The sequence below is a fragment of the Mus caroli genome, unplaced genomic scaffold (genome assembly GCF_978045245.1).
Source record: "Mus caroli unplaced genomic scaffold, Mus_caroli_1 scaffold_5, whole genome shotgun sequence".
NCBI classification, from domain to species: Eukaryota; Metazoa; Chordata; class Mammalia; order Rodentia; family Muridae; genus Mus; species Mus caroli.
The window spans coordinates 154,259,131-154,331,219 of NW_028227260.1; the positions used below are offsets into that span (position 1 = coordinate 154,259,131).

Below are 72,089 nucleotides of genomic sequence, written 5' to 3' on the forward strand. Positions count from 1 at the left end.
CCCATTTTCCACTTTTTTCAGTGTTTTTTTTTTTTTCACCACATTCCAGGACCTACAGTATGAATTTCTTATTTACCAAGTATTTCAGTTTTTCTCGCCATATTCCAGGTCCTACAGTGTGCCTTTCTCTTTTTGAAGGCTTTTCAGTTATTCTCGCATATTTCAGCTTCTACATTGTGTGTCTCTCATTCTCCACTATTTTCAGTGTTCTTTCTCCCCATATTCCTGTTCCTACAGTGTGAATTTCTCATTTTCCACGTTTTTCAGGGTTTCTTTTTATATTCCCGGTCCTACAGTGTGCCTTTCTCATTTTCCACGCTTTTCGGTGATTCTTGCCATATTCCAGCTCCTACAGTGTGCCTTTCTCATTTTCCACATTTTTCAGTTTTTCTGGCAATATTCCAAGTCCTACACTGTCCGTTTATCATTTTCCACATTTTTCACGGTTTCTCACCATATTCCAAGTCCCACACTGTGCCTTTCCCATTTTCGACCTTTTTCAGTGATTCTCGCCATATTCCAGGCCCTACAGTGTGCCTTGCGCATTTTCCATGTGCTTAAGATATTCATGCCATATTCCACGTTCAACAATATGCCTCTCTCATTTTCCACCCTTTTCTGTGATTTTCGCCTTATTTCAGGTCCTACAATGTGCTTTCTCATTTTCCATGTTTTTCAGTTTTTCATGCCATATACCAGGTCCTAGATTGTGCCTTTTCATTTTTTCTTTTTCAGGGTTTCTTGCCATGTTCCAGTTCTTATAGTGTCCTTTTCTCATTTTGAACTTGTTTCAGGGTTTCTCGCCATATTCCAGGTCCTACCATCGGCCTATCTCATTTTTCACAGGATTCTGTCCATATTCCAGTTTCTACAGTGTGCCTTTCTCATTTTCCACATTTTCCAAGTTTTTTCGCCATATTGCAGGATCTACAGCGTGCCTTCCTCATTTTCCACATTTTCAGGGTTTTTTTTTTTATATTCCAGGTCCTACAGTGTGAGTTTTTCATTCTCCACGCTATTCAGAGGTTCTCGCCATATTCCAGGTCCTCCACTGTGCCTTTCTCATTTTCCAAAATTTTCAGGGTTTCTTTTTAGATTCCAGTGCAAGAGTGTGTGTTTTCATTCTCCACTTTTTTCAGGGATTCTCATCATATTCCCGGTCCTACATCTTGTTTTCTCATTTTCCACGTTTTTCTCGGTTTCTCACCATATTCCAGCTCCTACCTTGTCCCTTTCTCATTTTCTACATTTATTAGGGTTTCTCCCCGTATTCTAGGTCGTACAGTGTGTCTTCCTCATTTTCCACGTTTTTCTTGGTTTCATGACATTCCAGGTCCTACAGTTTGCGTTTCTAATTTTCCAATTTTTTCTTTTTTTTTTTTTTTTTTTTTTTGACACATTCCAGGTCCTACAGTGTGAATTTCTTATTTTCCAAGTTTTTCAGTATTTCTTGCCATATTCCAGGTCCTACAGTGTGCCTTTCTAATTTTCCAAGCTTTTTAGGGATTCTCACCATATTACAGCTCCTCAGTGTGCGTCTCTCATTCTCCAATTTTTTACAGTTCTTTTTTTTTTTCGCCATATTCCAGGTCCTACAGTGTGAGTTTCTCAATTTTCTCATTTTTCAGTGTTTCTCGCCATATTCCTGTTCCTACAGTGTGTGTTTCTCATTTTCCACTTTTTTCAGTGTATTTTTTTTCGCCATATTCCAGGTCCTAGTATGAGTTTCTCATTTTCCACGTTTTTCAGTTTTACTGGCAATATTCCAGGTCCTACACTGTGTGTTTCTCATTTTCCACATTTTTTACGGTTTCTCGCCATATTCCAAGTCCTACAGTATGCCTATCCCATTTTCCAACTTTTTCAGTGATTCTTGCCATATTCCAAGTTACAGTGTGCTTTCTCATTTTCCATGTTTTTCAGGGCTTCTCACCATATTCCAGGCCCTACAGTATGTCTTTTCCCATTTTCCATGTTTTTCAGTTGGTCACGCCATATTCCAGGGCCTAGAGTGTGCCTTTTCCTTTTCTATGATTTTCAGGCTTTCTTGTCATATTTCAGTTCTTATAGTGTCCCTTTCTCATTTTGTACTTGTTTCAGATTTTCTTGCCATATTCCAGGTCCTACACTGTGCCTATCTCATTTCCCCCCCTTTTTTTTTTCTGGGTTTCTCACCATATTCCAGCTCCTTCCTTTACCTTTCTTATTTTCCACGTTTTTCATGGTTTCTTGACATATACCAGGTCCTACAGTGTGCATTTCTCATTTTCCACTTTATTAAGTGGTTTTTTTCACCACATCTCTAGGAACTACAGTATGAATTTCATATTTTCCAAGTTTTTCAATATTTCTCGCCATATTCAAGGTGCTACAGTGTGCGTTTCTCATTTTCCACGTTTATCAGGGTTTCTTTTTATATTCCATGTCCTACAGTGTGCCTTTCTCATTTTCCTCATTTTTCAGGGTTTCTTGACATATTCCAGCTCCTACACTGTGCCTTTCTCATTTTCCAAAATTTTCAAGGTTTCTTTTTAGATTCCCGGTCCAAGAGTGTGAGTTTTTCATTCTCCAATTTTTTCAAGGATTCTCGTCATATTCCAGGTCCTACAGCTTGCTTTCTCATTTTCCACGTTTATCTGGATTTCTCACCATTTTGCAGATCTTACCATGTGCCTGTCTCATTTTCCACATTTATCAGGGTTTCTCGTCATATTCCAGGTCGTACAGTGTGCCTTTCTCATTTTCCACGTTTTTCATGGTTTCTTCACATATTCCAGGTCCTACCGTGTGCATCTCTCATTTTCAAATTCTTTAACGATTTCTGGCCATATTCCAGATCCTTCAGTGTGCCTTTATCATTTTCCTCATGTTTCAGTGTGTCTTGCCATATTCCTGGTCCTACAGTGTGCCTTTCTCATTTTCCACGTTGTTCAGGGTTTCGCGCCATAGTCAAGATCCTAGAGTGTGAGTTTCTCATTTTCCACGTTTTTCAGGGTTTCTCACCGTATGCCAGGCCATACAGTTTGCCTTTTCATTTTCTCATCTTTTTCAGTTTTCAAGGCATATGCCAGGTCCTAGAGTGTGCCTTTCTCATTTTGCATGATTTTCAGGGTTTCTCGCCATATTCCAGCTCCTACCATGTGCCTTTCTCATTTTCCATGCTTTTCAGGGTTTCTCCCCATATTCAAGGTCCTACAGTGTGCGTTTCTCATTTTCCAAATGTTTCACGGTTTCTTGCCATATTTCTGGTCCTACAGTGTGAGTTTTTAATTTTCACATTTTTCAGGGTTTCTTTTTATATTCCAGGTCCTACAATGTGAGTTTCTTATTTTCCTCGTTTTTCACTGTTTCTGGCCATATTCCTGGTCCTACAGTGTGAGTTTCTCATTTTCCACATTTTTCATGGTTTTTCTCCATATCCCAGGTCCTACAGTATGCATTTCTCATTTTCCAAATTTTTTACGGTTTTTTGCCATATTCCAAGTCCTACAGTGTGCCTTTCTCATTTTCCTCGTTTTTCAGTATTTCTGGCAAGTTTTCCTGGTCCTACAGTCTTAGTTTCTCATATTCCAGGTTTTTCAGTTTTGCTTGCCATATTCCAGGTCCTACAGTGTGCGTTTCTCATTTTCCAAATGTTTCACGGTTTCTTGCCATATTCCTGGTCCTACAGTGTGAGTTTTTAATTTTCACGTTTTTCAGGGTTTCTTTTTATATTCCAGGTCCTACAGTGTGAGTTTCTTATTTTCCTCGTTTTTCACTGTTTCTGGCCATATTCCTGGTCCTACGGTGTGCCTTTCTCATTTTCCTAGTTTTTCAGTATTTATGGAAAATTTCCCTGGTCCTGTAGTCTTAGTTTCTCATTTTCCAGGTTGTTCAGTGTTTCTTGCCATATTCAAGGTCCTACAGTGTTCTTGCCATATTCCTGGTCCTACAGTGCGAGTTTCTCATTTTCCACGTTTTTCAGGGTTTCTTTTTATATTCCAGGTCCTGCAATAATGAGTTTTTCATTCTCCACGTTTTTCAGGGTTTCTCGCCATATTCCAGGTCCTACAGTGTGCCTTTCGCATTTTCCACATTTTCCAGTTTTTCTCGCCATATTCCTGGTCCTACAGTGTTAGTTTCTCATTTTCCACGTTTTTCAGTGTTTCTTGCCATAATCAAGGTCTGACAGTGTGCGTTTCTCATTTTCCAAATTTTTCATGGTATCTTGCCATATTCCTGGTCCTACAGTGTGATTTTCTCATTTTCAACGTTTTTCAGGGTTTCTCGCCATATTCGAGGTCCTAAAGTGTGCAATTCTCATTTTCCAAATTTTCCACGGTTTCTTGCCATATTCCTGGTCCTACAGTGTGAGTTTTTAATTTTCACGTTTTTCAGGGGTTCTATTTATAGTCCACTCCTACAGTGTGAGTTTCTTATTTTCCACGTTTTTCTGTTTTTCTTGCCATATTCCAGGTCCTACACTGTGAATTTCTCATTTTCCAAATTTTTCACGGTTTCTCGCCATAATCTGGATTCTACAGTGTGCCTTTCTCATTTTTCTCGTCTTTCAGTGTTTCTCGCCATATTCCTGGTCCTACAGTGTGCATTTCTCATTTTGCTCTTTCTTCAGTGTTTTTTTTTTTCACCACATTCCAGGTCTTAAAGTATGAATTTCTTATTTTCCAAGTTTTTCAGTATTTCTTGCCATATCCCAGATCCTATAGTGTGCCTTTCTCATTTTCCTCGTTTTTCAGTGTTTTTGCCATATTCCTGGTCCTACAGTGTTAGTTTCTCATTTTCCAGGCTTTTCAGTGTTTCTTGCCATATTCAAGGTCCTACAGTGTCCTTTTCTCATTTTCCATGTTTTTTCTGTTTTTCACGCCATATTCCAGGTCCTAGAGTGTGCCTTTTCATTTTCTACGTTTTTCAGTTTTTCATGCCATATTCTATTTCTTATAGTGTCCCTTTCTCATTTTGCACTTGTTTCGGGGTTTCTGGGCATATTCCACGTCCTACCCCATGCCTATCTCATTTTCCACGATTTTCAGGGATTCTCTCCATATTCCAGTTTCTACAGTGTGCCTTTCTCATTTTACATATTTTTCAACTTTTTTCGCCATATTCCTGGTCCTACAGGGTGCCTTTCTCATTTTGCACATTTTTCAGGGTTTCTTTTTACATTCCAGGTCCTACAGTGTGAGTTTTTCATTCTCCAAATTTTTCAGAGTTTCTCACCATATTCCAGGTCCTATAGTGTGCCTTTCTCATTTTCCAGGTTTTTCAGTGTTTCTTTTTATATTCCAGGTCCTACAGTGTGAGTATCTCATTATCCACGTTTTTCAGGGTTTCTTTTTATATTCCAGATCCTACAGTGTGAGTTTCTCATTTTCCACGTTTTTCATGGTTTTTCTCCATATCCCAGGTCCTACAGTATGCATTTCTCATTTTCCAAATTTTTCACGGTGTTTCGCCTTATTCCAGGTCCTACAGTGTGCCTTTCTCATTTTCCTCGTTTTTCAGTATTTCTGGCAAATTTTCCTGGTCCTACAGTCCTACGTTTTTCAGTGTTTTATTGGCCATATTCCAGGTCCGACAGTGTGCCTTTCTCATTTTCCTCGTTTTTCAGTATTTCTCTCAAATTTTCCTGGTCCTACAGTTTCAGTTTCTCATTTTCCAGGTTGTTCAGTGTTTCTTGCCATATTCAAGGTCCTACAGTGCGAGTTTCTCATTTTCCACGTTTTTCAGGGTTTCTTTTTATATTCCAGGTCCTGCAATATGAGTTTTTCATTCTCCACGTTTTTCAGGGTTTCTCGCCATAGTCAAGATCCTACAGTGTGAGTTTCTCATTTTCCACGTTTTTCACGGTCTCTCACCATATTCCAGGTCCTACCAGTGTGCCATTATAATTTTCCTCATTTTTCAGTGTTTCTTACCATATTCCTGGCCCTACAGTGTGAGTTTCTCATTTTTTTTTCATGCTTTCTCGCCATATTCCGGGCCCTACAGTTTGCCTTTTGCATATTCCGTGTTTTTCAGTTTTCATGCCATATTCCTGGTCCTATAGTATGCCTTTCTCATTTTTCACGTTGTTCAGGGTTTCTCGCCATATTACAGGTCCTACATTGTGATTTTCTCATTTTCCAAGTTTTTCAGATTTTCTCGCCATATTCCAGGTGCTAGAGTGTGCGTTTCTCATTTTTCTCATTTTTCACGGTTTCTCGCCATATGCCAGATCCTACAGTGTGAATTGCTCATTTTCCACGTTTTTCAAGGTTTCTAACAATATGCAAGTTCCTACAAGGGTTTGTTTATTATTTTCCAGGTTTTTCAGGGTTTCTCTCCATATTCCAGGTCATACAGTGTGCCTTTCTCATTTAACACGTTTTTTCAGTGTTTTTTGCCATATTCTGGGTCCTACAGTTTGAATTTCTCATTTTCCACTTTTTTTTCAGTATTTCTCACCATATTCCAGGTCGTACAGTGTACCTTTCTCATTTTCCACATTTATCAGGGTTTCTTTTCATATTCCAGGTCCAACAGTGTGAGTTGTTCCTTCTCCACGTTTTTCAGGGTTTTTTGTTTGTTTGTTTGTTTGTTTGTTTGTTGTTTTTCTTTTTCGCCATATCCAGGTCCTACAGTGTGCGTTTCTCATTCTCCACGTTTTTCAGGGTTTTTGTTTTGTTTTGTTTTGTTTTGTTTTGTTTTGCTATATTCCAGGTCCTACAGTGTGCGTTTCTCATTCTCCACGTTTTTCAGGGTTTCTTTTTATATTCCAGGTCCTACAGTGTGAGTTTCTTATTTTCCTCGTTTTTCACTGTTTCTGGCCATATTCCTGGTCCTACAGTGTGAGTTTCTCATTTTCCACGTTTTTCATGGTTTTTCTCCATATCCCAGGTCCTACAGTATGTGTTTCTCATTTTCCAATTTTTTCACAGTTTTCCGCCATATTCCAAGTCCTACAGTGTGCCTTTCTCATTTTCCTCTTTTTTCAGTATTCCTGGCAAATTTTCCTGGTCCTACAGTCTTAGTTTCTGATTTTCCAGGTTTTTCAGTGTTTCTTTCCATATTCCAGGTCCTACAGTGTGCATTTCTCATTTTCGAAATTGTTCACGGTTTCTTGCCATATTCTTGGTCCTACAGTGTGAGTTTCTCATTTTCCAAATTTTTCACGGTTTCTTGCCACATTCCTGGTCCTACCGTGTGAATTTTTAATTTTCACGTTTTTCAGGGTTTCCTTTTATATTCCAGGTCTTACATTGTGTGTTTCTCATTTTTCACATTTTTCAGTATTTCTCGCCATATCCCAGTTCCTACAATGTGCGTTTCTCATTCTCCACGTTTTTCAGGGTTTCTCCTCATATTCCAGGTCCTACAGTGTGTCTTTCTCAGTTTCCACGCTTTTCAGGGTTTTTCGTCATATTCAAGGTCCTACAGTGTGCGTTTCTCATTTTCCAAATTTTTCACGGTTTCTCGCCATATTCCAGTTCCTACACTGTGAATTTCTCATTTTCCACGGTTTTCAGGGTTTCTCTCCATATGCCAGGCCCTACAGTTTGCCTTTTCATTTTCTCATCTCTTTCAGTTTTCAAGGCATATGTCAGGTCCTAGAGTGTGCCTTTCTCATTTTGCACGATTTTCAGGGTTTCTCGCCATATTCCAGCTCCTACCATGTGCCTTTCTCATTTTCCACATTTATTGGGGTTTCTCGCCATATTCCAGTTCCAACAGTGTACCTTTCTCATTTTCCTCGTTTTTCAGTATTTCTGGCAAATTTTCCTGGTCCTACATTCCTACGTTTTTCAGTGTTTTATTCGCCATATTCTAGGTCCTACAATGTGAATTTCTCCTTTTCCACGTTTTTAAGTTTTTCTCGCCATATTCCAGTTCCTACACTGTGAATTTCTCATTTTCCCCGGTTTTCAGGGTTTCTCCTCATATTCCAGGTACTACAGTGTGCGTTTCTCATTTTCCTCATTTTTCACGGTTTCTTGCATTATACCAAATCGTACAGTGTGAATTTCTTATTTTCCACATTTTTCAAGGTTTCTAGCCATATTCAAGTTCCTACAAGGGTCTGTTTTTTATTTTCCACGTTTTTCAGGGTTTCTCTCCATATTCCATGTCATACACTGTGCCTATCTCATTTATCACGTTTTTCAGTGTTTCTCGACATATTCTGTGTCCTACTGTTTGATTTTCTCATTTTCCATGTTTTTCAGTATTTCTCACCATATTCCAGGTCGTACAGTGTACCTTTCTCATTTTCCACGTTTTTCAGGGTTTCTTTTCATATTCCAGGTCCTACAGTGTGAGTATCTCATTCTCCATGTTTTTCAGGGTTTTTTTTTTTTTTTTTTTTTTTTTTTGCATTATTCCAGGTCTTACAGTCTTCCTTTCTCATTTTCCACGATATTCAGGGTTTCTTGCCATATTCCAGGTTCTACAGTGTGCATCTCTCATTTTCCCCCTTTTCAGTGTTTTTTTTTTTCACCATATTCCAGTTCCTACAGTGTGAATTTCTCATTTTCCACGGTTTTCAGGGTTTCTCTCCATATGCCAGCTCCTACAATGTGCCTTTCTCATTTTCCAATTTTTTCAGGTTTTATTTGTAGATTCCAGGTCCTAGAGTGTGCGTTTTTCATTCTCCACTTTTTTCAAGGATTCTAGTCATATTTCAGGTCCTACAGCTTGCTTTCTCATTTTCCACGTTTATCTAGGTTTCTCACCATATTGAAGCTCCTACCATGTGCCTGTCTCATTTTCCACATTTATTAGGGTTTCTCGTCTTATTCCAAGCCGTACAGTGTGCCTTTTTCATTTTCCATGTTTTTCATGGTTTCTTCACATATTCCAGGTCCTACAGTGTGCATCTCTCATTTTCCAAATTTTTTACAATTTCTCACCATATTCCAGATCCTACAGTGTGCCTTTACATTTTCCTCGTTTTTCAGTGTGTCTTGCCATATTCCTGGTCCTACAGTGTTCCTTTCTCATTTTCCACCTTGTTCAGGGTTTCTCACCATTTTCCAGTTCCTACATTGTGAGTTTCTCATTTTCCACGTTTTCATGGTTTCTTGCCATATTCCAGGTTCGACAGTGTGTTTTTCTCATTTTCCTCATTTTTCATGATTTCTCACCATATTCCAATTCCTACAGTGTGAATTTCTCATTCTCCAGGTTTTTTCAGGGTTCTCGCCATATTCCGTGTCCTACAGTGTGAGTTTGTCATTTTCCAAATTTTTCAGGGTATCTCGCCCTATTCTAGTTCCTACACTGTGCATTTCTTAATTTCCACATCTTTCAGGGTTTCTCGCCATATTACAGATCCTATAGTGTGCCTTTCTCATTTTCCAGGTTTTTCAGGTTTTCTTGCCATATTGCAGGCCCTACAGTGTACCTTTATCATTTTCCACGTTTTTCAGTGTTTCTCATTGCCGATGCTACAGTTTGAATTTCTCATTTTCCACGTTTTTCAGGGTTCTAGCCATATTCCACGCCCTACAGTGTGAGTTTCTCATTTTCCAGATTTTTCAGGGTTCTCGCCATATTCCAGTTCCTACAGTGTGGATTTCTCATTTTCCACGGTTTTCAGGGTTTCTCTCCATATTCCAGGTTCTACAGGGTGCCTTTCTCATTTCCTAAGTTTTCTAGTGTTTCTTGCCATATTCCAGCTCCTACAATGTGCCTTTCTTCTTTTCCAAATTTTTCAGGTTTTCTTTGTAGATTCCAGGTCCTAGAGTGTGAGTTTTTCATTCTCCACTTTTTTCAAAGATTCTTGTCATATTCCAGGTCCAACAGCTTGCTTTCTCATTTTCCACGTTTATCTGGATTTCTCACCATATTCCAGCTCATACCGTGTGCCTTTCTCATTTTCCACAATGTTCAGTGTTTCTCGCCATATTCCAGATCCTACCATTTGCCTGTCTCATTTTCCATATTTATCAGTGTTTCTCGCCATATTCCAGGCCCTACAGTTTGCCTTTTGCATTTCCCATGTTTTTCAGATTTCACGGCATATTCCAGGTCCTAGAGTGTGCCTTTCTCATTTTCCACGTTTTTCAGGGTTTCTTGCCATATTCCAGCACCTACAGTGTGCATTTCTTATTTTCCAATTTTTCAGGGTTTCTCGCCATATTACAGGTCCTATAGTGTGCCTTTCTCATTTTTCCACGTTTTTCAGGGTTTCTTCCATATTCCGGGTCCTACAGTGTACCTTTATCATTTTCCTCGTTTTTCAGTGTGTCCTGCCTTATTCCAGGTCCTACAGTGTTCCTTTCTCATTTTCCACGTTGTTCAGGGTTTCTCGCCATATTCCAGACCCTACAGTGTGCCTTTCTCATTTTCCACGTTGTTCAGTGTTTCTCACCATATTCCAGCTCCTACAGTGTGCCTTTCTCATTTTCCACGATGTTCAGCGTTTCTCACTAAATTCCAGTTCCTTCAGTGTGAATTTCTCAATTTCCCGGTTTTTCAGGGTTTCTCGCCATATTCCAGGTCCTACAGGGTGGCTTTCTCATTTTCCAGTATTTTCAGTGTTTCTCATCCCAGGTCCTATAGTGTGAGTTTCTCATTTACCATGTTTTTTCAGGGTTTCTTCCATATTCCAGGTCCTACAGTGTACCTTTATCATTTTCCTTGTTTTTCAGTGTGTCTTCCTTATTCCAGGTCCTACAGTGTGCCTTTCTCATTTTCCATGATGTTCAGCGTTTCTCGCCAAATTCCAGTTCCTTCAGTGTGAATTTCTCAATTTCCAGGTTTTTCAGGATTCTCGCCATATTCAAGGTCCTACAGGGTGGCTTTCTCATTTTCCAGTATTTTCAGTGTTTCTCATACCAGGTCCTATCGTGTGAGTTTCTCATTTTCCATGTTTTTTCAGGGTTTCTTGCCATATTCCAGGTCCTACAGTATGCATTTCACATTTACCATGCTTTTCAGGGATTCTCTCCATATTCCAGTTTCTACAGTGTATCTTTCTCATTTTCCAAGTTTTTCAGGGTTTTTTTTTTTTCCATATCCCAGGTCCTACAGGGTGCCTTTGTCTTTTTCCAGATTTTTCAGGGTTTCTCTCCACATTCCAGGTCCTACAGGGTGCCTTTCTCATTTCTCACGTTTTTCAGTGTTTCTCACCATATTCCAGCTCCTACAATGTGCCTTTCTCATTTTCCACGATGTTCAGTGTTTCTTGCCATATTTGAGGTCCTACAGTGTGCGTCTCTAATTTTCCACTTTTTTCAGGTTTTTTTTTGCCATATTCCAGGTCCTACAGTGTGATTTTCTCATTTTTCACGTTTTTCAGGGTTTCTCTCCATAATCCAGGTCCTACTGGGTGCCTTTCTCATTTCTCATGTTTTTCAGTGTTTCTCTCCATATTCCAGCTCCTACAATATGCCTTTCTCATTTTTCAAATTTTTCAGGGTTTCTTTGTATATTCCAAGTCCTAGAGTGTAAGTTTTTCATTGTCCACTTTTTTCAAGGATTCTCGTTATATTCCATTTCCCACAGCTTGCTTTCTCATTTTCCACATTTTTCTGGGTTTCTCACCATATTCCAGCTCCTACCGTGTGCATTTCTCATTTTCCACGTTTTTCATGGTTTCTTCACATATTCCAGGTCCTACAGTGTGCATCTCTCATTTTCCAAATTTTTTAGGTTTCTCGCCATATTCCAGATCCTACAGTGTGCCTTTATCATTTTCCTCATTTTTCAGTGTGTCTTACCATATTCCTGGTCCTAAAGTTTGCCTTTCTCATTTTCCAAGTTGTTCAGGGTTTCTCGCCATATTCCAGATCCTATAGTGTTTCTCATTTTCCACGTTTTTCAGGATTTCTCTGCATATTCCAGGCATTACAGTTTGCCTTTTGCATTTCCCATGTTTTTCAGTTTTCAAGGCATATTCCAGGTCCTATAGTGTGCCTTTCTCATTTTCCACGTTTTTCAGGGTTTCTGCCATATTCCAGATCCTACAGGGTGGCTTTCTCATTTTCCTCATTTTTCACAGTTTCTCGCCATATTCCAGGTCCTACAGTGTGAATTTCTCATTTTCCAGGTTTTTCAGGGTGTCTCACCCTATTCCATCTCCTACAGTGTGCCTTTCTTTTTGTCCACTTCTTTCAGGGTTTCTTGGCATAGTACACGTCCTATAGTGTGCCTTTCTCATTTTCTACGTTTTTCAGGGTTTCTTGCCATATTCCAGGTCCTACAGGGTGGCTTTCTCATTTTCCACGTTTTTCAGTGTTTCTCATTCCAGGTCCCACTGTGTGAGTTTCTCATTTTCCAAGTTTTTCAGGGTTTCTCGCCCTATTCCATCTCCTACAGTGTGCCTTTCTTTTCGTCCACTTCTTTCAGGGTTTCTTGGCATATTACACGTCCTATAGTGTTCCTTTCTCATTTTCTACGTTTTTCAGTGTTTCTTGCCATATTCCAGCTCCTACAATGTGCCTTTCTCATTTCCTAATTTTTCAGGTTTTATTTGTAGATTACAGGTCCTAGAGTGTGAGTTTTTCATTCTCCACTTTTTTCAAGGATTCTCGTCATATTCAAAGTCCAACAGCTTGCTTTCTCATTTTCCACGTTTATCTGGATTTCTCACCATATTGCAGCTCCTACCATCTGCCTGACTCATTTTCCACATTTATCATGGTTTCTCACCATATTCCACCTCATACCGTGGGCCTTTCTCATTTTCCAAGATGTTCGGTGTTTCTCGCCATATGCCAGATCCTACTGTGTGAGTTTCTAATTTTCCACTTTTTTCAGGGTTTCTCGCCATATTTCAGGCCCTACAGTTTGCCTTTTGCATTTTCCATGTTTTTCAGTTTTCACACCATATTCCAGGTCCTAGAGTGCGCCTTTCTCATTTTCCACGTTTTTCAGTGTTTCTTGCCATATTCCAGTTCCTACAGTGTGAATTACTCATTTTCCACGTTTTTCAGGGTTTCTCGTCATATTCCAGGCCCTACAGTGAGCCTTTCTCATTTTCCATGTTTTTCAGGGTTTCTTGCCATATTCCAGGTTCGACAGTGTATTTTTCTCATTTTCCTCATTTTTCATGATTTCTCACCATATTCCAGTTCCTACAGTGTGAATTTCTCATTCTCCAGGTTTTTCAGGGTTCTCGCCATATTCCACATCCTACAGTGTGAGTTCCTCATTTTCCAAAGTTTTCAGGGTATCTCGCCATATTCCAGCTCCTACACTGTGCATTTCTTAATTTCCACTTCTTTCAGGGTTTCTCGGCATATTACAGGTCCTATAGTGTGCCTTTCTCATTTTCCACGTTTTTCAGGGTTTCTTCCATATTCCAGGTCCTACAGTGTACCTTTATCATTTTCCTCGTTTTTCATTGTGTCTTGCCTTATTCCAGGTCCTACAGTGTGCCTTTCTCATTTTCCACGTTGTTCAGGGTTTCTCGCCATATTCCAGGTCCTACAGGGTGGCTTTCTCATTTTCCAGTATTTTCAGTGTTTCTCATACCAGGTCCTATAGTGTGAGTTTCTCATTTTGCATGTTTTTTCAGGGTTTCTTGCCATATTCCAGGTCCTACAGTATGCATTTCACATTTACCATGCTTTTCAGGGATTCTCTCCATATTCCAGTTTCTACAGTGTGCCTTTCTCATTTTCCACGTTTTCAGGGTTTCTCTCCATATTCCAGGACCTACAGGGTGCCTTTCTCATTTCTCATGTTTTTCAGTGTTTCTCACCCTATTCCACCTCCTACAATGTGCCTTTTTCATTTTTCAAAATTTTCAGGGTTTCTTTGTATATTCCATGTCCTAGAGTGTAAGTTTTTCATTCTCCACTTTTTTTCAACGATTCTCCTTATACTCCAGGTCCTACAGCTTGCGTTCTCATTTTCCACATATTTCTGGGTTTCTCACCATATTGCAGCTCCTACCTCGTGCCTTTTTCATTTTCCACATTTATCAGGTTTTCTCTCCATATTCCAGGTCCTACAGTGTGCATCTCTCATTTTCCAAAGTTTTTTTTTTTATGGTTTCTCAGCATATTCCAGGTCCTACAGTGTGCCTTTATCATTTTCCTCATTTTTCAGTGTGTCTTGCCATATTCCATGTCCTACAGTGTGAGTTTCTCATTTTCCACGTATTCAGGGTTTCTCTCCATATTCCAGGCCCTACAGTTTGCCTTTTGCATTTTCCATGTTTTTCATTTTTCATGCCATATTCAAGGTCCTAGAGTGTGCCTTTCTCATTTTCCACGTTTTTCAGGGTTTCCTGCCTTATTACTGATCCTCTAGTGTGAGTTTCTCATTTTCCACCTTTTTCAGTTTTTCTCGCCATATTCCAGGTCTTACAGTGCGCGTTTCTCATTTTCCTCATTTTTCAAGGTTTCTTGCCATATTCCAGTTCCTACTGTGTGCCTTTCTCACTTTCCAGGTTTTTCAGGGTTCTCGCCATATTCCAGGTCCTACAGGGTGGCTTTCTCATTTTCCAAGATTTTCAGTGTTTCTCATTCCAGGTCGTACTGTGTGAGTTTCTTATTTTCCATGTTTTTTTTTTAGGGATTCTCACCATATTGCAGGTCCTACAGCATGCATTTCACTTTTACCATGCTTTTCAGGGATTCTCTCCATATTCCAGGTTCTACAGTGTGCCTTTCTCATTTTCCACGTTTTTCATGGTTCCTTCACATATTCCAGGTCCTACAGCTTTCTTTCTCATTTCCCACGTTTTTCTGAGTTTCTCACCATATTCCAGCTCCTACCGTGTGCCTTTCTCATTTTCCACGATGTTCAGTGTTTCTCGCCATATCCAGGTCCTACATGTGTGTTTTTCTCATTTTTTCACGTTTTTCAGGGTTTCTCACCATATTACAGGTCCTACAGTGTGAATTTCTCATTTTCCACGTTTTTCAGTTTTTCTCACCATATTCCAGGTCTTACAGTGTGTGTTTCCCATTTTCCTCATTTTTCACGGTTTCTCGCCATATTCCATGTCCTACAGTGTGAGTTTCTCATTTTCCAGGTTTTTCACGGTATCTAGCCATATTCCGGCTTCTACAGTTTGCGTTTGTTATTTTCCACTTCTTTCAGGGTTACTTGCCATATTCCAGGTCCTATAGTGTGCCTTTCTCATTTTCCACGGTTTTTTTTTTTTTGGGGGGGGGGGTTCTTGCCATATTCCATGTCCTACAGTGTGAATATGGTGCAAAACCCTGAAAAACGTGGAAAATGAAAAACACACACTGAAGGACCTCGAATATGGCAAGAAACCCTGAAAAATGTGAAAAATGAGAAACGCACACTGTAGGACCTGGAACATGGAGAGTTTCCCTGAATAACGTGGAAAATGAGAAAAGCACAGTGTAGGACCTAGATTATTGCAAGAAATCCTGAAAAAAATGGAAAATGTGAAACGCACAGTGTAAGACCTGAAATATGGCAAGAAACCCTGAAAAATCTGGAAAATGAGAAACGTACCCTGTAGGACCTGGAATATAGCGAAAAAACGTGAAAAACTTGGAAAATGAGAAACACACTCTGTAGGACCTCGAATATGACGAGAAATCCTGAAAATAGCAGAAAATGAGAAATGCACACTGTATTACCTCCAATATGACAAGAAACCCTGGAAAATGTGGAAAATGAGAAATTCATAGTGTAGGACCTGGTATATAGGGAGAAACCTTAAAAAAAAGTTGAAAATGCTTTCCCATAATTCCCCCATACCCTACCCCCACTCCCCTACCCACCTAGTCTCATTTTTGGCCATGGCATTCCCCTGTACTGGGACTTATACAGTTTGCATGTCCAATGGGCCTCTTTTTCCAGTGATGGCCGATTAGGCCATCTTTTGATACATATGCAGCTAAAGTCAAGAGCTCTGGGGTACTGGTTAGTTCATAATGTTGTTGCACCTATAGGGTTGCAGATCCCTTTAGCTCCTTGGATACTTTCTCTAGCTCCTCTGTTGTGGGCCCTGTGATCCATCCAATAGCTGACTGTGAGCATCCACTTATGTGTTTGCTAGGCCCCGGCATAGTCTCACAAGAGACAGCTATATCAGGGTCCTTTCAGCAAAATCTTGATAGTGTATGCAATGGTGTCATCGTTTGGAAGCTGATTATGGGATGGATTCCTGGATATGGTAGTCTCTATATGGTCTATCCTTTTGTCTCAGCTCCAAACTAAAATACCTAATAAAAATATTTTAAAAAAAAAAGAATTGGTTGTTCTCAGCTGGAAAACTAAATACAGGAGTCAAGTTTTTAAATACAATTTATACAGTGAAAAAGAAAAAACAATAACATCTATTACTTCCTTTAATATCTAAAACGGTTTTATCCTTGAGATTATTAGCATTAATAGATGTACATACCTGCATTTTCTGAAAAATCACACTGGGATGACATTAACATAATAACAAGATAATAAAAAAAGTTGAAAATGAGAAACGCACACTGTAGGACCTGAAATATGGTGAGAAACCCTGAAAAACATGGAAAATGAGAAAGGCACACTATAGGTCTTGGAATATGGCGAGAAACCCTGAAAAACTTGTAAAATGAGAAACGCACACTGTACGACCTGGAGTATGGCAAGAAACCCTGAAATTGTGGAAAATAAGAAATGCACACTGTAGGACCTGGAATATGGCGAGAAACCCTGAAAAATGTTGAAAATGAGAAAGGCACAATGTAGGACTTGGATTATGGGAAGAAACCCCGAAAAACGTTGCAAATGAGAAAGGCACACTGTAGGACCTGGATTATGGCGAGAAACCCTGAAAAACATGGAAAATGAGAAACACACACTGAAGGACCTGGAGTATGGCGAGAAACCCTGAAAAACGTGGAAAAAGAGAAATGCACACTGTAGGACCTGGAATATGGCGAGAAACCCTGAAAAACATGGAAAATGAAAAACTCACACTGTAGGACCTGGAATATAAAAAGAAACCCTGAAAAACGTGGAAAATGAGAATCTCACTCTGTAGGACCAGGAATATGGCGAGAAACCCTGAAAAACGAGGAAAATGAGAAACTAGCACTGTAGGACCTGGAATATGGCGAGAAAAACTGAAAAATGTGGAAAATGAGAAACGCACACTGTAGGATCTTTGAATATGGCATGAAACCCTGAAAAACATGGAAAATGAGAAAGGCACACTGTACGACCTGGAAGATGGCGAGAAAACTTGAAAATCTTTGAAAATGAGAAACACACACTGTAGGGCCTGGAATATGGCGAGAAACACTGAAAAATGTGGAAAATGAGAAATTCACAGTGTAGGAACTGGTATGTGACCCTAAAAAAGCTTTTTAGTAGTGTAGCGAATTTCCTCATGGACTACACTTTCTACCTTCCCTCTAGGGGCCTGTTTTGCCTTGAGACTGGTTATAGTTCTAGAAGAAACTATTCGTGGACGTTGTGGAACATCAGTATTGTCTTGCCTGGCATTTTCTTCACAGAAAGTCACTGCTGGTTTATCAGACTCTGCAGAATTCATTTCCTCATATGGGGAAGGTATTATTTCAAGGGGTGGGGCTGAGGGTACTATTTCCTCAGGTGGGGCAAATCCTTGAGAATCTGAAGATTCACATTTCTCAGCTTCAATAGGGTCTTCCCGTAAGTCCCCATCCCAAGTTATAGGATCCCATTCTTTGCCAATTAGTGCCCTTACTTTAACTGTGGACACTCTCTGAGGCTGAGACTTGAATTTTAGCTGTAGTTCAGCCAACGTTATTACTATGAGGGTTTCAGTTTGATTTTCTGCAACTTGAGCTCTATGGCTGCTGGAGAGATGATTCTCTTCAAGGACACACTTTGCAACTTTTAGATAGTTTGTGTCTGGAGCCATTCGATTTTATCGCACATCTTCTTTTCATTAATCGTCCCCCCCCCCCCGAAATGCTAAGAGCAACCAGCCAGTAAAATCATTTTCTGATCCCACCCCCATCTTGTAGAAAGCTTTGTACACCAAACCACCTAATTCATCAAGAAAATCAAGGGCATTAGCTTCTTTAAGTTTGAAATATAGTTTCAACCATGGGTCTTCAAAATTCTCTGAGCTCCCAGGAGGGAGAGAATCTGGAGAGGTTTCAATAGTTGAAAGTGCTGGTGGATCAACAAGCCAATTCCAGTATTTTAAAAGATTCATCCTTATACTTCTGCTCCTCTAGAACCACTTCTGGTGCCAACTTGTGCATTAGTCATGGTTCTCTAGAGTCACAGAACTTATGGATAGTCTCTATATAGTAAAGGAATTTATTGATGACTTACAGTCTGCAGTCCAACTCCCAACAATGGTCAGTAGCCGCTGTGAATGGAAGTCCAAGGATCTAGCAGTTGCTCAGTCCCACAAGGCAAACAGGCGAAGGAGAGAAAGAACCTTCTTTCTTCCAATGTCCTTATATAGTCTCCAGCAGGTGTAGCCCAGGTTAAAGGTGTGTGCCACCACACCTTTAATCCCAGATGACCTTGAACTCTGAGATCTCCCTGTCTTAAGCTTCTGGAGTCCATAGCCACTAGGCCTCAAAATCTCCATACCAAGATCCAGGTCAGAAACTTCTATCTCCCAGCCTCCAGATTAGGGTCACTGGTGAGCCTTCCAATTCTGGATTGTAGTTCATTCCAGATATAGTCAAGTTGACAACTAGGAATAGCCACTACACTCCCTTAATCCCCTTAACCATAACCTAAGCCTAACCCCCTAACCCTAACTTAACCTTTAACCTAACCCCAAACCCTAACCCAAACCCTAACCCAAACTTGAACCTATATCCTAACACGACCCTAACCCTGTACCCTGAACCCTTTAACTCTAACCCCACCCCATAACCTGTATATCTTGCACTTTTACAACAGTAACTTTTTAGTCTAACCCTCTCACCAACCCTAAATGTAAACCGGATGTACTGGCTGATTTTGTGTCAACTTGACACAGGTTAGAGTTATCACAGAGAAAGGAGCTTCAGTAGGGGAAATGCCTCCATGAGATCCAGCTGTGGGCATTTTCTCAATTAGTGATCAAGAGGGCAGGGGGAGGGGGGGATGGCAGGCAAATTGTAGGTGTTGCCATCCCTGGGCTGGTAGTTTTGAGTTCTGTAAGAAAGCAAGCTGAGCAAACCAAGGGAATCAAACCAGTAAGTAACATCCCTCCATGGCCTCTGCATCAGGTTCTGCTTCCTGACCTGCTTGAGTTCCAGTCCTGACTTCCTTTGGTGATGAACAGCAATGTGGGAAGTGTAAGATGAATAAACCCTTTCCTCCCCAACTTGCTTCTTGGTCATGATGCCTTGTGTAGGAATAGAAACCCTAAGACACAGGATATGCCCAACCCTAACATCCCTACCACTAATCCTCAGTGCAACCCTCTAACCAACCTTAACTCTACCTTTGTAACTGGAATTTCTCTAACCCTCACAACCTTAACATTAACCCTCAGTCTAACCCTCATACCAACCTTAACCAACTAATTTGGTTAATACATGTAATACTATTCCCTCTCTCCATTACCTTCTAACTCCATATCACTAACCCTTTGAACTACCAGTTCCAGAAATCATTATGGAAAAAGATTCACGTTGTAAACCTTGGTATATCCTTAAAGAAAATAAAATCATTTTCTCCACACACCATGGCTAAATGTATTAAAATAAAACTATACTAAAAACTTATTAAAGAAGAAACTCAATGTAGTATTAACTTTTATTAATGTCTTTAGTTTGTGTATCATTTACAAGGAGACTTGTGCCTTCAAAAGCATTCCTACTTATAAATAGAACAAGAAACTCTTAAGTAATTAAACCCTAAAGCATGCACAAAAATTTTATTCAGGTTTTATAAGAAAGGGGAATACATTTTAAGCCTTTATTTGAAATTATTATTTGGGAATGTCAAATATTTTTTTAAGATGAATGTATTTCCTAATAGGAAATAATTATATAATTATAATGAATAGTGTTCATAAAAATGTCTAGAAAGAACAATTGTGTTATGCCTCATGAACAAAAGAAGTGTTCCTATGTGCATTAATTATTTTAAAAAAAGAAGCAGGTAGCATGAACGTGGGAGGTTCCTTATTATAGGACACATAGATATTCAAGGCACATGACTAGGCTAATAGTTGGCTGAGTTCAAAATACTAATTTATTGTTTCATTGAGAAAAGAGTAAAATGTAATATCACTTCTTCAGTAATGGTTCTTCACTTAGTTTTACCTGTTGATAAATAAATGCAATTATATCTAGGATAAAAATTTTTTTCTTCTCAGATAGACATCGACTACTAAATGACTGATGCCAAAGTAGATGAAGCAGCATTACACTCAAATTTTCTTTTACTACAATAAATGTATGTTAAGATATTTTGTATTACTTCTATATAATTAAACCGTCTCTCTTTCAGGTTTTACAACTATTCAAAATTAGGCTGATTGAAGAATTAGTTAAACCATAAAGAAAGATCAAACCATTATTCAAAAAAAGTCAAATCCAAATCCTGGAGTTGACTTCTGACTCTATTCAGTTTGGGTTTTTCCCAGAATAGGAAAAACATCCTACATTACCGCATTTTGTGAGGTTAAAATGCATGCACTTTTAGTATTGCTCCATTCTTTTTCTTTGGTGACACAGAGGTATTTGCCTCCCCTCTCTTCAATTATGAATTTATTAACAACATGTTTGTCCCAAATATGTACAGAAGAAAAAAGAATATGTAAAACCCATAATCCTCAACTTAATCTCAGTTCAACTTGGTAATGGATAAACAGAAGGTATTAAACTATGTGCAGTATGAATAAATAATATACTGAACTTTATTTCAGAAAGTAAATTCTGGGAGAAAGAAAGATAATTCTTGTGCTTCTAATGGGTTATCAAAATGTTTCCTACCATATTGAAATAAAATTTCAATGTTAACTACATTACTTGTATGGGCTCCTAGATATAAGCAGCACTAACAATTATTACAATTCTCAAAATTCTCTATTTATTATTTTGAAGCACCTAAAATTCTCCCATAACAAAAGAGACTAAAATGAGATGTTAGTAATACAATCCACTTCCTAGCACTTTGTGTGAACATACAAAGTTCCTAGTTTTAACAGACAGGTCATAAGTTTGGTGGTTTCCACGTTGGCAAAGGCTTTGTATATTAAAAGCAAAAATGTCTTCCTAAGTAGAAGGTACTACTTAAACTAAAGAAACAAATAAATGCCCTTTCTCATGTGAATAATGATTCAATGTGAAATTAATTAACATAAACCATATGACAGGCAAAGATTAAAACAAGAAAAAGAGAAAAAAAAAGATTAAAGAAACTGGCATTTTCTGAGAGTAGTGAAAAGACAGAGAGAGTCACATGAATTTCCTTTATCTCCTTTCACTCTCATATCCTTCGTTAATGGTAACTTTTTTCTTTCTTATTTCTTCACACAGTTTGGCCATGTAAACCCACCACAGAGAAGTGATACAATGATATAGATGAACACCTGGAAGGAGAAAGAAAGCAATTTTACTTACATGACTCTATCACAAGGTTCACAGAACTCATTAAAAAAAAAAAACACTACGAGTACTAGGAGAGTAATAGCTCTTCAATAACAATAGTGAAACTATATGAAAAATAAGTATTATGAAGACAGATTTTATTATTTTCCTTTTAAAAATGTTGGCATCTAAAATACAGTGGCATGCAGTTTCACAGTTCTATAAACCATGAAAGAAGTATATGTACACACTACGATTCTTCAATCATGATCCAATCAATGCAAAACATATCACATAGCTGACAAATGTTAGTTAAATAGAAGAAATTACATATTAATTTCTATATAATTCTGTTAATAGACTGAACTGGTTGAAAATTTTACATACTAAATGTATGTCTGAGTATATACGGGTATGCACATTTGTCAGTGTATATGCACAAGTCATAGAACTCTGTCTTCCTCTACTGTTTTCCTATTTACTTTTTGAGACCAAGGCTCTCACTGACTATGAAGCTCACCTTTTCAACTAGGTTGTCTTACTAAACAAGCTCCCAGGATCTACATGTCTACATTGCACACGCTGGGATGACAGGTACCCATGGCTATGTCTAGACTTTTAGGTGGGTGTTGGGAAATTTGGATTTAGGTCTTCTTGCTTACAGAGCAAGAGTCATCTCTTCAACCTGAATTTTATTTATCCCATTATACATAAAAATTCTCAATAGGGAGAAAAAGAGTTTACGTGGAGGGTGATATTTAATGCTAATTTCACAAGAAAAGATATTTCCTGGTCATGTACTTTATGATGAAAAGGTGAATGTAGGGCTGGAGAGATGTCTCAGTGGTTAAGAGCAATGACTGCTCTTCTAGAGGTCCTGAGTAAAATTCCCAGCAACCACATGGGTGGCTTACAACCATTTACAATGGGATTTGATTCCCTCTTTTGGTATGTCTGAAGACAGCTACAATGCACTCATATATGTAAAATCAATCAATCTTTCAAAAACCAATGTGCCAGGCAGTGGTGGAGCACACCTTTAATCTCAGCACTTGGGAGGTCAGCCTGGTCTACAGAGTGAGTTCCAGGGCAGCCAGGGCTACACAGAGAAACCCTGTCTCGAAAAACAAACAAAACAAAACAAAAACCTGATGAATGTAGCACAATTGGAGTGATAATCATTACTAAAGAATCCCAGCACCCAATTTCTTAAAGAGTCAAAAATAAGCTCATATACTAAAGAGAGAAAAACTTACAATTGATACAATGATGATGATGATAGTGAGCTTGATATTCTTCATACACATGGCTCGAGCAAGATTTCTGCTGGTAGTTTTGAAAGTGACAGACTAAAAAACAATCATCAGTTGTTTTATTCTTCACACTGACTATATGAATGACTTGTAGTAACAATCTGCAAATTGTTATTTTAATCAATTCTCTCACTTTTATGATTCTAAGGATGAAACCCAGGGCCCCTGATCATAAAAGATAAGAAATATAAAGAGAATGTCTTGTGCCATGTACTATAAAAGCATTTACCTTTCAATAAAAAAAAAATAAAAAAAAAAAAAACCTTTGGCCAATGAACTGAGGCAGGAAACAGGAGGTAAGAGTTGGAGGGGGGAATGGGGGGGGGGCAAGCACAAGGGAGATTCACTTGGACAGAGAAAAAGACGGTTACAAGAGAACAAGGAACTATACTACTGAACCAGAGTCCAAGCCTTATTTTCACTAGTTCTGTTTAAATTCAAATGTCTTTTCCCCTTCCTTCTCTTTTCAAGTCATTCAGAATCAGTACTTATCCTGAGCAGAGTTCTTTGAAATCTATAATAAGCAATAGGAACTCACTGACAAGGCTTTACTTCTTTTCCTTCTATTTGTAGCAATGTACACAGTGTTGAATGAACAAGTGATTTTATTTTAGGGGGAAAACATTTTCTATTTTAAATTTTTAATAAGAAAGTCTTATTCCAAACCAACTGGTTATAAGCATATTAGTTGATCTTTGGGCTTTGAACCACACATATAAATGTCTGATTTTCCTAGGAACATATGTATTTACTTATTGTCAAAAACCCATAGGTAAGATAAGATTCCTTCAGTTATCCATTTTCTTTTCAATCATCACTTTTTCAGTGAGTAAAGCATTTTCACCAAGACACAAGAAGTTTAAAACAAATAGGTAAACAAATAATGAAATGTACTAATTACCTAGCAATTCTACTCCTAGGTATACTGTACAAAAGATATTATGTGAAAGCTCAAAAAAGCCATATAAAAATGTTTTGGGTTATTTTTTTCATATCTAAAAGTGGACACTACCAAAATATCCATAAGCCATAATGAATTATTATATAATAATCAAAACAAAAAACTTACTAATATATTTACACAATCAACATGTCATGGATTAGTGTAACAATTTTGACAGAAAGAAAAATAGAGTAAATATTATAGCTTCTTTTTATAATTTTTGCAGACTCAACATGGTGGTTTGAATATGCTTGGCTCATGGGAAGTGGCACTATTAGGAGATACGGCCTTTTGGGGATAGGTATGGCTTTGTTGGAGGAAGTGTGTCACTGTGTAGGCAGGCTTTGAGATCTCCTAATGCTCAAGCTCTGCCTAGTACAGAAGACAGCCTCTTCTTGGTTGCCTGCAGAAGACAGTCTCCTGCCTGCCTTCAGATCAAGTTGTTGAGATCTTAGCTCCTTCTTAGCACCATGTCTTCCTAGATACTGCCATGTTTCATTCCATGATGATAATGGAATAAACCTCTTAAACTATAAGTCAGTCCCAATTAAATGTTGTTCTTTATAAATGTTGCCTTGGTCATGGTGTCTCTTCACAGCCATGAAACCGTAACTAAGACAGAAGTGGTATCAGGCACTGGAGTATTGCTGTGATAGGCCTGACCATATTTTTGCCTAGAAAAATGTGAATTTTGAAAGCAGTGGAATGCTTTAAGTTGGGGACAGTGTGCCATCCTAGTAGAAACATAGAAGACAGTGGTGCTGAGGGTGATTTGATCTTTGGGGGCTTGGCTCAAGAGGTTTCAAAGAAGACTTTAGTATGTTGCCTAGCGATCATTCTTGTGATATTTTCGTGAAGAATGTGGCTGCTTTTTGCCTTTGTCCCAAAAGTCTGATTGAGACTAAGGTAAAGAGGTTTTGATTAATTGCATTGACAAAGGAAGTTTCAAAAAACCCTATTTTAGAATTTGTCCTTGTGGTTCACCCTTATGAGGAGCATTTTGATCAAGTGTAGCAAGGTTAGAAAAGAAAAATACAAAATGCATGCTTCAAAGATTAAAGAGGCACCAGGAAGTGAGGTGTAACTAAATCCTGTGTTCAAGGATATTAAATGGAATTAAGGGAGTGGTGACCTCAGGGTGAGATACCACTCAGCTAAGCTTATTTTGGGGTCTGTAGTTGCACAAGGGATAGTTATATCATGTTAGGGATTATTATGACCTGGTTATTGTTTTCATTTGAATATAAGGAGATATGATTGTATGTCAAATTGACAAGGGATGGACTGTGATGGCTATTCTTGGTTGTCAACTTGATGATATCTAGAATGAACTACAATCCAGAACTTATAAATATCTTGTGAAGATAATTTAAAGAAAAGCTTAGGTCCAGACATGGTAGCACATAGCTTTAATCCCAGCACTTAGGGACAGAGGCATGCAGATCTGTGATTACAAGGTTAGACTACAGAGCAAGTTCCAGGACAGCCAAGCTTAAGTAGTGAAGGAAATCATCAAAACCAAAAAACTGATGAAGATGTAATAGAACAAGGGGGCCATGTTTAAGACCCACCAAGCAGTAGAACTTGGCAGTTTCACCCATGTAGCTCTGGCTTTAGAGTGAAAAGTAGAAGAGGTGTCCTGAATTAGCCATGATTAAGAAGAGACCAGCATTGCTGAGGTGAAGTCTTCTGGGAAGTGTTTTCTGAGAGCACAAAGAAGCTGTATTCCAGGGATGGACCTCCTGATGACAGCGAGACTTGGTGATATGTAAGACTCACATCACTGGTTTTGAAGGCATTAAGGGGTCATGGAGAGCAGCTGAGGCTTGGCACTGTAAGAGGCTAGGGAAAGCCATTGGTGAAGGTGCAGCTGCAGTAGCAGTTGATGGCCCAGGATTGAAGGAGTCATGTAAAGGAGTTCAGGCTTGGCACCATAAAGAGAGCCTATGAGAGGCTATTGGTGATGCCCAGTTGCAGCAGAGAAGACTCTAGTGTATTAGATATGCCAGTACCATGGGATGATCACCAAGAACAGCAGCAACAGTGGAGTGGATCAACCTAAGCTTAAAATGCTATAGAGGGCAGAGCTGGAGAAGTGGCTCAAACCCTTTGGAGGAGCCCAGACAATCATGTGTGGATCCCAGACACTGGAACAAGAAATTGTGAAGTAGAAGTTGCCTTGGAGACCCCAAGATGTTAGGGATGCCAGAACCATGGGATACCTGTCAAGGAAAACTGCTAACAGGGAATAAAACCAGCCCAAGAGAAAGAATTGTGTTTCAGTAAACAAAACTGAAAGGAGTTGGACATCAGGTATGGAGATGCAGAGTTTGAAGGTTTTGGTCTTGTTTGGGTCCAGTATTTCTACACTATGACATTTTGGAATAGTAATGTATATTCTGTGATATTGGAAGTATATGATTTGGTTTTTGATTTTGATTGTATAGAGGATTACAGTTAAGAGACTGCATGAATCTCAGAAAAGACTTTAGACTTTTAAACATTGTTGAGACTGTGAAAGACTATTCGGACTTTTGAAGTTGGACTAAATGTATTTTATATTATGCTATGGGTAGGTATGGCCCCCATAGACTCACGTTTGAACAAGTCTATCCCCATAGGAAGGCTATAGGGGGAATGCAGTGGTTTGAATATGCTTGGCCCATGGGAAGTGTCACTATTAGGAGGTATGGCCTTGTTAAAATAGGTGTGGCCTTGTTGGAGGAAGTGCATCATTGTGTAGGCAGGTTTTGAGGTCTCCTAGTTCTCAAGCTGCATCCAGGTGCAGAAGAGAGGCTCTGCCTAGCTGCCTGTAGAAGACAGTCTCCTTCTGCCCACCTTTGGATCAAGTAACCTTTTTTTTTTTACCTTTTAATTGGTATAGGATTCTGCACAAGTAACATTCTTCTCTGTTAATAAGTTGTGGGATACCAGGTTATTGGATATGCTTTTCTATACTATTATTAAAATGCTTATAGGGAAAATAATTCTGTAATGTTTAAAATGATGGTCTGTTCAGCTACCCATCTGAAGGAGTCAAGTACAAGCATGGAAGTAAATCCAAAGATACAGAGGACTCATGTTAACAACAGTAGGTAGCTTTGATGCAACACCAACAATGTTCAAATATTACCTTAATTATTTCAAAAACACTGAAACAACTTGCTAGTATTATTGAACTGTTAAACATTAAAGTAGTATGTTTTAGCTTATCTAAATTTTTAAACTATTAAGAAAAATATTAAAGTATTTCCTCTTTTTAAATTACACAGATGTTTAATTAACTTTATTTACAGAGTAGGTATCCTCCCCTTCACCCAGATTCTAGTGGTACCTAATAGCATCCTTAGGCAAGAGGCAAGAATGGCAGTTTAAAAATAATTATGTAGAATCCTGAGACTAACAGATTGGTACTCATTAAGAAAAGCAAGTGGGGATAGTAGCATTTCTCTATGTCTCAGTTACTCAAAAGCAGTTTTGTTCCAGTCCCTATATAACATGATTTTGAAGACAAGGCTACTATTACTGCATTCCTATCAAATTCCACAGTATATAGTTTTGTTTTTATTTTTGTTTTTATTTTTTGTGTGTATGTATGTGTGTATCCTGTACTAGAAAATTGTTTTCCAGCATACATGTATGTTCAAAGCTAAGCTGTTTTCACATTTCCTGATTTTGTTTGAGCTAATTTGCTACTACTGCATCTTGTGGATCATCTGGTTCTGCAGTTGTCAACAGTGCTTAGAATGACAACAGCATGCAGAAAGTCACTGGTACCATCTATTGTTTTTTCAGGATATCTCAACAGGTATCCCCTCTGACAGAACTAATAATTAGGATGCCATATTTTAGTGATAAACCAGACTTTAGGAGGGTTAAATGTATGTGATTCTTTGAATGAGAAACGTCCCCAACGGGCTCTGGCATTTGAACACAAGGTTCCCAGTTAGTGACACTGCTTAGGGGTGTTTGGAAGTTGTAGCATTGCTGGAGGAAGTATGTCACTGGGGGTAAACTTTGAGAGTATACAGTCTTAGTCTAGATTTCCAGTTCTCTGTTTCATGATATAATCTGTTTCCTGCTCCTGCCACCACAACATGCTTGTTATCATGGCTGCTCACCATAATGGACTCTTTACCACTCTGGAAACATAAGCCAAAATAAATTGTTTCATCCAAAAAGATGATGATTTTGATAAGGGAATTTTATCACAGCAATAGAAAATTAGCTAATAAAATGGAAATGTTTCCAGTATTTTAACCTCTACTTGGTATCTTACTCATCAAATGGTGTGTCTTTTTTATTGCTGTGAAGAGATGCCTTGGTCTCTTCCACCATTTCTATCACCACTGCCACCTCAACATGAGCGTAAGTAGTGCTACCCCTGCCAACACATTTCCCATCAATGTTGGAATCTCCAACATATCCAGCCACCTAAATCTCTAGATGAATCTAAGGCTGGCTCCACAAGACAGAACTCATGCCTAGTCTGTTAAGTAGGCCCCAAATCCCATAGATGGTTAGGTTATAGGCATGAGGGGGTGACCTAATATTATTCTGCAAAATAGCTATAAAGAATAAACTGCTCCCTAAGTTCTCTTTATATTTGTGCATCTCCCAACCGATACAAGAGAAGCTTCTTTTTACAACATATTGTGATTAATAAAGTGACTCATAAACTGGTTAGCATGCAGACAATAACAGACTGTGGACTGCCTATCTCTAAATGGGACCTCAATATCATACTTTCGCTTCCATAAGTCTCAGGGAGTATCATAGATAAGGGGGTAAAAAGTTTGTAAGAGTCAAACATATTGGACATCTGCAGCAAAACTCTTCTTGTCAGATATGACAGAGCCGTTGAATGCATGGACTCACAGCAGCTGTGAATACATGTACAAGATTAAGGCAGCCAAAATCCAAGCATGGATGAAGGATGGGGGAGGAGCTCATAAAATCCCACCCTCAAATAAAGACCTATTGTCAATTGATGGCTGTTAGGGGAGAAGAGTCAGGGGTTTTTTTAGTGATGTCATCAATGAGAGTCTGCCTATGTTCCTGTAGACTATCTGATACCAATGCATATACAGGTAGCACTGAATAGACTCAGCACACAAAGTTGGGAGAGAAACAAGTGAAAAATAGGGGATGAATTGGCAGGGATGAAAAGTGGGGTAGCACTGATCAAAATGAACTATAAGTGTATATGAAATTTTATCACTGGGAGGCCTGCTCTTTTCTGAAGGGAAATGAAGAGGGAGTAGATCTGGGGGAGGTGTGTGTGTATGGAGAGGAACTGGGAGAAGAGGAGGGAGGGGAAACTGTAGACAGTTTATAATATATGGAAGAAGAACAAATTAATAAAAGAAAAATTAAAAATTATAGAAATTAAAAATCTTTATATCATTGTTCTAATTACCATATACTTTGATGAAAAGCTTATAAAATGCCACAAAACCCAACAGTTGTCATACAACCTCCTACAACCTGCCATTACTAAATGTCAATATTAAAATTAACAATAACAAAAGTTCAAATACCTGTTAGAACATAACATGTATCATGCCAAGCATTTTACATATAGTTTAATTCTTAGAACTCCATGAAAAAGGTATATTGCCATTTTATAGATTATGACAATTGAGGTAGAAAGAGGTTAAGTAATGTGCTTAAGGTCATATTACTAGAAAATGGTATTAAAATCCTGACAGTATGATTCTAAAGTTCAGGCTCTTAATCACTACAGTCTTGTTGCTAGTCACAATCAACATCATTATGATGTTTTTATAGTCATCGTGATATTTACAGTATAATCACCTTGGAGATATGCATGTCTGTGATAAATTATCTAAAGTTAATTGAAGTAGGAAGATCCACCTTAAATATGGGCAGCATCATTTCCTGACCTGAAGTTCTGGACTAAATAAAGAAGAGAAGCAAGCTAAGAGTCTGTATCCATTGCTTTCTGCCTCCTGAATATGAGGCACAATATGACCAGCTGTCTCAAGATTTTACTTCTATGATTTCCTCACCATAATGGACTAAATACCCACACTGTGAGCAAAAATAAACTTCTTTAAGTTCCTTTTATCAGGTATTTTGTCACAATGAAGAAAGTAACTAATACCATGATTAGCCAATCACTGATGGCTTTTAATGTGAAAATTTTTAATCTGTTAAAGATCTCCACATATTTATTTTTTCAAAGCACTTGTAATAAACTACATAGAAAATGTAAAGAAATATGTGAGAGTAGAAAAAAGTAATTAATGGCACATTTCAACCTATGCCTTTGGCTTGATATAAGGAAAAAATCAAGCTAACACTATAAACACCAAAGGATTCACAATGAGTTATACCCAGCCAAAACGTCCGGGGAAGTATATAAGGTGATCAATTGAAAAACTTTGCTTCAATGCAAAGTTATAGGAAATTATAAAAGCTTCATTAATGGTTACTGAGAGACTGGATGTTTTGTATGTCTCACTGCTACCTTTCTTATCAAAATATGATAACATCATAGACATGAGAAAGGAAACAGAGAAACAAACCACCTTAATATAAAATTTAAGACCATTCCCATATTATCTTAGCTATCAGTGCAATTATTCTAATACCCTGGGAAAAATATATTCCATACTTACTGAATCCACAAGGTTTTCTGTTTTATCTATCAGCAATTCCAACCTTTCTCCACGTTGAGCAACCAAATCTGGAAATATTTTTAGAAATAAAAATAAGATTTTATATTAGAAATAAAGAAACCCACCTACTAAAGCCAAGGCCCTAAAACTGAGATCAAAATTCTAGGAAATCACCATTTGACTACAGAAGAAAATCAGCTAACCCCAATTCAAGACAACAGGTAGTTGCAAAAGGAGACAACAAACAAGCAGTTTCCCAAACAGCTTATTTATGGAAATAGGTAACTTGCCCATTCTGCCCAAATAAACACCTCCTTCCTTTCCCTATCATTACACCACCCCCCGCCCCAAATTGGAGAATATAAACTGTGTTCTTTTGAACTCTGGTCATTGAATGACTGGGTCCTTTGCCCTGATCACAGTGATGTTAGAACTCAAGATGGCACCTCTTTGGCATTAAACAATGCCCACTCTAGTTTTTTGAGGTCATCTAAATTCCCATTTTTATTTCTTCCTGTAAACTTCATCATTACATATCCTTAAAATACATATGCAATTTTGAGGCCACAAGACAACCCAGAAGGTAAGATTTTTTTCACCACCAAGCATGACAACTTGAATTTAATCTCCAGAATACACATAAATGTAGGAGAGAATAGGCTCCAGAGTTGTCCTCTGATCTTCACAGCTACACTGTGGCATGGACCAGGTGCCACACATAAATAAAAAAAAAATATGAATATAATAAGAGATTGATTCAATAATTTCAAAACTCTGGGTGCTGGAGAGATGACTCAGTGGTTAAGAGTACTGAATGTTCTCCTAGAGGTCCTGAGTTCGATTCCCAGCAACCATATGGTGGCTGACAGCCATCTGTAATGGATACCCTCTTCTGGTGTGTTTGAAGACAGCTACAGTGTACTCATATACATAAAATAAATGTTAAAAAATTCAAAACTCTGCATAAGAAAAATCAATGCCTAGATAGCTTTAAAGATAAATTCTATATAAAATATTTCAAGAAAAATATATACTAATTTATCAGAAATTTCTCAAAAAAAATCAAAAGAAAGGAATATTTTTCAACTTATTATATGGGTCCAGTATTATCTTGGTATTAAAGTCAAACAAAGATATCACAAGAGGATCTGGGGTGTGGCTCACTTAGCAGAATTCTTTGCTAGCATGCATAAACCTTGGATTTAATCCTTAGTACTGCATAAACTGGTACACACACCAGTAATTCCAATACTATGGAGGTCAAATCAGGGTGTGATGGTTAGGTTTTTTTAAATTTATTTTTATTTATTATTAGATATTTTTTTATATACATTTCAAATGCTATCCCGAAAGTTCCCTATACCCTCCCTCCACCCTGCTCCCCTACCCACCCACTCCCGCTTCTTGGCCCTGGTATTCCTGTACTGGGGCATGATGGTTAGTTTTAATTGACAACTTGACACAACTTAGAATCACCTAGGAAGATAGTATGAATGAAATATTGTCTAAATCAGATTGGATTGTGGTATATCTGTGAAGAATTGTCTTGATAGCCTTAATTGATGCAAGAAGACCCAGCCAAAATATGTGTGGCAACTATTCCTTGGTTTTTGGCCGAGACATATAAGAGAAAGGTAGATGAGCACTAAGCATACATGCATTTATTCTTTTATATTCTTCACTGTAGATGTAATGTTTCAAGCTACTGCCTTTGTGATTTGCTGCTATGATAGACTATAACATGAATTTATAAGCTAAAACAAACCTTTTCTTCTCTAAGATTTTTTCTCAGGGTATTAAATTAACAGAAATAAAACAGAAATGCAGGAGAACCAGAAGTTCAAGGTCTTCCTTAGCTACATAATAAGTTTGAGAACAGCTAGGGATACAGAAGCTTGTCTCACAAAAAAAGACACCATAAATGGAGAGAACAAATAAGCTAACAACCCCTGACACACTCCCACACTCCCTGCCCTCTCTCATAGGATGGGCTGGTGATCCTGGGTTCTGTAAGAAAGCAGGCTGAACAAGCCATAGAGAACAAGCCAGTAAGCAGCACCCTTCCACGGCCTCTGCAACAGCTCCTGCATCCAGGTTATCTATCAGCTCATGCCTTCAGGTTACAGCCCTACTTGAATTCATGTCCTGACTTCCTTTGATGGTGGATTATGATCCACCATCATCCACCAGTGTAAGGCATAAAACCTTCCCTACTCAAGTTGCTTTTGTTCATGGTGTTTCATTGCAGCAGTATGGTCATCATATCGAAAACATTTCCTAATATATAGGCCTGGGAAGCAAGTAGGGCTAACTACAGATCTTCAATGTTCCCTTCTTTCTTCAAAATCTAATCCACTAGTCTCACCCCTAGCTCTATAACAGACTGCCTGCTGTGGCCTACCCTCCCTTTTTGCCACCAGTTTAAAGGATCACACAGACTTCTCCAATACTCTCCCATACTCATAGCTTTGTTTCAGTCCCATAACTTCAGAAGGCATTACCCACCAGCCAAGCCCTCCAGAGGAGCAAATAGGCCAGTGAAGAAGGTAGGTGAACTTCAGCTCTTTATTTTTCCTTCCTTTCCTCCAAGTTCAATATCCAAGTCTCATCCCCAGCTCTGTAGCAGACTATCTGCTGTGGCCTCTTGCCTCCATTCCCAGGGTACTAAGCAGATGATAGTGAAACAACCTCCTACCCTCTCTCTAGTGGACCTCCTCAGCCTCTCTCTTCTAGCCCATTCCCATTCCTAATTGACAGTTCCCAATAACTAGCAACATACTGAACCAGGAAGCCCCAGTGGGATACTTAGAAACATTCCCTACCAGGCAACACACAATCACCATGCCCTCCTAAGAACCAGAGAGGGCAACAGAAACCAAGGAACAAAACACATACCCAACAAAGACAAGACCAGATATCAGTATCTAGGTCAGTAGCTATCAACCTGTGGGGTCATAAATCAGATATCCTGCATATCAGATATTTATATTATGATTCATAACAGTAGCAAAATTACAGTTATGAAGAAGTAATGAAAATAATTTTATGGTTGTGGTCAGCACAACATGAAAAACTGTATTAAAGGGTCACAGCACTAGGAAGGTTGAGAACCACTGACCTAGATGGTGAAAACAAGGAAGTGCTGTTTCAGTCTCTCTACAGTAATCTGTCTAAAATCTAGTCCACTGTTATTTGTGTTCATATGAAGGGAAACTATGCCATTGAAACATACCTATGTTTCTGACCATTATTCCTTTCAGTTCATCCACTTGTGCTTGAGTCTCCATCACTTTGTCTAGGCTCTTATTCTCAGAGTGATGCTTCTACAAGATAATAAGTTTTAACTTGCAATATTAAGGCATTATTTATAATAATAAATAAAGAATAACAACCTATACTGAAGAATGCTATACAATTATAGGTTCTATTATATAAAAAACATATATATGAGAAATAGTTTTAGATTTAGGAAAAATATTGGCAATATAAAATTTGCTATCATATTAAATGCATTTTAGTATAAATATATCATTTTAAGTAAAATTCAGTAAATGTGTTACAAAATATGAAATATATGAGACTCTTAGGACAGAAATGAGGGGATAATCTGTGCTTATAAAAGAAGGTAGGTACCTTTGATTCTTCACTTCTTTAACATTATGAAATGGAGGCATACTCACTTTTTTAAAAAAATCTGTTCTTTTATCTGATGTGATCACAACATTGGCTTCTCACAAGATCTAGAGTCTAAAACACTGATGATAGTATATATTTTGATATTACTATTCAATGCTAATAATGATAAATATTACAATATTATTTAATCCACTATAAAGCTGTTTGATATAGATATTTTCATTATCTCTATTTGTTATAGGGAGGAAATTAGTAATTTAAAGGATCAAACACAGATTTGGAGCTAATAACAAACCAGTTAATAGTTTTGCTGCTACTTAGAATATATTTAAAAATAGGAAAAGAGAAACTAATTAAAAATGCATAGTTTTCCATATTCACAATGAAATTATAGTTAGAGGTTATATCTTTGCACTCAAATAATCTTTTTTTATTATTAGATATTTTCTTCATTTACATTTCAAATGCTATCCCCAAAGTCCCCTATACCCTCCCCCCGCCCTGCTCCCCAACCCACCCACTCCCACTTCTTGGCCCTGGCATTCCCCTGTGCTGGGGTATATAATCTTCGCAAGACCAAGGGCCTCTCCTCCCAATGATGGCCAACTAGGCCATCTTCTGCTACATATGCAACTAGAGACATAGCTCTGGGGGTACTGGTTAGTTTATATTGTTGTTCCACCTATAGGGTTGCAGATCCCTTTAGGTCCTTGGGTACTTTCTCTAGCTCCTCCATTGGGGGCCCTGTGTTCCATCCAATAGATGACTGTGAGCATCCACTTCTGTAGAAAAGTATTTTGAAAGATGCTGACCATCATTTATAGCATAAAAATGCAGATAAAAACACAATGAGATGCCAATATATACCCACTAAAATGACTAGGATGAATGACAGAAACAATAAATGTTGACAAAAATGAAAAACACTGGAACTGCTAATGAGAATTTAAAATGGTACAATAACTTTGGAAAAATAGTGTAATAAATTTTTAAATGACATATTATCTACCATATTGCCCAGAAATTTAATTTCTAGCTATTTACCAAAGAAATAAAAACATATGTCCACACAAAGACTTGAGATTCACAGAACTTTACTCATGCAACACAAATGTCTAGCAACAGATAAATAGGTAAAACATTATTTATACAGTATTGTTCAGCAGAAAAAAAAAATAAGCTGACTTACTCATCATGGATAAGTAGTGTAAGCATTATAATGAGAGAGAAAGAAACAAGAACCATCAGAGTACCTACTTTTGACTGTCCTTAAAGAAAAATCTAGAAAAGACAAAACTAATCTACAGAAATAAAATATAGATCAGTAATTTGCTGGATTAGAATATTTGGGTTGGTGACTTACTAGGAAGGGGGATGGGGGAAGTTTAAGGTAATGGAAAGGCTTTTTATCTTGACTATAGTAGCATTTCAGAGTTACACACACACACACACACACACACACACACACACACACAAACTATCAATTCAGTTGACAATGAGGAAATTATACAGATGAACAGATTTTCACATGACTAATTTGAGCTATTCAAAAATCAAACTTGGATGAGAAAAAGGTTTATATATAGGTTAAAAGGCCAGTTGACATGTTTAGTGGATTTAAGCTTATGAAAAAAAAGAATATTGATGCAAAAATACTCAATAAAATTATTGCAAACTGAATCCAAGAACACAGCAAAATCATCATTCACCATGATCAAGTAGGCTGCATCCCAGGGATGCAAGGTTGGTTTAATATACGAAAATCCATTAACGTAATGCACTATATAAACAAACTCAAAGGAGAAAAACCACATGATCATCTCCTTAGATGCAGAAAAAAGCATTTGACAAAATACAACATCCCTTCATGTTAAAGGTATTGGAGAGATCAGGAATTCAAGGCCCATATCTAAACATAATAAAAGAAATTTATTGCAAACCAACAGCCAATATCAAATTAAATGGAGACAAACTTGAAGCAATCCCACTGAAACTGGGGACAAGGCAAGTATGCCCACTCTCCCCATATCTATTCAATACAGTACTCAAAGTGTTAGCTAGAAATATAAGACAACAAAAAGAGATCAAGGGGATACAAATTGGAAAAGAAGAAATAAAGGTATCACTATTTGCAGATGATACGATAATATACATAAGTGACCCCAAAAATTCTACCAGGGAACTCCAGCTGATAAACAACTTCAGCAAAGTGTCCGGATATAAAATTAACTCAAATGAATCATTAGCCTTCCTTTATACAAATGATAAACAGGTTGAGAAAGAAATTAGAGAAACAATCCCCTTCACAATAGCCACAAATAGTATAAAATATCTCGGGGTAACTCTAACCAAACAAGAGAAAGACCTATATGACAATAACTTCAAGTCTCTCAAGAAAGAAATTAAAGAGGATCTCAGAAAATGGAGAGATCTATCATGCTCATGGATTGGCAGAATTAACATAGTAAAAATGTCGATCCTACAAAAGGCAATCTATAGATTCAATGCACTCCTCATCAAAATCCCAACACAATTCTTCAAAGACATGGAAAGAGCAATTCTCAAATTCATCTGGAAAGGCAAAAATCCCAGAATAGGGAAAACAATTTTTAATGATAAAAGAATGGCTGGGGGAATCACCATCCCTGACCTCAAACTTTACTACAGAGCAGTAGTGATAAAAACTGCATGGTGGGCTGGAGAGATGGCTCAGAGGTTAAGAGCACTGACTGCTCTTCTGAGTCCTGAGTTCAATTCCCAGCAACCACATGGTGGCTCACAACCATCCGTAATGAGGTCTGACTCCCTCTTCTGGAGTGTCTGAAGACAGCTACAGTGTCCTTATGTATAATAAATAAACAAATCTTTTTAAAAAACTGCATGGTATTGGTACAGAGACAGACACATTGATCAATGGAACAGAATTGAAGACCCTGAAATAAAACCACACACTTACAGTCACTTGATCTTTGACAAAGACACCAAAAATATACAATGGAAAAATGAAAGCATCTTCAATAAATGATGCTGGTCTAACTGGCTGTCTGTATGTAGAAGAATGAAAATAGACACATATTTGTCACTTTGTACAAAGACCAATTATCTTTCTACACTAAAATGAACCTTTATGTCTTTTAATGGGGAAACTTTATTATATTGTGTTCTACAAGTCAGGGCCCCTAGATTCATGGTGTCTGAAGGTAATAAAGAAGAAAATATAAATCAAAACACTATGATCTGAGATAAACCTTACCAGTTGTGCAGCCAAAACACTTGAAAACTCGCTATTCATAGCATAAGGAAGTGCAGTTTGTGCTCTTGAACCATAAGTTGTCTGGAATCTCTTCTTTACTTCATTCAAAAAACTGAAGGCTCGAGAACGCTCAAAATCCTATAAAATGAGAAATATTGTACTCATATTTACAAAGTAAACAAATATATGTGGCAGATTGGTAACAATATAATAGGTAATGTTTACTGACAAGTGACTCCATGAGGAAGAACCAGAATTGATCCTTTTTCATAGATCAGGAACCAAAGACTCCAAAAGACAACTAACTTGCCATATATCAAATAGCTAGTAAATTAAAAAGCTGATAGCCAAATCTAAACTAAATACAATGTTATATAGAATATTACCTCAGGGGTCAGGAATTGATTTTTAATTCTTTCAGTTCTTTCACATAATCTATTGCAAGAACCAACATAATGAGACAGTCAATATATCCATAAAAATAGTATAGTCTGAGGGCTGGAGAGATGACTCAGTATTAAGAGTGCTAGTTGTTCTTTGAGAAGATCCAAGTTTGGTTACAGCACCCAGGTTGGGCAACTCACAACTGAAATCACAGCTTAAGAATTTTGCTGCTTAGGCTGGAGAGATGGCTCAGTGGTTAAGGGCACTGACTGCTCTTCCAGAGGTACTGAGTTAAATTTCCAGCAACCACATGGTGGCTCACAACCATCTGTAATGAGATCTAATACCCTCTTCTGGTGTGTCTAAAGACAGCTACAGTGTACTCATATGCATAAAGTAAGTAAGTAAATAAATAAATAAATAAATAAATATTTTTAAGAAAAGAATTTTGCTGATTAACTTAGACCATTTGACATATGTCATTGACCATATGACAATTTTCATCTACTCCAACATTTTCACATCAGTCCTTTCAGATAAAGCTGGACTTTATTGTGAAATCAGAGTTAAAAGCCATTGTGATGATCAATGTAATTGAACGTCATTTCCACATAGTTTAAACCAAAGTTTAGTTAAACCTTTCTAGGCCCTCTGCATATATGTTATAGGTGTTAGCCTCCTGGTTTTGTGGACTCCTAACAGTGGGAGTTGAGGTAGTTCTCATTTTTTTGTCTACTCTTGGGAACCTTCTCCTCCTATTGGGTTGCCTTGCCCAGCCTCGATAGAAGGGTTTGTGCCTAGTCTTACTGTATCTTGTTATGCTGTGTTCAATTGATGCCCCTGAGAAGCCTGCTCTTTTCTGAAGAGAAATGAAGGAGAAGGGGACGTGGAGGGACACTGGGAGGAAATGGAGGGAGGGGACTGGGAGGAGTGGCAGGATGTATTGAAACAAAAAAATTAAAAGATCTGAAAACAAAAATAACAATCATAAACACCAATTTCAACATACTGTATGTTGATAAGGGTTCAGAGAGATTAAGCAAAAATATCAAAACTGAGCTGAATTATACATATTTAAGTATCAAACCTTGTCATAAGATGCTTTTTATAACAAATGCAAAGTTTAGAAAAAATTTCTATACTTTTCGTATCACCATTACCCATCATAGGTATAGATGATTAATAATTGGCTGCATTAGTATACATAGTGAAATAGCAATATACCTTCAAGTTACTTACATCATCAGTGATACAAAGATACACAATCCTGTCTTGGCAGATGTAATGAAACAAATAACTGTAGAATAAAAGATATAAAACTTATTGTAGTTTTAAGCATTGCCTACTTTATTTCTAAGTTCTAGCTATATATAAGCCATGTCAAACTTTACTATCGTGATTACAAATCCATTTTCATCTTCCTCTTCCTCATGCATTTCTATCTTTGGTTAAACTTACAGGAATGAATAAAATGAGAAGTTCTCTTTCCTAAATATAATAATGTGCATCAACCATTAAAATGCTAGCTAGAAAAGCATAATTGGATTCCTAAGGCCTAAAGGAGAGATGTCTTAGAAGAGACAATTAAAATTAATTCCCAGTGAGCCATAGGATTTTTGTTTTTGTTTAGCTTTTTCCTGGCAAACATCTTTAGTAGCAAATTCTCTGTACTTCTGTCATGCATTTGAGCAAGTGAATGTGCAGGATAGTAAGGATACAGATTGTAAAACCATCAGTTCCCGCTTTTTTGGGATCATAGTACAAGGAATTACAATGCAGTGTGACAAATAAGTTGATAAGGAAATCGAGGGTATTATATAGTATTCTAGTGACACAGAGGAAGCAGGTAATGGACATTTATCAAAGGGTAAAAGTGATATATGATCTGAATTCTAAAGGATAAGTGATAGATGCAAAGAGTCAGCCAGGAGTATACAAACATGCAAAATTAGGCAGTGTAAGAATGTGGATATAAAAGAGCACATACTAAATATTGGTATGTTCACATGACAAAAGTACAGAACATACAGAAAAAAGGAACTGCCGAGACAGATGATAGTGAGAAAGTAAGTAGATACTAGGTTATACAAAATTTTATAAACTGCTTTGAGAAAAATGAAAAAATTCAAAACAGTTTTGCCTGGGGCAGGTAATGCTATTATATGATAATATCTGAAATCAGTATGTAATCCTTCACCTGAGCTCCAGTCCCACCTATGCTTCCATCTATCATACTTAATATTTTAAAAACGTGCTCTGTTTTCCCGAACAGATTTTTAAAAACAAGTATGGTAACCATACGGCAATAAAAGGTGAGAAATATTACAAATATTATGAAGAATCAAAGAAATTAACACTGAATAGTAAATTGTTAAGTATGGATACAAAACAAAATCACGGACTAAAGTAGTAGAAGACAAGGTCACTGAAGAAAAAAGTAGAGAAAGACTGAGCTGACAAACTTGTAGAGGACAGGTAAATATTTGGTGAGGAAGTGAAATATAATTCTGAAGTTTTAGGTTTAGCTTACTAAGTGCCCATTGGAAATATTCCATATATACAATGTAGATGTTTTAATTTTGGTATACAGAAGTAAAAGTTATGTTATTGAGATGACAAATATGATTATGTGACTGAAATCAGGGCAGAGGGTGAAAAAGAAAAACAATTCCGTGATTAAACCTCACTGAACAAACATAGGAGGAGCAGGTAGAGAGATCACAGAATGTATAAAATATTATCTTCTACTAAAACTTATATTGTACTTATATTTCCTAGCTTTCCTTGTCGCTAGAGATAGGTATGTTACTAAATTTTGGCTCTAATAATACTAGTGGAAGAAATATTCCCTTCCTCACTCTAAAAGAATTCCATGTTTCTTCCCAGCATTTTCATAGGCATTGATTAGCAACACATACATTGTAAGCATGCAATGTTTTGAATAAACTATAAATCCATACTCAACAGACACTGATATTATTTAAGCCTTATTACAATCTCTGGGCCCCTAAACCTAAACTGTTATGATGTGGACTATAAAACCTGTTTTTCTTTTAAAGATTTATTTTACACACACACACACACACACACACACACACACACACACGCACACACACACACTGTAGATGTTTATGGACATACCAGAAGAGGGCATCAGATCCCACTACAGATGGTTGTGAGCCACCATGTGGTTGCTGGGAATTGAACTCAGACCTCTGGAAGAGCAGTCAGTGCTCTTAACCACTGAGCCATCTCTCCAGCCCCTATAAAACCTGTTAAGTTCTCAAAGATGATACATTCTCTGGCATTTATAGAAGTCTGGTAAAAAAAGATGAGGAGTTTCTCCAAGAAAGTAGAGTCACTAACCATACCCCATTTCAAATGGTTGTGAAGTAATTATTTGATCACTGATAGTAAGAAATGATTTGTGTTTCTTGTTATTCTCTTTTACAAATAAAAGTTTGTAACTCTCATTCCAGTGATCCTGTTCTTATTTCAACATTGATGGTAGGAGGATGATAGCAGGGAAAACATATGACTTGTTCTGTTTTGTTCTTTTTTTTTTTTTTTTTTGACCACCAGGCCATAGGACTTCCTAGACCAGATGGAAAGGACTGTGCATCACCCAGAAACTATGGACATACAGCAAAACACAGCAACCAGATAAGTCTTTAGAGTTAGGTATGTTCAGTATTTGAGAAAGAAAGTTCATCCAGGTATTTTGATGGCTGACGAAGTAAAAGGGAAGACTTAAAGTAATCCTTAAATTACTTAAAGTAATTCTACTATAATAAATTTTTCCAGAGTAAAAGCTTTACTTAAGCCTAAAACAACATAGCCAAAGATGGCAGTTCCTAACTTCCTATCTAGCTAGCTTGACTACATGACTATATAGTGAGGAGGAAAAAAAATGTAAGCAGAAACTTTAAATAGTAAAATGCAAGGATACTTCTGACCCATGCCTTTAAAAACACCAGAAAAAAAACACCGAGACATTATAACAATAAAAGAAGCTGTTTTGGCAAAAGTTGGAAGGCAATGATGGTAGAGCCAATCCACTAGCTTTGAATCACTCATCTCTGGGCTATTTCACATATGTTAATTTTATATTTCAATGTCTTTGTCACAGTAGCTTTAACTAACTTGTAAAAGGGCTTAACTCTATAAAGTTATAAGGATTTCCTGACATAAGAAGTAAAGAAATAAGGATTATGTATTAAAATATTTTAAGCATCATGGGAAGTTAAAACATGATTACTAGGATTTTACACTTATTAGCATCTCTAATATGCCACTATGGTATCATTCTAGAGCAAAAGCTGTCATACCTTAAAAACCTTTAGTACCTTTCTACTGTCTACAGGTAAATCTAAACTCTTAATATGCCCTATGAAGACATGCATGACTTTCTGCTACCCATCTCTTTAGTTTTTAATCATCATCATTCTGAATACTAGTCACAGAGAATGACTTATAAATTTCATAAATATGACTGTATTACTACTTAATGGTCTGTTTTATGTTCCTTCTAACTAGAATGTCACTATTTCATAGTCTTTACTATAGTTATCTACAAATTTCCTCACTAAGCTATAATTTTTTTTAAATAAGGTATTTTCTTCATTTACATTTCCAATGCTATCCTAAAAGTCCCCCATACCCCCCCCCCCCCGACTCCCCTACCCACCCACTCCTACTTCTTGGCCCTGGCATTCCCCTGTACTGAGGCATATAGTTTGCAAGACCAATGGGCCTCTCTTTCCACTGATGGCCAACTAGGCCATCTTCTGACTCATATGCAGCTAGAGACACAAACTCTGGGGGGAGGGGTACTGGTTAGTTCATATTGTTGTTCCACCTATAGGGTTGCAGACCCCTTTAGCTCCTTGGGTACTTTCTCTAGCTCCTCCATTGGGGGCCCTGTGATCCATCCAATAGCTGACTGTGAGCATCCACTTCTGTGTTTGCTAGGCCCCGGCATAGCCTCACACGAGTCAGCTATATCAGGGTCCTTTCAGCAAAATCTTGCTAGTGTGTGCAATGGTATCAACATTTGGAGGCTGATAATCTAAGCTATAATCTTTATGAAGGCAAATATTACATTTCTTGTTATATCACTTTCACCAGCTAGAGTGCCTATCAATAGCTAAATACTATGTTAATATTTACTAAAAGAATGAAAAAGGGAATTATCTGTATCATTTCATATATTTTAGAAAAGCAATTTTATATATAACATTTCTATATCTTTCTTTAGTATATCATTTCAATTGATAGAATAAATAATAAGTTAAATTAGTAAGTAACAAAACTTTACTAATTAACAGAGCTTCTTATTGTTTTTGAGATAGGGTTTCATTCTGTCATTTAGGCTGGCCTTGAACTCATAGTGGAATCTAGTAGAAGGATAAGAGACATGAACTACCACCATGCATGGCTTAACACTAGACATTTCTCAAGCTAGTCAAGTTATTGATTGTCAAATTAATCTACCTAAAATCTACTGTTTTGACTATAATAAAATTCATTCTTTCCCTCTACCACATGCAGATCAGAACTCACTTGCCATGTGAGTAAGTTAGTTTATTATTTTCAGAAGGTATCTTAGCCAGAATCTGCTCTGTCACCTCCAGGAAGTTTCCTCCACACCAAGCATGTTTGGCAAGGATAGTGGTTCCCCTGGCAACAACAGCAAAAAGAATGGCCATGACTTCAATCTATTAAAAGTAAAAAAAGATACAGATTTAGAATATTACTTAGGCATGAACTTTCAAAAGAAACCTTATCATTTACCTACATCCATCTAGAGATAGTACTGAACAAGTCATTATAGCATAGAAATTAATGAAAACTTAATAGGAACTGGGGGCACAGCTCAGTGGTATAAACTATGCTTAGTATGCTTGTAGACCTGGGTTTCATCCTCATCAATGAGGAAAAAAAGTGAACAACCCCAAGATCTTCTACAAGTTTGTGACTTAAACTGCTTATAGTTACAAATCGGTGTGTACACATTTATAAATTATAGCAGAAACTGATACTCTTTAGAAAGCAATGGCCACAGATAGCAAAGTGGCATAAAGACACCCCCACAATTTAATGAAATAATCTCATCCTGAAAATTTATCCTAGGAAAATAGTTTAGCAGAGACTAAACTTCGGATACACAAAGATCACCGTTAACCATAACAACAACCCATATTTATTAAGTACTCACCTTGTAACAGATACTAGTTTAAGTACTTAAAAAAAAAAACAGGGAATGACTCCTTAATTATTTTACACAAAATTACAGAGCTACAACAGTATGGTAATTTAAACCCAGAAAGTGTGATTCTAGAACCCACATGGCTGCATAGAACCAATAATATGTATATTATATGATTTATACCAATATGATAATTACTTCTAATATAAAGGCATTATCCATAAAAGCAACCAAATGAAATTCACCCAAACCTTCCACAAGCGAAGAGTGTTTTTATAATTTATGTTAGAAGCTTCATAAACAAAATATTATCAAAACCAAAGGGCATGAATTCAAAATTACTTTCCTGACATTTAGATAGGAATATGCTTATTTTTCCTCATATAACATGCCAGATTTCCCTGTGTGTGTGTGTGTGTGTGTGTGTATATATATATATATATATATATATATATATAAACAAATCAACTCTTCAATGTAATATAATTTAACATGTTCATTTCATCAAGTAAATCAATGGTTCTCAAACTATAGTGAGACTATGAATTGTATTGGATGGTATAATCTCTTAAAATATGATTTTTAAAACAGAGGGCAGGTTCTGAAAATTGTAGTTAAATAATCTGGCCTGATGAAGCCTAGAAAAAAATAATTCACATAACCATTCTTCATTACACAAAGTAGAAAATGATGAAGTGCTTGGGGTCAGGTAATCTACTGAGTCCCAAATAGAATCTCAGCATTGAAGGACATAGAGCAAAGGCTATCTTTTCAGCTCATCTTCTAGTAGGATCTCTTCTTCATTCCTACTGCCTAAATAAATTTATTCTCTGGGGTTATCTCTTCAGTAGTCTTTATTTTCCCCTGACTCTTCTGTACATAGATAGTTTCCAAACCAATGTTTCATAATTTTTATCTCCCTTGACGTAAAATCCTCCCTTGATCATGTATCATCATACTGGTATTATTATTCTATTAGACTCTTGTCTATATATTATCTTTGATTCTCTACCTCCTTTTATATTACTATACTCTGGCTTTTGCTCTTAACAATCTAAAATATAATGCTTCCTAAAATCACCAACAGCCACCCTCTATGCTATAAAATAATAGTCACTTTTCTATTGTCACCTTACTTTGCCTCTCAAGAACTATCAACATGCTAACTAATTCTCATTCTTGAAACATTTCCATGTATTTGGCTTCTATGGCTTTCTTCTTGATGACTTTTTCCTCTCCTTACTCATCAGTAAATATTGAATTCCCCAAGGGACTGATTCTATGCCCTTTTTTGCACAGATGAGCTCATATGGATTTGGCATTTAAAATATAATTCATAAAAGATACATTGTATATAAAAGAATAGGGTCAATGATAAAACTCAAGACACAACCAACAATTGAGGGAAAGATAAAAGAGCAAAGACCCACAAAGAAAACTCAAGAGGACCAATTGGGAAAATGTGGCCCAGAGGCCAAAGGGAAAGAAAACTTTAAAAGGAACAGGTGTTAGTGGTTGGATATGTTAGCTCACAAAGAATGAGGACTAGAAAATAGTGACTTCGATTTTATAAGGAAGGAAACTATTGCCTAGGGTTAAAGAGACATATAGTCAAATAGACAAGAGCAAAAAGAGATACAAAGATAGGAATTCAATTGGTACTTAGATGATTAACGTAGTAACCTTGGTCACTCTGCAACTTCAAGAAGAAAACCAAGCTTTGCAGCAATATAAAAAAGATTGCTTTCATCAGATGTAACTTTATTATGAACCAAGGGTCTGAGGTAACTGTAAAATACTTAAATAATCCTAAATTGTGTTTAAAAAAAATAGGGCAATTTGCTCTCTTTAAGTTTTATTACTATTCCATGCTGTGCTGGTTAGACTCTTCAGAGAACAGTGGATTCAATTCTATGTATATCTAGACTGGACAGAAGTGAGAAATCTGAAGATAATGTCATACAAAGGATGGCTTGTGGAAAGACAGTTAAGAAAAAGAGAAGAAGGGGGAACTTAAAACAGTTTTTAAGTTTATAGAAAGTGTATAATGTATTGGAGTAGAGAGCACACTATTCAGAGTAAAACTGGGAACAGTGGATATAAGTTACAGAGAAGTAGTGCAAGTTTTCCCCACTCAATGAAAGTAGTTCCTAATTAAAATTTAGATTACTAAATATTGCATCTATAACAACAGAAATCTGATTTTCTTTCTAGATGTTACTAATAGGAATGTTTTTACTTTCCTGTAATACTGGAAAAACTCTACCTATATAGTCAAATCTTGCCTATACTGTAACTCTTTTGCAGTTCAATATTGATGAGTGTTGAGATAACAGAAACAACTGTGGCAGAAAGAACACTTACTGTGTTTGAAAAAAGGAAACCTAGCTCTACTAATTATCAGCACTATGTGACTGTCTAACAAATCACAAGATGCTATATAAAATAGTATTCAGAAATTGCATGGAATCATAAGCAGACACAGAAGCAAAAACATGTAATGGAACTATCAAATTTTCATCAATGCTGTTTCTCCCAATTTTCTTAAACATTTCTCACTTAGGCCAATAGCTATTATCCCAATTCTACTTGGATCTTGCTAAGAATTATAAATTGTTTTTCTGTGGCAGGCATAAAAATTACAAATAAAAACCTCCAGATGGGTAACCACTGACAGAAAATTATCACCTCAAAGCTCAAAAGGCCAGAGGGCAAAAATCAAGGTGTTGTTAAGTCCATGTTACCTATGAAATCTGTAGAGAAGAATCTTTAGTCTTGACTCACCTGGGGATCCATCCCATTTACAATCACCAAACTGTTGTGAATGCCAACAAGTGCTTGTTGACAGGAGCCTGATATAGCTGTCTCCTGAGAGTCCCTGCCAGTGCCTGACAAATACAGAGGCAGATGCTCATAGCCATCCATTGGACTGAGCACACGGTCCCCAATGAAGGAGCTAGAGAAAGGACCCAAGGAGCTGAAGGGGTTTGCAGCCCCATAGGAGGAACAACAATATGAACTAACCAGTATCCCCGAGAGCTCCCTGGGACTAAACCACCAACCAAAGAGCACACATGATAGGCCTTGTGGCTCTAGCTACATATGCAGCAGAGGATGGCCTAGTTAGACATCAATGGGAGGAGAGGCCCTTTGTCCTATGAAGGCTGTATGCCCCAGTGTGGGGGAATGCCAGGGCCAGAAAGCGGAAGTGGGTGGGTTGGTGAGCAGGGGAGGGGGGAGGGGGGGAATAGGGGGAGGATGTTTTTCGGAGGGGAAACCAGGAAAGGGGATAACATTTGAAATGTAAATAAAGAAAATATCCAGAAAAAAAGAAAATATTTGCAAAATATAAAATAAAGGAGTAATATACCAAAGTGTGTGTGTGGGGGGGGGGGGGTGTCGAGAATCTTTAGTCTCATAGCATCTGGTAGTTTGCTAGCAATTCTTTGGCTTGCAGTTGTAGCACTGTAATTATGCTTCTCTTGTCTTCACATAACATTGTCTCTTCTATCCTTATGAGACTGATCATAGTAGTCATGTCCACTCTACTCCAATAGGACCACATCTTATCTATATTTACACAATCTTATATGCAATAAAGTATCATACACAGGTATCAGGAGCCCAGACTTCAATATAACTTTATGGAGGACACAATTAACAGTACTCACTGTTCCTCTCAAATCAATCCTATTCTCCCTTTTCCATATAATTCACATCCCTTCTACTTCTAAAACCAACTACCTTGTCAGCTATATCAGAGACTTGTCCTTATAGCTATGAGGCAATCTACTATGGTTTGGATTTAGAGAATTCTGTTGTAGTTGGATGTGGTTGTGCACACCTGTGATACTAACACTTGGGAAGCAGAGGCTGGAATATCAAGAGTTTAGATTAAGTCTTGGCAATATAGTGAATTCAAGGTCAGCCTGGATATGATGGGTAAAACAGTAGACAATGGATATGAAACTCAGGAAGAGAGGACTCCTACTAAAGGGAGTCATAATACAAAGGGAGACAGACATAAATAAATGCAATAGGGTATAAAGGATGAATAATATAGGAATAATAACCATAATGATCAAATTAGATAAGATTATGAGATTCTAATATTGAATTAATAAAGGAATGACTAGGTACCAATCTATCAGCATTTTCCTCAGTATACTGTTAACATTTCTCCTTAAAAGAGATGTTAAAGTGTTTGCTTTACTCTAGCTCTTCAATTTTCAGCACAATACCTGACAAAGAATATCTACTGAAGAATTAAGTGAACACTGGGTGTACTTAAAATACTATAACTGGTAGATAACTTTATATTCTATAGAACCTGTTAAGAGTATTTTTTTTTAAGTATCAAACTCTTTCCCTAATTCAGGTAACACAGTTCATTGATATCCAATCACCAACTCTTTAGTTTGAGACTGTGATGGTATATGCTTGGGCCAAGGAGTGGCACTATTAGGAGGTGTAGCCTTGTTGGAGTAGGTGTGTCACTGTGGGCATGGGCTTTAATACCCTCATCCTAGCTGCCTGGAAGTTAGACTTCTCCTGTTTGCCTCTGGAACAAGATGTAAAGCTCTCAGATCCTTCTGCACCATGCCTGCCTGCATGCTGCCATGTTCCTGCCTTGATGATAATGGACTGAACCTCTGAACCTATAAGCCAGTCCCAATTAAATGTTGTCCTTATAAAAGTTGCCTTGGTCATGTTCACAGCAGTAAAACTCTAAGACAGAGACATAGCAGGAAATAAGTCGATGGCAAATAAGCCACATACTGTGATGCAATAGCCTTGGAACAGATAGCAAAGAATACTGTTAAGCCACACAATTTTAAAGAAGGGGGGGGATCTTTATGAAAAGTTTGGCTATAGACTAAAATTACTCTTGTTGCTATCACAAGCACTGTTTCTGAAAAATGATCTGAAATCCAGCCACATCCCTCTCACTTTCTCAGGATAGGATTTTATTCTGTCAAGCGAACTACCTTTTAACCATATTGATTTATTATTCCTATTTATCCCCGTTCCCAAAAAAATGTAAGTTATTATATTAGTCACCTCCTATGTCTTGTTTGCTACCAATGTATCCCATGTACTTAATGGAGTACCTACTATGTATTTATTCTTTAATAAATATGTTAAGTACATTGCTTCCAGACATAGCTATTCAAGGGGAAAGACATTTTCCAAGAGAATGATGATACAAGTCACTGAATATGATTAATAAAATCCAAAGAAAAAGACTTGATAATTCATTGGTTATGAGAGTCAGAGCTATTTTAACCAAAGAGCCAGATACAGGATCAATTTGGTATCGATTGGCCATCAAGAAAAAAAAAAAAAAAAAAAACAGTAACATGCTCAAACCATAGGTTTGGAGATCTACTACCTACTAGGACTGAGAAAGAGAAATGGCAATATTGCTAAGGGCGTACAGAAAATAGGGATGTGGTTGTGTACACCTGTGATACTAACACTTGGGAAGCAGAGGCTGGAATATCAAGAGTTTAGATTAAGTCTTGGCAATATAGTGAATTCAAGGTCAGCCTGCATATGATGGTTAAAGCAGCAGACAATGGATATGAAACTCAGGAAGAAAGGACTCCTACTAAAGGGAATCATAATACAAAGGGAGACAGACATAAATAAATGCAATAAGGTATAAAGGATGAATAAGATTGTTCATGCTCACAATGAAGCATGAGCAAAAAGGAAATCATAACGCAGAAAGTGATATTGGTGAACATGGGTGATGAGAGTTTTTTGGCTTACAGAAAAGTCAGCAAAACGCGAATGAGAAACTTAATATTTTCGCAGCCTGTAATGACAACTTAAATAACGCGTTTTGACAGTAACCCGAGACTTCTTCAGCAGCGTAAAAACATACTTTGCTCAAACGGGACCTGCTCATCAATTAGAACGGTAGACAACAGAGAAATCAAAGCCACCCATGTTCTACCTTTGCACCTTCTAGTTTACATCTTCTCCCTCCCTTTCTCCCAGTCTCCTCACTGCAGGAAACGACCCATTCCACTTACCTGACCGAGTACCGTCTGGCGGGCACTCCAGCTATTGACTGAGGGGCGCAGGTCCTCCTAGGGTCGCCCACTGCTTGAAACAAGAGGTGGATAGGACCTGACGCCGCAAGCTTCCGTGTAAAGCACCCCGCCTACGCGTGGCCTCCTGGGAACGTGAGTTCTCCTCCAATGGGGAGCAGGCTAGAGGACGTTCCCAACCCTCCGCACTTCCCAGAACCCGTACTGCACTCTGGGAGTAGTAGTTCTGAGTGTAATGGTGCCACGTCTGCCTTAGGTCGGGTCAACGACTCATAAACAACATCGAAAGCTGTACTATAATCCCAGGAAACGAGAAGATGCAAGACAACACAAGTAGTCTACCAGTATAACCACCAGAATAAATGAGGAGTTGGGCTTCCCCCGCTATCTCCACACTGATTTCTCAGCAGATAATGTCGCCTGTTCATAAACAAAAAACAATGTCTCCGACAGGAGCTTTCGCTACAAAAAAAAAAAAAATTAGCTTCACTGTGTACCTCACCAATCATTTCTCCTATGCTTTGCCATCAAAAGTAACGGCAGCAAAGCAGCGGCAGCTATTTTCCTGTGATTTGAGTCTGCTATGCTATATCCTTTTTCTCCTTTGTCATCACCACTTCTCCCCAACCCCCAACTCAGCAAACTCCCTGCTTCCTGGCTCTGTATTACCAACCTTTAGAGACCCTGGAGTTTTCTCTTATGTAAAACATTCCAAAGTCACCTTTTCAACCCCACACTTCTGGCCTCCTCACCACATAGAGACTTGAGTGATGATCATTCTCCAACCTCTCCATTTCGTACAAAATTATCAACAATGTTCCTACGAAAAGTACTTTATAGACATTGCTACATTCATTAGGTTTGCATCTCACCTCTATGCCAGCCCGTTTACTTCTGTAGTGTTCACATTGCATAGGTCCTTGCTCTGCACTTTGTTTTCTTATTCTTCACACACTTCTTGGTGATATCAGCTATCCCCACCGCATTATTGTCATCCATATGCCGATAATTCTCATGTATTTAGAAAGCCCAGACAATACGCTTGAGACACAGTGATAACTGGATATCTTGGGTATCTAAATCTTAACAATAGTTCCAAATCTACCTAATAGATTTCAACTTTCCCTGTTCCATAACCTGCTTGTCTCACTGAATAGCACATTCAATCAGTTGACTGCTCTAGAATGCTAGGTGTGATTTTGAATACATATATTTCCTCAAAGCTCATAGATACACAATAAGTAATCTATTTTTTGACTACTTGATACTTCATTTCACACAGCTTCAGCTTTCTCATAACTTTTCAAGGATTTTCAAGGATATGTTTACTGAGCAATGATGCTAAGCAGAGGATAACATCACCATTTATCTTTTCTTTACCCTTTTTCTTTTTCTTCTCTAGATTGTATTGTGGAACATGCACAAGACCTACATAAGTTCAAATCAGACAAAATCCCAGCAATGATAAGGGAGAGTGGATACAAAGTCCCATCCAGTCCCTAAATCCAGAAGCTGTTTGTGATTGATACCTGCTGAGAAAGGGAAAAATCAGGTTATGGAACATAAACCATACCAGGATAAAAGTAAAGGGCCTGGAAGCACAATATGGAGTCACTGCTATGCATCCACATTGAAAGCTAAAGAAGCTGGAGTCTAATTTCCACAAACACTACTCAATAAAAATGAAGTAAAATGAGACAGTACACAAGAACTATTCTTGTATTTTCTGTATTATTTTGGAAAGGGAAGGATAAAAATAGATGAAGAAGGAGTGTCTGGATAAAGATAGCAATAAAAATTTAAAACTTTTATATAATACTTTAAAAATATTTTGGTGGCTCTTATACACTTACTCTTTTATGAGAGGCAGTGAATTTATGGACCTAGAATAGGAAGGACCTTTATGTCTGCCTGCCTCTGAGTGTGTTAATGTTATATTAACTGAATAAATGGAATCAAATTTTGGAGTTTTGGTTGAAGTAGCCCTGACCATGAATATTAGGAATGTGAGTTTTATAACTTAAGGATGAGTAATGGACAAACTGATATTTCCTTGAAAACCTGTGATGTTTTAAAATGATGTATGGAAAGCAGAGGAGAGAAAAGGGAAATAGGTGTGTGTGTCTGTGTGTGTGTGTGTGTGTGTGTGTGTGTGTGTGTGTGTGTGTGTGTGTATGTGTCAATCTGTAGGAAGTACCAGAGACCTGGGGTTGGTGGAGGATACCTCAGAGTATTGACTCTAGCTGAGATTCCTAGCAGTGGGGAATATGGATCCTGAAATGGCCACTTCCTGTGGCCAGGCAAGACTCTCAGTGGAGGGATAAGAACAGAAATCTACCCACAAAACCTTTGACCCAAAAGGTATCCTGGCTACAAGATGTGCAGAGACAAAGATAGAGCAGAGACTAAGGGAATGGCTAGTCATTGACTGCCCCAACTTGAAACCCATCTCATTGACAAGAACCGATCCCTGACACTATTTATGATATTCTGTTATGTTTGCAGACAGCAGCATAGCAGATCTATCCTCAGAGACCCTCCACCCAGCAGCCAATGGACAGATGTGGAGACACACAGCCACACATTAGATGGAGCTCCGGGAGTCAGAGACAGAAAGACAACAGAGTAAACAAATTTGGACCGTTGGAGGATCCCAGAGACTGCAATACTAAGCAATGAGCATAGGCTGGACCTAGCCTCCCACCCCCATATGTAGCAAATGCTCAGCTTGGTCTTCATGCAGGTTCCCCAACAACTGGAGATGGAGCTGTCTCTGAATCTGTTGCCTGCCTGTGGATTCCATTCCCCTAACTGAATCTGTTGTCGCCAGTGGATTCCATTTCCCTAACTGGGCTGCTTTGTCTGCTTTAGTAGGAGAGGATGTGCCTAGTCCTGCAGAGAGTTGATGTGCCAGGATGGGGTAATATCCAGGGGAGTCTTCTTATTCTCAGAGGAAAAAGGGAATTGGGAGTGTGGGGGGGAGCTGTAAGAGGAGTGAACTGAGAGGAGAGGGGAATATATTGGGGTGTAAATTAAGTAAATAAATAAATTGATAAAAAAAAGTAAAACTACAAAGGATGGGATGGAACAAGGCATCCCTTTTTTAATGCACAATTCTGACACATAACCAGAATTTATTTTTTGTGGGACCAATTTTGTTCTCAAATGGACATGATTTAAGAAGTCTTAAATTTAATTTTCATGAGGAACCTGGAGGAGATAGAGACTCCGTAGGAAGACCGACAAAGTCAACCAACATGAACCCTTGATGGTGATTCCAGAGACTGAACTACCAACCAAAGAGCATACAAGAAGTAGACCCAGGCAACTTGCACATATGTAGCAGATGTTCAGCTTGGTCTTCATGCAGATTCCCCAACAACTGGAGCAGGGGATTATCCCGACTCTGTTGTCTGCTTGTGTGTCCCATTCCCCTGGATATCTTTTCTGGCCTCAGTGGGAGAGAATGAACCTAGTCCTGCAGTGACTGGAGGTGCCAGGGTGGGCTGGTACCTGGGGAGAACCTACCCTTTCTCAGAGGTGAAGGAGAGGGGGAGGAGTCATGTGAAGGGGGGGGCTGAGATAAGAGTGGGATCGGGATGTAAAGTGAATAAATAAATAATGGAGAAAAAAGTACTGTGGAGGCTTGTGTGTTAAAAAGCTTTAGGAGGGTCAGGTGTGGTGGCTAATAACTTTAATTTCAGCACTCAGGAGCCAGAGACAAGCAGATCTCTTAGAGTTTGAGGCCAGCCTGCTTTAAATAGTGAGTTTCTGGACAGCCAGGGCTATGTAGAAAGATGCTGTTTCAAGAAATGAAAACCAACAACAAAGCCATTGGAGGGATATTTTGACAAGTTCCCAGCAAATGTCAGCAGGAAGGTACTGGCAATTGGCTAAGGTCGGGCCAGTTTCAGCCTACTGGAGCAATCATGTTGCCAACTACGCCTGTGTCAGATTAATATCAATACCCAAAAGGAGTCACTATTTGAATTTTCTAAGAATGTTGAAAAAAATGAATGATTGATAGAGGTGCAGCTGAAAAGTATCCAACTGTGGTGGTCTGGATGAGAATAGCTCCCATAGGCTGATAAGTCTGAATTGTCTGAATATTGATTTTTCTGCTGATAGAACTATTTGGAAAGGATTAGGAAATGTGGCTTTGTTGAGGTGTATCACTGGGGGTGGGCTTTGAGATTTCAAAAGGTGTGTGCAGTTCTCTTTCTATCTCCAATTGGTAGATCAAGACAAGTTCTCAGCTGTTCCTATTGACATACCTTTGTTCTGCCATCTAACCTCTGAAAACGTAAACCTCAAATTAAATGCTTTCCTTTATAAGTTGTTGTGGTTGCTGTGTTTTATAATAGCATTAGAAAAGTAACTAAGACACCAACTAAAAGAAATATTCCTTTATTAAGGAGATTTACTTATTTACTTTATGTATATATGAGTACACTGTAGCTGTACAGATATTTGTGAGCCTTCATGTGGTTGTTGAAAATTGATATTTTTTTTAGGACCTCTGCTCGCTCTGGTCATTTCTGCTCACTATGGTTGGCCCCACTCACTCCAGTCTGCCCTGCTCACTCTGGTCAACTCCTCTCGCTCAGTCCCTGTTTGCTCCGGTCCAAAGATTTATTTATTATTATATCTAAGTACACTGTAACTGTCCTCAGACACACCAGAAGAAGGTGTCAGGTCTCATTATGGTTGGTTGTGAGCCACCATGTGGTTGCTGAGATTTGAACTCAGGACCTTTGGAAGAGCAGTCAGTGCTCTTATCTGTTGAGCCATCTCACCAGCCCCAAGAGAAATACTCCTAAGTATGGGATTCACAGTTCTTTTCTTGTTATACCTAGCTTACACACTTATTTCTGTTGTTATGATCTGCATCTGCACCAAAAGAATTTTTTAAAATCCATTGTTTGAATGTCCTGATATCCGGAGGAGCACGGATAAGTTCCTATATAGTTCCATAATGTCTTCAGAGCGTCAGAAGAATTTCGCCACGTGATGGTTTGTATATGCTTGGCCCAGGGATTGGTACTATTAGAAGGTGTGGCATATTATTTATAATAGCCACAACCTGGAAAGAACCCAGATGTCCCTCAACAGAGGAATGGATACAGAAAATGTGGTACATTGACACAATGGAGTACTACTCAGCTATTAAAAATAATGAATTTATGAACTTCTTGGGCAAATGGATGTATCTGGAGGATATCATCCTGAGTGAGGTAACCCAATCACAAAAGAAGTCACTTGATATACACTCACTGATAAGTGGATATTAGCTCAGAAACTTAGAATACCCAAGATACAATTTGCAAAACACAAGAAAATCAAGAAGAGGGAAGACCAAAGTGTGGATACTTCATTCCTCCTAAGAATAGGGAACAAAACACCCATGGAAGGAGTTACAGAGATAAAGTTTGGAGCTAAGACAAAAGGATGGACCATCCAGAGACTACCCCACATGGGGATCCATCCCATAATCAGCCACCAAACCCAGACACTATTGCACATGCCAGCAAGATTTTGCTGAAAGGACCCTGATATAGCTGTCTTGTGTGAGGCTATGCCAGTGCCTGGCAAATACAGAAGTGGATGCTACAAGTCTATTGGATGAAACACAGGGCCCCCAATGGAAGAGCTAGAGAAAGTACCCAAGGAGCTGAAGGGGTCTGCAACCCTATAGGTGGAACAACAATATGAACTAACCAGTACCCCCCAGAGATCATGTCTCTAGCTGCATATGTATCAAAAGATGGCCTAGTCGACCATCATTGGGAAGAGAGGCCCATTGGTCTTGCAAATTTTATATGCCCCAGTACAGGGGAATGCCAGGGCCAAGAAGAGGGAGTGGGTGGGTAGGGAAGCAGGGCTGGGGGAGGGTATAGGGAAATTTCGGGATAGCATTTGAAATGTAAATTTAAAAAATCTAATAAAAAAGGTGTGGCATTGTTGGAGTAGGTGTGCCACTGTGGGTGTGGGATTTATGACCCTCATCCTAGCTGCCTGGAAGTCAGTCTTCTCTTAGCAGCCTTCAGATGAAGAGGTGGAACTCTCAGCTCCTTCAGCCCCATGTCTGCCTGAACTCTCATGCACTTGTCTTGATGATAATAGACTGAATCTCTGAACCTGTAAGCCAGCCCCAATTAAATGTTGTCCTTATAAGAGTTGCCTTCATCATGGTATCTGTTCACAGCAATGAAACCCTAACTAAGGCATACCATCTCCTTTTCCCATATACAATTATACCTTTGTTAAGGTATAATTGTATATAATTACACCTGGTCTTAAAACGAATGATTTATATTAAGTATGTCTGGGAAATATTTGACTGCTAAAAGATGGCATTCTATTCCTATTTTCTGTCCTATCTGATGCTAATTGTCAGCATGGTGGTCTTTACTCTGACTTGCTTAGAAAATCTGGAACCATACAACAAGCAAATAAATTATTACTTCTCCAATCTATGAATTCAATGAAGTGATGCTTGAGATGGATCCCAAGTTGGGCTGGTCACTAGATCTCCTTTTCCTCAATCTCTTTTCCATTTTTGTCCCTGCAGTCAGGGAAATGCAAATCTGAGATTCCACCTTACACCATTCAAAATAGCTAAAATCAAAACCTCGGGCTACAGCACATGTTGGAGAGGATGTGGAGAAAGAGGAACACTCCCCCATTGTTGGTGGGATTGCAAGCTGGGACAACCACTCTGGAGGTTCCTTAGAAAATTGGAAATAGATCTTCCTGAAGATCCAGCTATACTACTCTTGAGCATATACCCAAAAGATGCTCCACCATGCCACAGGGGCATGTGCTCCACTATGTTCATAGCAGTATTATCTGTGATAGCTAGAAGCTGGAAACTATCCACATGTCTTACAATGGAAGAATGGATACAGAAAATGTGGTTCATTTACACAATGGAATACTATCCAGCTATCAAGAACGAGGACATCACGAGTTTGCAGGCAAGTGGATGGAACTAGAAAATATCATCTTGAGTGAGGTAACTCAGATCCAAAGGGACATGTATGGTATGTACTCACTAATAAGTGAATATTAGCCCCAAAAGTACAGGATACAATTCACAGAACTCAAGAAGGTTAACAAGCTAAAGGGCCCAGGAAAGAATGCTTCAATCCCACTTGGGAGGGAGAAGAAAGCAATCACAGAAGGCAGAGGGAAGGAGAGACCTGGGTGGGAGAGGGAACAGGGAGGGGAAAGGGGGAACATGATCAGGTATTAGGGGGAGAACAGGAGTGAAGTCCTGAGGGACAGCAGAATGAATGGCAATATGCAACCTTGGTGGTGGGGTGGGGTGGCAGGTGGGGGCGACCCTCTAGAATGTCTCAGAGACCTGGGAGGGGGAGACTCTCAGGACTCAAACCGGGGCACTTCAGATGAAATGCCCTACAGTGGGGAGAGGGAACTTGTAGAGTACACCTCAAGTAGAAAAACGGGGCACCAAGTGGAAGGATGGGGTTGCCATCCCACAGTCAAAAACTCTAGCTTCTTTTGAAGATCTAGGAAAGAATCTGTTTTGGAAGTTTTCCTTATGCACTTCTTGGCCAGTAGATGGCCACCTTTTACCTGTGTCCCTTCAATACTGTTTTCTTGCTGTGTATGTTTGTATCTAATAGTCTTTTTAAAAGGGCATTCAGAATATAGGATGACTCTACCCTAATACCTTCATTTAACTTGGTTATCTCTGTTAAAGGCTGTACTCTAAATAAGGTAATAGTCTGAGATACTAGAACTTACGACTCAAACATAATTTTGGAGGACGCAATTGAGTATATAACAGTAAAATATCTTGAAAGCTGAGAATAAAATTAGTACTTAAAAATTGTAGAGCTACTCATAAACAAATATAACGAGTGACCTCACCAGATCATTCAGAGTTCATTTTTGTTTCATAAACTTCTTATTGTAAGTTAACAAATAACTGTGTTTGGAATAAGTGGTCATGAGGTGTGTGGTTGACTTTGATGTTTTCACTCAAGTCCTTCATTTTTACATTCATTTTCAGTTGTAAAATGCACATAACATAAAATTAACCCCCATTAACTTGGGGGCTGGAGAAATGGCTCAGCGGTTAAGATTACTGACTGCTCTTCCAGAGGTCCTGAGTTCAATTCCCAGCAACCACATGGTGGCTCACAACTATCTGTAATGGGATCTGATTCCCTCTTGTGGTGCGTCTGAACACAGCTACAGTGTACTCATATAAATAAAATATAAAATTAAAAAAATTATCATCCTACTCATTGTTAAGTATGCAATTCAGTATTATTAATTCAGTATTGTGGCTTTCTATTAAGTTTTAATGTTGAAAACTAAAAGTATTGGTGCTTTGAACTTATTTTCCAAAATTGTTTCTGCTATTTTAGATTTTTGCACATGGGGAACTGCTTGTTAATTTCTGAAAACTATTCTACTGGCATTTTGATAAAGATAACACTGAATCTATCAATATGTATGAGGAGAATTTTTATCCTAACAGTATTTAATCTTCTAATCAGTTAATCAGAATATTCCTAATGCATTTAGATGCACTTTTTTGTTTGTTTTTTGTTTTTCAAGATAGGGTTTCTCTTTGTATCCCTGATTGTCTTGGAGCTAATTCTGTAGATCCAGCTGGCATCTCAAAGATCTGCACCCCTCTGCCTCCTTCCCAGATGTATTTGGATGTCTTTAATTTCCCTTAATAATGTACAAATGTTATGCTTCTTTTGTTACATTTCAAAAATAATCTAGTGAATTTAATGCTACTGTGAACAGAAGCACTTTATTAACTTAATTTTGTTTCCTTTGCTAATGTAATTAATTTTGTATATTTATCTTGTATTTGTGACCTTATTGATTTCGTCTATTAATTATAGTAATTTCATTGTTCTAATAATTCTATTTTCTTTATTTTTAACTAAACATTTATATTTAAGAAGTACATAATATTTTTATATTCATAAACATTCTGAAGTGATCACAATGAACATATAAATAACTTCAAAAAGTTATTATTTCGGTAAATGTGGTAACTACTTTATAATTATTATCTTATCAATTAACTTCATTACACAACATTACATTATATTATACCATTCTATATGTTAATTTTCAGAACTTGTTTATAACTAAAATTTTGTACATTTTAGCCCATGTGCTCCCATTTCTCTACCCCAAATTCCTAGCAAACAGATTTATACTCTGCTTTTGTATGTGTCCTCTATAAATTCTACACATAAATTAAATCTCATAATATTTGTTACTATGGTTGATAAGTACAAATGTTGTTTCCCTCAGCACCATATTCTTTAGGTCCATGTTGTTACAAGTAGCAAGATTTCCTTCTTTTTAAAAATAAATGACATTTTCTTTATTTTTTAATTGATGGATATTTAGATACATTTTATATCTTGAATATTGTGAATAAATGCTATGGTGAACATAAGAACATCTATGTCTCATTCAGAACTTGACTTTAATTTTTTTGTCAATAATTCTCCACTTTTTAAATTTATTATTATTATTACAATATTTTTTTACTTATTTACTTTACATTCTACTCACTGCCCTCCTTCCTGGTCACCTTCTCCCACAATTCTTCCTTCCTCCCCTTCGCCTTCTCCTCTGAGTAGTGGGGGGTCCCCTGTGTATTCCCCTGTCCTGGCACATCAAGTCTGTGTGATGCTGTACACATCCTCTCCCACTAAGTCCAGACAAGGCAGCCCAGCTAGTAGAATATATCCCACATACAGGCAACAGCTTTTAGGATAGCCCCTGTTCCAGTTGTTCCAGAATCACATAAAGACCAAGCTGCACATCTGCTACATATGTGTGGGGAGTCCTAGGTCCAGGTTAGTTGACTTTGTTGGTTTTCCTATGGAGTTCCTATCCCCTTCAAGCCTGAAATCCTTCCTCCTATTCTTCTACAAGAGTTCCCAAGCTCTATCCACTGTTTGGATGTGGCTGCCTGTATCTCTTTGAGTCAGCTACTGGGTGGACTTAATAAAATTGCAAAGCTTCTGTAAGACAAAGGACACTGTGAAAAGGACCAATCAACATCCAACAGATTGGGAAAAGATCTTTACCAATCCGAAATCAGATAGCAGACTAATATCCAATATATACAAAGAGCTCAAGAAGCTAGACTTCAGAAAATCAAATAACCCTATTAAGAAATGGGGTAGAGAGCTAAACAAAGAATTCTCAACTGAGGAATACTGAATGGCTGAGAAGCACCTGAAAAAATGTTCAACATTTTTAATCATCAGGGAAATGCAAATCAAAACAACCCTGAGATTTCACCTCACACCAGTCAGAATGGCTAAGATCAAAAATTCAGGTGACAGCAGATGCTGGTGAGGATGTGGAGAAAGAGGAACACTCCTCCATTGCTGGTGGGATTGCAAGCTTGTACAACCACTCTGGAAATCAGTCTGGTGGTTCCTCAGAAAATTGGACATAGTACCACCAGAAGATCCAAGTTGTAATAAGGACACATGTTCATATGTATGTTCCACTATGTTCATAGTAGCCTTATTTATAATAACCAGAAGCTGGAAAGAATCCAGATGTCCCTCAACAGAGGAATGGATACAGAAAATGTGGTACATTTACACAATGGAGTACTACTCAGCTATTAAAAACAATGAATTTATGAAATTCTTAGGCAAATGGTTGGATCCGGAGGGTATCATCCTGAATGAGGTAACCCAATAACAAGAGAACACACATGATATGCACTCACTTACAAGTGTATATTAGCCCAGAAACTTAGGATACCCAAGATACAATTAGCAAAACGCATGAAAATCAAGAAGAAGAAAGACCAAAGTGTGGATACTTTGCTCCCTCTTCGAATGGGGAACAAAATACCCATTGAAGGAGTTATAGAGACAAAGTTTGGAGCTGAGATGGAAGGAAGGACCATCCAGAGACTGCCCTAGCTAGGGATCCATCCCATAAACAACCACCAAAACCAGACACTATTGCATATGCCAGCAAGATTTTGCTGACAGGACCCTGATATAGCTGGCTTTTGTGAGGTTATGCCAGTGCCTGGCAAATACAAAAGTGGATGCTCACAGTCATCTATTGGATGGAACACAGGGCCCCCAATGGAGGAGCTAGAGAAATTACCCAAGGAGCTAAGGGGGTCTGCAACCCTATAGGAGGAACAACAATACGAACTAACCAGTAACCTCCCAGAGCTTGTGTCTCTAGTTGTATATGTAGCAGAGTTTTGCCTAGTAGGCCATCAATGGGAGGAGAGGCCCTTGGTCTTTGGAAGATCATATGCCCCTGTACAGGGGAATGCCAGGGCCAGGAAGCAGGAGTGGGCAGGTTGGGGAGAAGGGCAAGGGAAGGTTAAAGGGGACTTTGGGCATAGGATTTGAAATGTAAATGAAGAAAACATCTAAGAAAAAAATTGGAAAAGAGAAAAAAATTTTGTGTTCTTAATAATTAGTCTTAATCCATTTTTAGGAAACACTCTTTTTAATGTTGATAAAATAGCCTGCATAGTATTTAAGATAAAAGGAAACATTCTTTTTTTTTTTCTTTTCTTTTCTTTTTTTTTTTGATTTTTAATATTTTTATTACATGTTTTCCTCAATTACATTTCCAATGCTATCCCAAAAGTCCCCCATAGCGCCCCCCACTTCCCTACCCACCCATTCCCATTCTTTTGGCCCTGGCATTCCCCTATATTGGGGCATATAAAGTTTGCAAGTCCAATGGGCCTCTCTTTCCATTGATGGCCGACTAGGCCATCTTTCGATACATATGCAGCTAGAGACAAGAGCTCCGGGGTTCTGGTTAGTACATCATGTTGTTCCAACAATAGGGTTGCAGATCCCTTTAGCTCCTTGGGTACTTTCTCTAGATTCTCCATTGGGAGCCCTGTGATACATCCAATAGCTGACTGTGAACATCCACTCCTGTGTTTGCTAGGCCCCGGCATCGTCTCACAAGAGACAGCTATATTTGGGTCCTTTCAGCAAAATCTTGCTAGTGTATGCAATGGTGTCAGCGTTTAGAAGCTGATTATGGGATGGATCCCTGGATACGGCAGTCTCTAAATGGTCCATCCTTTCATCACAGCTACGAACTTTGTCTCTGTAACTCCTTCCCTGGGTGTTTTGTTCCCAATTCTAAGAAGGTGCACAGTGTCCACACTTTGGTCTTCATTCTTCTTGAGTTTCATGCGTTTATCAAATTGTATCTTATATCTTGGGTATCCTAAGTTTTGGGCTAATATCCACTTATCAGTGAATACATATTGTGTGAGTTCTTTTGTGATTGTGTTACTTCACTCAAGATGATGCCCTCCAGGTCCATCCATTTGGCTAGGAATTTCATAAATTCATTCTTTTTAATAGCTGAGTAGTACTCCATTGTGTAAATGTACCATAATTTCTGTATCCATTCCTCTGTTGAGGGACATCTGGGTTCTTTCCAGCTTCTGGCTATTATAAATAGGGCTGCTATGAACATAGTGGAGCATGTGTCCTTTTTACCAGTTGGGACATCTTCTGGATATATGCCCAGGAGAGGTATTGCTGGATCCTCCGGTAGTACTATGTCCAATTTTCTGAGGAACCGCCAGACTGATTTCCAGAGTGGTTGTACAAGCTTGCAATCCCACCAAAAATGGAGGAGTGTTCCTCTTTCTCCACATCCTCGCCAGCATCTGCTGTCACCTGAATTTTTGATCTTAGCCATTCTGACTGGTGTGAGGTGGAATCTCAGGGTTGTTTTGATTTGCATTTCCCTGATGATTAAGGATGTTGAACATTTTTTCAGGTGCTTCTCTGCCATTCGGTATTCCTCAGGTGAGAATTCTTTGTTCAGTTCTGAGCCCCATTTTTTAATGGGGTTATTTGACTTTCTGGAGTCCACCTTCTTGAGTTCTTTATATATATTGGATATTAGTCCCTTATCTGATTTAGGATAGGTGAAGATCCTTTCCCAATCTGTTGGTGGTTTTTTTGTCTTATTGATGGTGTCTTTGGCCTTGCAGAAGCTTTGTAGTTTCATGAGGTCCCACTTGTCAATTCTCGATCTTACAGCACAAGCCATTACTGTTCTATTCAGGAATTTTTCCCCTGTGCCCATATCTTCAAGGCTTTTCCCCACTTTCTCCTCTATAAGTTTCGGTGTCTCTGGTTTTATGTGAAGTTCCTTGATCCACTTAGACTTGACCTTAGTACAAGGAGATAGGAATGGATCGATTCGCATTCTTCTACATGTTAACAACCAGTTGTGCCAGCACCATTTGTTGAAAATGCTGTCTTTCTTCCACTGGATGTTTTTAGCTCCCTTGTCGAAGATCAAGTGACCGTAGGTGTGTGGGTTCATTTCTGGGTCTTCAATTCTATTCCATTGGTCTATTTGTCTGTCACTATACCAGTACCATGCAAAAAGAAAACATTCTATAATGAAAAAAAATCTGTCTGTCATGATCACATCCCTTTCCTGGAATTCACAGTAGAAATATAGAAATTGTGATTAAATATTTTCCTAAGATATCCCAGCCTACGACTCTATCAGAAGATTCCTGCTTTACCAGAAGCCACACTGGTAATAGGAATCTCAGGTAAGACACTGTCAACCACCAGCTAATACTCCCTAAACTCTGTTCACCAGTCCCCAACATCACCCTATTCTGGCCTACAAATCTATCAAAAGAGTCTTGCTTTACCAGAGGTCTCGGTTGTACTAGAAACCCCAGGTACCTGAAACCCCAGCTGCCATACCAGTATCCAGAACCCCAGAGATAACATGAGCACTCAAAACCTCAGAGGTCATGCAGGTTGTCAAAACCCAAGAGGAGATGCAATACTGGACTCACTGGTCAGTAGAACCACAGGGCACTCAGGCCAGAAGTTCAGAGAGGAAACAGAAAGCAATGGAAAAAACCATCCATCCAACAAAGATAAAACACTAGAAGAACACAATCAATAATAGCCAGGGCAACATTGTACCACCAGAGTTCAGATATCCTACTTCAGTAAGTCCTGGATATTCCAATACAACTGAAACACAAGAAAATGACCTAAAACCCAATCTTAAGAAAATTATAGAGGTCCTTAAAAGGGAAACAAACAAATTCCTTAATGAAATCCAAGAAAACACAAACAGGTGAGAAAATGAATAAAGCTACTCAATTTCCAAAAATGGAAATAGAATCAAAAAAGGAAACAGAAACTAAGGGAATCCTGGAGGTGAAAAATCTAGATAACCAAACTATAGACACACGCATCAACAACAGAATACAAGAAATGGACAAAAGATTCTCAGGTGTAGAAGATACAATAGAAGAAATTGATATGGTGGTCAAAGAATATGTTAAATCTTAAAAGTTCCTGTCATACAATATCCAGAAAATCTAGAACACTATGAAAGCACTTAAGAATAATAGAAATAGAAGAAGGAAAAGATTCCCAGCTCAAAGGACCAGGAGATATTTTCAAAAAATCATAGAAAAAAATTCTCTAACCTAAAGAAGGAGATGCCTATAAAGGTACAAAAAGCATACAGAACACCAAGTAGAGTGGACCAAAAAGAAAATCCTCCAGCCACATAATAATCAAAACACTAAATATATAGAACAAAGGAAGAGTATAAAAACTTGAAAGGGAAAAAGGCCAAATAATGTACAAAGGCAGACCTATCAGAATTATACCTGACTTCTCCGCAAAGACTCTAAAAGCCAGAAGACCCTGAACAGGTATGCTGAAGACTCTAAGAGACCACACATGCTATCTCAGTAAACCACAAACTACTATACTAAACTTCCAGTCATCATAGATGGAGAAAAGGAGACATTCCATGATAAAGTCTAAATTAAACATGATCTACCCACAAGTCCAACTCTACAGAATGTGCTAAAAGGAAAACTCCAACCAAAGGAGGTTACCTACACCAATAAAAACACAGGAAATAAATCTAAAATCAGCAAAAACAAAAAAAAAACCACACACACACAAAGGAAACACACACACACACACCACCCCCACCTTCAACCCCATCACCACCACCAAAATAACAGGAATTAACAATCATTGATCATTGATACTTCTCAATATTAGTAGAATCAATTCCTCATTGTTTTGAAAGACACAGATCAACAGAATGGATGTGAAAACAGGATCCATATTTCTACTGCATACAAGAAACACATCTAAACACCAATGATAGACATTACCTCAGGGTAAAGTGTTAGAAAAAAATATTCCAAGCAGATGGACCTAAGAAGCTAGCTGGTATAACCATTTTTATATCTAACAAAATAGACTTTCAACCAAAATTAGTCAAAAGAGATGAGGAAGAACACTTTGTACTCATCAAAGGAAAAAAATCCATCAAGATGATATCTCAATTCTGATCATCTATGCCCCAAACATAAGGGCACCCACATTTGTAAAAAAAAATTACTAAAGCTTAAATTACACATTGAACCACACATATTAATAGTGGGAGACTTCAACACCCCATTCTCACCAATGTACAGGTCATCTAGACAGAACTTAAACAGAGAAACAATGGAAACAACAGACATATGACTCAAATGGACCTAACAGATATTCACAAAACATTTCATCCAAACACAAAAGAATGGACCTTCTCAGCACCTCACAGAATCTTCTCCAAAACTGACCATGTACTCTGTCACAAAGTAATTGTCTTAGGATTTTATTGATGTGAACAGACACCCTGGCAAAGGCAACTCTTTTTTTAATTATTATTAGATATTTTCTTTATACACATTTCAAATGCTATCCCGAAAGTTCCCTATACCCTCCCCCTGCCCTGCTCCCTTACTCACTCACTCCCACTTCTTGGCCCTGGCATTCCCCTGTACTGGGGCATATAAAGTTTGCAATACCAAGGGGCCTCTCTTTCCAGTGTTGGCCGACTAGGCCATCTTCTGCTACATATGCAACTAGAGACATGAGCTCTGGGGGTACTGGTTAGTTCATATTGTTGTTCCACCTATAGGGTTGCAGACAGCTTCAGTTCCTTGAGTATTTTATCTACCTTCTCCATTGGGAGACCTGTGTTTCATCCAATAGATGACTTGGTCTGCATAACATCTGTCCAGGATCTTCTGGATTTCATAGTTTCTGGTGAGAAGTAGGGTATAATTCTTTTTTTTTTTTAATTTTTTATTAGGTATTTTCCTCATTTATGTTTCCAATGCTATCCCAAAAGTCCCACATATCCTCCGAACCCCACTCCCCTTCCCACCCACTCCCACTTCTTGGCCCTGGCGTTCCCCTTTACTGAGGCATACATATAAAGTTTGCATGACCAATGGGCCTCACTTTCTTTCCACTGATGGCCGACTAGGCCATCTTTTGATACATATGCAGCTACAGACACGAGCTCTGGGGGTACTTGTTAGTTCATATTGTTCCAACTATAGGGTTGCAGATCCCTTTAGCTCCTTGGGTACTTTCTCTAGCTCCTCCATTGGGAGCCATGTGATCCATCCAATAGCTGACTGTGAGCATCCACTTCTGTGTTTGCTAGGCCTCGGCATAGTCTCACAAGAGACAACTATATCAAGGTCCTTTCAGCAAAATCTTGTTAGTGTACGCAATGGTGTCAGCGTTTGGAGGCTGATTATGGGATGGATCCCTGGATATGGCAGTCTCTAGATGGTCCATCCTTTTGTCTCAGTTCCAAACTTTGTCTCTGTAACTCCTTTCATGGGTGTTTTGTTCCCAATTCTAAGAAGGGGCAAAGTGTCAACACTTTGGTCTTCGTTCTTCTTGAGTTTCATGTGTTTCGCAAATTGTATCTTATATCTTGGGTGTTCTAAGTTTCTGGGCTAATATCCACTTATCAGTGAGTACATATCATTTGAGTTGTTTTGTGATTGGGTTACCTCACTCAGGATGATGCCCTCCAGGTCCATCTATTTGCCTAGGAATTTCATAAATTCATTCTTTTTAATAGCTGAGTAGAACTCCACTGTGTAAATGTACCATATTTTTTGTATACATTCCTCTGATGAGGGGCATCTGGGTTCTTTCTAGCTTCTGGCTATTATAAATAAGGCTGCTATGAACATAGTGGAGCATGTGTCTTTCTTACCAGTTGGAACATATTCTGGATATATGCCCAGGAGAGGTATTGCGAGATCTTCCAGTAGAAATACGTTCAATTTTCTGAGGAACCACCAGACCGATTTCCAGAGTGGTTGTACAAGCTTGCAATCCCACCAACAACAGCATCTGCTGTCACCTGAATTTTTAATCTTAGCCATTCTGAATGGTGTGAGATGGAATATCAGGGCTGTTTTGATTTGCATTTCCCTGATGATTAAGGATGCTGAAGATTTTTTCAGGTGCTTCTCAGCCATTCGGTATTCCTCAGGTGAGAATCCTTTGTTTAGCACTGAGCCCCATTTTTTAATGGGGTTATTTGATTTACTGGAGTCCATCTTCTTGAGTACTTTATATATATTGGATATTAGTCACCTATCTGAATTAGGATAGGTAAAGATCCTTTCCCAATCTGTTGGTGGTCTTTTTGTCTTATTGACGATGTCTTTTGCCTTGCTTTGCAGTTTCATGAGGTCCCATTTGTCAATTCTCGATCTTACAGCACAAGCCATTGCTGTTCTATTCAGGAATTTTTCCCCTGTGCCCATATCTTCGAGGCTTTTCCCCACTTTCTCCTCTATTAGTTTCAGTGCCTCTGGTTTTATGTTGAGTTCCTTGATCCACTTAGATTTGACCTTAGTACAAGGAGATAGGAATGGATCAATTAGCATTCTTCTACATGATAACCACCAGTTGTGCCAGCACCATTTGTTGAAAATGCTGTCTTTCTTCCACTGGATGATTTTAGCTCCCTTGTCGAAGATCAAGGGATCATAGGTGTGTGGGTTCATTTCTGGGTCTTCAATTCGTGTTCCATTGAAGACCTACTTGTCTGTCGTTATACCAGTACCATGCAGTTTTTATCACAATTGCTCTGTATTACAGCTTTAGGTCAGGCATGGTGATTCCACCAGAGGTTCTTTTATCCTTGAGAAGAGTTTTTGCTATCCTAGGTATTTTGTATTCCAGATGAATTTGCAGATTGCTCTTTCTAATTCGTTGAAGAATTGAGTTGGAATTTTGATGGGGATTGCATTGAATCTGTAGATTGCTTTTGGCAAGATAGCCATTTTTACTATATTGATCCTGCCAATCCATGAGCATGGGAGATCTTTCCATCTTCTGAGATCTTCTTTAATTTCTTTCTACAGAGACTTGAAGTTCTTATCATACAGATCTGTCACTTTCTTAGTTAGAGTCACACAAAAGTATTTTATATTATTTGTGACTATTGAGAAAGGTGTTGTTTCCCTAATTTCTTTCTTAGCCTGTTTATTCTTTGTGTAGAGAAAGGCCATTGACTTGTTTGAGTTAATTTTATATCCAGCTACTTCACTGAAGATGTTTGTCAGGTTTAGGAGTTCTCTGGTGGAATTTTTTGGGTCACTTATATATACTATCATATCATCTGCAAAAAGTGATATTTTGACTTCTTCCTTTCCAATTTGTATCCCCTTGATCTCCTTTTGTTGTTGAATTACTCTGGCGAGGACTTCAAATACAATGTTGAATAGGTAGGGAGAAAGTGGGCTGCCTTGTCTAGTCCCTGATTTTAGTGGGATTGCTTCCAGCTTCTCACCATTTACTTTGATGGTTGCTACTGGTTTGCTGTAGATGCTTTTATCATGTTTAGGTATGGGCCTTGAATTCCTGATCTTTCCAAGACTTTTATCATGAATGGGTGTTGAATTTTGTCAAATGCTTTCTCTGTGTCTAAGGAGATGATCATGTGGTTTTTGTCTTTGAGTTTGTTTATATAATGGATTATGTTGATGGATTTCTGTATATTAAACCATCCCTTCATCCCTGGAAAGAAACCTACTTGGTCAGGATGGATGATTGTTTTAATGTGTTCTTGGATTCGGTTAGCGAGAATTTTATTGAGTATTTTTGCATCCATATTCATAAGGGAAATTGTTCTGAATTTCTCTATCTTTGTTGGATCTTTCTGTGGTTTAGGTATCAGAGTAATTGTGTCTTCATAGAATGAGTTGGGTACAGTACCTTCTACTTCTATTTTGTGGAATAGTTTGTGCAGAACTGGAATTAGATCTTCTTTGAAGGTCTGATAGAACTCTGCACTAAATCCATCTGTTACTGGGCTTTTTTTGGTTGGGAGACTATTAATGACTGCTTCTATTTCTTTAGGGGATATGGGACTGTTTAGATCGTTAACTTGATCCTGATCTTTGGTACCTGGTATCTGTCTAGAAATTTCAACATTTCATCCAGGTTTTCCAGTTTTGTTGAGTATACACTTTTGTAGAAGGATCTGATGGTTTTTTGGATTTCTTCAGGATCTGTTGTTATGTCTTCCTTTTCATTTCTGATTTTGTTAATTAGGATGCTGTCCCTAGGCCCTCTAGTGAGTCTGGATAAGTGTTTATCTATCTTGTTGATTTTCTCAAAGAACGAGCTACTCGTTTGGTTGATTCTTTGGATAGTTCTTCTTGTTTCCACTTGGTTGATTTCGCCCCTGAGTTTATTTCCTGCCATCTACTCCTCTTGGGTGAATTTGCTTCCTTTTTTTCTAGAGCTTTTAGTTGTGTTGTCAAGCTGCTAGTATGTGCTCTCTCTAGTTTCTTTTTGGAGGCACTCAGAGCTATGAGTTTCCCTCTTAGAAATGCTTTCATTGTGTCCCATAAGTTTGGGGATGTTGTGGCTTCATTTTCATTAAACTCTAAAAAGTCTTTAATTTCTTTCTTTATTCCTTCCTTGACCAAGGTATCATTGAGAAGAGTGTTGTTCACTTTCTACTTGAATGTTGGCTTTCCATTATTTATGTTGTTATTGAAGATCAGCCTTAGTCCATGGTGATCTGATAGGATGCATGGGAAAATTTCAATATTTTTGTATCTGTTGAGGCCTGTTTTGTGACCAATTATATGGTCAATTTTGGAGAAGGTACCATGAGGTGCTGAGAAGAAGGTATATCCTTTTGTTTTAGGATAAAATGTTCTGTAGATATCTGTTAAGTTCATTTGTTTCATAACTTCTGTTAGTTTCACTGTGTCCCTGTTTAGTTTCTGTTTCCACGATCTGTCCATTGATGGAAGTGGTGTGTTGAAGTCTCCCACTATTATTGTGTGAGGTGCAATGTGTGCTTTGAGCTTTACTAAAGTTTCTTTATTGAATGTGGCTGCCCTCGCATTTGGAGCATAGATATTCAGAATTAAGAGTTCCTCTTGGAGGATTTTACCTTTGATGTGTATGAAGTGTCCCTCCTTGTCTTTTTTTGATAACTTTGGGTTGGTAGTCGATTTTATTGGATATTAGAATGGCTACTCCAGCTTGTTTCTTCAGAGAATTTGCTTGGAAAATTGTTTTCCAGCCTTGCCCTCTGAGGTAGTGTCTGTCTTTTTCCCTGAGATGGGTTTCCTGTAAGCAGCAAAATGTTGGGTCCTGTTTGTGTAGCCAGTCTGTTAGTCTATGTATTTTTATTGGGGAATTGAGTCCATTGATATTAAGAGATATTAAGGAAAAGTAATTGTTGCTTCCTTTTTTTTTTTTTTTGTCGTTAGAGTTGGCATTCTGTTCTTGTGGCTGTCTTCTTTTTGGTTTGTTGAAGGATTTCTTTCTTGGTTTTTCTAGGGCGTGGTTTCTATCCTTGTATTGGTTTTTTTCTGTTATTATCCTTTGAAGGTCTGGGTTCATGGAAAGATAATGTGTGAATTTGGTTTTGTCATGGAATACTTTGGTTTCTCCATTTATAGTAATTGAGAGTTTGGCTGGGTATAATAGCCTGGGCTGGCATTTGTGATCTCTTAGTGTCTGTATAACATCTGTCCAGGATCTTCTGGCTTTCATAGTCTCTGGTGAAAAGGCTGGTGTAATTATGATAGGCCTGCCTTTATATGTTACTTGACCCATTTCCCTTACTGCTTTTAATATTCTATCTTTATTTCGTGCATTTGTTGTTCTGATTATTATGTTTTGGGAGGAATTTCTTTTCTGGTCAAGTCTATTTGGAGTTCTGTAGGCTTCTTGTATGTTCATGGACATCTTTTTCTTTAGGTTTGGGAAGTTTTCTTCTATAATTTTGTTGAAGATATTTGCTGGTCCTGCGAGTTGAAAATTGTCATTCTCATCCACTCCTATTATCCGTAGGTTTGGTCTTCTCATTGTGTCCTGGATTTCCTGGATGTTTTGAGTTATGGTCTTTTTGCATTTAGCATTTTCTTTCATTGTTGTGCCCATGTTCTCTATGGAATCTTCTGCACCTGAGATTGTCTCTTCCATCTCTTGTATTCTGTTGCTGATGCTCGCATCTATGGTTCCAGATTTCTTTCCTAGGTTTCTATCTCCAGCGTTTTCTCACATTGGGTTTTCTTTTTTCTTTTTTCTTTTTGTCTTTTTGAGACAGGGTTTATCTGTATAGCCCTGGCTGTCCTGGAACTCACTTTGTAGACCAGGCTGGCCTCGAACTCAGAAATCTGCCTGCCTCTTCCTCCCAAGTGCTGGGATTATAGGTGTGCGCCACCATGCCCTGCTCACTTTGGGTTTTGTTTATTGTTTCTACTTCTCCTTTTAAGTCTTGGGTGGTTTTGTTCAATTCCATCATCTGTTTAGTTTTGTTTTCCTGTAATTCTTTAAGGACTTCTACCGCTTTAGCAGTATTCTCCTGTATTTCTTTGAGTTATTATAGCCCTTCTTGATGTCATCTACCAGCATCATGAGATATGATTTCAAATCTGAGTCTTGCTTTTTTGGTGGGTTGGGGTATCCAGGACTGGCTGAGTTGGGAGTGCTGGGTTCTGATGATGGCGAGTGGTCTTGGTTTCTGTTATTACTAACGTTTGCCTTTCACCATCTGGCAATCTCTGGAGTTAGTTGTTATAGTTGTCTCTGTTTGGAGCTTTTTCCTCCTGTGATTCTGTTTGCCTCTGTCAGCAAACCTGGAAGTCTAGCTCTCTCCTGAATGTCAGTGGTCAGAGTACTCTCTGCAGGCAAGCTCTCCTCTTACAGGAAATGTGCACAGATATCTGGCATTCAGACCTGCCTCCTGGCTGAAAATGAAGGCCTGAAACAGGACCTGTTCCAGATAATGTGTTGCCTCTGCAGACTGCACACTCACCTGCACAGACTGGTCTCT

At 38.2% G+C, this 72,089-nt stretch overlaps 1 protein-coding gene and 1 pseudogene across 5 annotated transcripts; both read right to left on the reverse strand.

Moving 5' to 3' along the window:
- Positions 1–19,636: 19,636 nt before the first annotated feature.
- Positions 19,637–49,993, reverse strand: Vamp7 (vesicle associated membrane protein 7). 5 transcript variants are annotated; one of them, XM_029473725.2, is made up of 8 exons: positions 49,854–49,993; positions 43,232–43,283; positions 38,844–38,901; positions 37,221–37,358; positions 33,564–33,654; positions 30,332–30,399; positions 22,688–22,780; positions 19,637–21,433 (listed from the first exon to the last, which is right to left on the reverse strand). In XM_029473725.2, the coding sequence occupies exons 2-8, from the start codon at positions 43,258–43,260 to the stop codon at positions 21,365–21,367; spliced, it is 546 nt and encodes a 181-aa protein (XP_029329585.1). In that variant the 5' UTR covers positions 43,261–43,283; positions 49,854–49,993; the 3' UTR covers positions 19,637–21,364. The 5 variants fall into 5 exon arrangements, with proteins under 5 accessions (XP_029329585.1, XP_029329584.1, XP_021009827.1 ...); XM_029473724.2 differs by having other exon boundaries at positions 43,232–43,321; XM_021154168.2 differs by having other exon boundaries at positions 43,167–43,321.
- On the reverse strand, positions 26,902–27,482 carry LOC110287593 (ubiquitin-conjugating enzyme E2 K pseudogene; annotated as a pseudogene).
- Positions 49,994–72,089: the final 22,096 nt, after the last annotated feature.

Coding starts and splice junctions, on each gene's coding strand:
- Vamp7 (XM_021154168.2), bottom strand. CDS start 43,312: ATGGCCATTCTTTTTGCTGTTGTTGCCAGGGGAACCACTATCCTTGCC. Junction 38,902..43,166: donor CTAACTTACTCACATGGCAA/GTGAGTTCTGAT, acceptor TTTATTCTACAG/TTATTTGTTTCATTACATCT. Junction 21,434..22,687: donor TCATCATCATTGTATCAATT/GTAAGTTTTTCT, acceptor TTCTCCTTCCAG/GTGTTCATCTATATCATTGT.